Raw genomic sequence first — 66,995 nt, 5'->3', positions numbered from 1 at the left:
GTGTTGTGATAGATTGAGCTGGGGGGGCACTGACAGCAAGTGACCAAATAAAAGCAGGTGGAGGAGCAGAAGGGCATGGATGCTAAACAGCACAGTTTCTGTTCACATGAACTCCTTTGCTTCTGGTTCCCTGTTTTCCAATAAAAACTACAAAAAACAAGGAAACTTATTGAGGATGGAGCGGCATTAAACTGCTGTTTTGTTCTTGATGAGCTCAAAGGTAAAGATTAAAGGTGTGGAACACTCATTTAATCAATACATTTGCAGTGGTCTCTGGTAGGAATGGATACCTTGGGGGGGGGATCCCAGAAGCACGGATCAGCACGGACAAGTCTGCTGCAGCAGAGAGTGGCTGAACACAGTGAGATTTGCAGTCTTACTTCCTTATATTTGGGCATCTCTCTTCTGATTGGCTAACAGCAATACGACTCTACCGCTCTGCGACGTTGATGTTTTATATCTCCACAAATAACACAAACCTGTGTGCAGGGCCGGATTATCATTGCAAGGGGTCCCTGGGCACAATGTGCTTAGCAAGCCCCACCCCTCACCCCACCCGGCCTCCCCCAACATTACTGTCACCAAGCAGCACTTTTTAGACATTTCATAACATTTTCCTGATTAAAAACCGCTTACTTATGTTGATACAAAAGCATTTACGACCAGGTCAAAATAGTTTTTTAACCTAATCACAAACACTCTCCTGACGCTCTGGGGCATCCTGAATCATCATATATTGAGGCTTGGTCACATGCATCATATTTTGACGCTTTGGGTGTGAGAATGTGTTGCGCAGGGGCAGGGGGGAGATGGCTGAAGCAGGGAACAGTCATGGACGTAATTTTCAGTTTAAAAGTGGGGGGGACACGGGGGGGGGGGTATCTTCACAGTATGTTCTAATGGGAAACAGGCTTCAACACAAACGGTTGTTTTCCGCTTGGTCCTAGAGCTCAACCAGTGTCAATTTAATATAGTGTTGTTTTTGGATGGTAAAAAGTGCAGGGGTGAAAACTTGACTTTGGAAAAAGTGGGGGGGACATGTCCCCCCCCCCCCCCAAAAAAAAAATTACGTCCATGGGAACAGTAAAGATGCAGAAACTACTGTTGTTAAAAGAAATGTGTGTTTAACTTAGATAATGAGGGCACAATTTTAATTACTTGTCAACTTTTTTCTCCAGTGTTAAGACTGCCGCACAAAAAAAAATAGCTGCTCGCGTGGGCCCCCTTGTGGCTGTGGGCCCCTGGGCCTGGGCCCAGTTTGCCCGTATTATAATCTGGCCTTGCCTGTATGGTGGAGTTGCTAATGCTAACAGTTAGCTTCTACTAGCAGAGACGTTCTCTGCTGTTTCCTGGACTAAACCGACAACAGCCTTCCCCGTCGTGAGTTAAGATGGGTGAGTCCATGAATGTTAGTGACAGTGTGACGTAGATCTGTCAGGATTTTCTAATCCTAGAGTTTCATCGTCTGTTTTCTACCAGAAGCTACTGCAGGAGATAGGTGTAGGAGACTATTTTCATGTTCTGCCTGCATGAAACACTCAGAGTGACCCGTTAGAATCAGAAATAATCATTAAAAATGTTTTTTCAATGTTCCACACCTTTAAACATCCCAAACTTTTGAGTTTGTGTGCATCCAAAGCCTAATAGAGCCGATTGTTTAAAATAACTCACTGGCGCCACTTACAAATAGTTTTCGTAAAAAAAGTTATTTTCTTTAAATCTACTGACGAAGATTAAAATAACACTGTTTGCTGTCTTTTTATCCAGTTTTAATTACAGTTATTTAAAGAAAATTGTGACTCAGAGAAGTTTATTAGTCGTGGATTATTCCAATCAGTTTAGAGGATGAATGACAAACTCATTAACAGTTTAAATAAACTTTTGTGTGAAGGTGTTACGTCCCCGACAGGAGATGTTAAAATGTGAAGGAGGGGGTAACACAGGGGCGTGTCCAGGGAGTGGCCTGGGGTAGCACACGCCACCCTTAGAATCTGATTGGCCACCCCAGGTGCCACCACACTCAGTTCCAGTTTAAATTCACTTTACATTGTTGACAAAAGGCTTGAGTTGTAAACTCCAAAAATAGTGAGTGGTAGCATGCACATTGAACATTGTCTTCTAGCCCTACAGAACATTTCTGTAGTATTAATATTATTTATTATTTTTTCATATTCACATAAATAGTATTTAGAGTCCCACTCAACTCCAGTTGGTGGCAATAATGCAACAAGTAGTGACTTGCTAACACCACAAAACTAGAATATGAATAGAAAAAAATGGTGATTGTGCAATGTAAAACTCCAAAATTAACTAGAAAGTAAATAAATAAATAAATAAACGATTTGTGTAAAAAAATAAATAAATAAGCATAACCATTGGTGCCACCCATGCATAAACAAGTGCCCCACATGGGCCACCCCATTTTAAAAGTCCTGGACACGGCTCTGGGGTAACATAAGGAATATGACAGTGGAGTTTAAAATGGTTTTAATTGTAGTAAAAGGTTATAAAAGCGAGCAAACAGATGGCGAGCATTATAAAGATAATGCAAAACTAACAAAAACTCTCAAAAAGGTTAACATTACACAAATTACCAACTATAAAAACACCGGGTAAAAGCTTATATTAAAAGCTTTGCCGTACAGAAGGTGTTTAAAACCGGAGTCAATAAAATTGCAACAAACCAAGTTAACCTGAACAAACAAAGACCCATTGGGATCACTCAGAGTTAAAACTATTAAACTCTTCAACTCGAAGGGGTTGAAAACAAAACGAGGCCTGGAGGACAGCAGAACCCCTGCACCGCTGCCTAACAAAAGGTAACAACGGAACACGAAGCAGGAACTTAAATCACGAGTTTAGTTCTCCAGAAAACATCCGTTCAGTGTTCCTATTTTCAGTCTTCTCGTCACTGGGAATAGAACAGAATTTATCTTTCTGTTAGATCAACATCTGGCTAATTATGCAGCCTTAACGTGTGTTAAGATGTAAACAAAACCTTTCTCTGGAGGGAATTTCACATCTGTCCTTTAAAAACTACGAAGACCTCAACAAGACTGAAAAAGCTGCTTTTTATTCTTTTAACTGGCTTCTGTCTGACGTGGATCAAATGTAATCGGATCAAAATCAAAGGTGCAAACTGTGTGGATGTGCTTCTGGGTGTATTTTTTTAACCCTATGACCCCCCTAACCAAACAGCTTTTCATTTCCAGTCCACACAGCTGTCTGTATATTTGTCAGATATGTTTTAATGTCTGTAAAAGTCACACTTGTGTTTATAACTGAGCAGAATAATCAGAAGTGTTGTAGTTGTCATTTATTCCCATCTATTTGTCATATAACAGGTGTGTGTGTGCGTGCGTGTGTGTGTGCGTGTGTTATCTCTAATCTCTTGTAGTATGAATGTGATTTTATAAATGTAAACAAAAATAATAGCTATTTATCTTTGACCTGAAGAAAGTGTAATTTATTTTTTGTTCTGAGGAGTTGTAGGAATTATTTTCTTCCACTAGACATTCTGAGATTATTATCAATATATAAAAGCAGATATTTTCTATTGTGTAAAAACAGTAAACTGTGTGACAAATTATGATTTTGAAAATTACGTTTAAATAAAAGGAAAATGAACTGATTGTAGACTTTTGTTTGTGTTTCGTGTAAAATGTATTTTGTCCAAATGATGGCGCTGTTGAGGTATGAATGACCTGTCTATTTTTCACACTATGAGAGATTTTTTTATCAACTGAAAAAATAAATGCTTTAGTGTAGAAATGATTTATTATGGAGGCGTGGCTCAGAAAGGTTACGAGGAATAGCTCTGAGCAGCTCGAGATGCTAAAATAAAACTTTTTTATTTATTTATCATGTTTAAAAGAGCAAAAACACGTCTTAATAAAGAAAAATGTTAAATTTACACACAAGTACACTCTAAGAAATGAAATGTTGGATTTACTTAACCAAGTTATGTCAACTGGTTCCACTAATCCTAGTTGCTTAAATGTAAAGGGTAATATATGTTTACTTTTAACATAATAGCTTAAAGAGCAAGTCAACCCCTACCAGAGTCTAACTCCACTCCCACTTCCTGTTTGAAAAATGCAACAAATGCTGTTGCCTGGCAGACCGAGAGGGCGGAGCTGCTAACAAATACACACACACTCAGGCTCATGACAGCACTGTGACATCATAATGTACCAGTTTACATCATAGCATACCTCTTAGCCAATAGTGGTGGCAGATTTAAATTAAAATACAGTGCAGAGTTTTTACCTGACAACGGCACAACACTGACAGTTTTAGGCAGAAAATTAAATTTGAACTAAAATGCACTAAAGTGCCATATTATTGATGACACATGTCTGCAGCACGATTAGACCCTCGTTTATTTAGTTTATCAGCAAAAAAAATGTTTATTTGGGGGTGACTTGCTCTTTAAGTAAATAATCTAATTGTGTTCAATAAATCCAACATAATAGAAATAAGTTTATGTAACTTAATGCTGTTAGCTTAAACTACCTAAACCGATTTAGTTCATTTTACTCAACATCGCCGTGTTGTATGAAGGTTCATAGATTTCATTGACTGAATTTAATATACTCATGTTAAGGTTAAACGACCTAGTTTAATGGAACCAGTTGACATAACTGGGTTAAAGAGCAAGTCACCCCCTATCAGAGTTTACTCCGCTCCCACTTCCTGTTTGAAAAATGCAACAAATGCTGTTGCCTAGCAAACTGAATGGGCGGAGCCGCTAACAAATACACACACACTGGCTCACAATGACATTGTGACATCATATGGTACCAGCTAACGTTCTAGGGTACCTCTTAGCGAACAGTGGTGGCAGATTTAAATTCAAATGCAGTGCAGAGTTTTTACCTGACAACGGCACAACACTGACAGCTTTAGGCAGAAAATTGACATTTTAACAAAACGTGTTAAACGTGTCTGCAGCACGATTAACACACATTTATATAGTTTATCAGAAATAAAGTTGATTTGGGGGTGGCTTGCTCTTTAAGTAATTACAACATTTTCACTTTTTAGGTTTATTTAAAATAATAAAAGAAATCAAACCAATTTAACTCACTCAATTTTGTTTAACTCACATTTTTATAAAACATTCAGTATATTATGATTAAAGGAGATGAGTGTATAGTTTGTGTGATCGGGAAGAAGATTTATTAAAGTGGGGGAAGTTTTCCCTTGAGGGGGCCAGTGGGGTCTCCAGCAGTTTTCCAGGGGGCCTTGGCCACCCCATGGAGGCTCTAATGGTAATAAAATTTAACAGCAAAAAAATAAAAAATAAATGAAAATAAAACATTTTACCTCTTTGTTCTGCTTTCTGTAACAAAGATTTGCAAATATGTCTCTTCTTCCAAGCCATTCAGACTCAACAGATTTGGTTGCTGTGCTGGAGAACATTGCAGGCCCTTCCTGTTGTGTGAGGAGAACCCCTTTGTGATGAGATGCACACATGAAAGGCTGTATTTATAGGATGTAAGATGGTGGAGGATGCTGGCTCACAGAGAGGACAAGCTGAGGCCAGCAGATGGTGACCTTTGGTGCTAATATATTACCATGAACCCAGTGAACTACCCTTTCACAAAAGGTTCAAAGGGTTCACCATCTCAGAAAAAGATGTGATGTTGGTTTGTTTTGCAGGAACACGTGTTTCTTCTTCTACATACAGTAGTGATGCAGCTCTGTGCCATCCTCTTTTTCAAAGTGCAGCGCGTAAAGTAGGCCACCTCCATCCCTGAGGTATCTCTAACCTCTGTCACGCATTTCCCTCTAAGTGGGTGTGAGCGTGATTTCGGGCTCGGACGCGAACAGCTGTAGTAGTCGTGATTGTGTGCCCGTGGTCGGGCGCGCGCTTCAGCTTCACAGAAGAAGCCAGAATTTCAGCACCAAGGATAGAGGGCTCGCGGCGAGAACAATAGGCAGCCCCGCGCGCTGTATCACTGACAAAAGGTACACCCGAACAATGGCCTCCATGCTGACCGAATAGTCAGGCAAGTTTGAAATGCCCCGGAAATGTGTATCATGTAGCTATAAACAACACGAGTTAGCTTATAGGCTTAATAAAGAGTCGTCTGGGGACATTATAGCTTTTTTACGTGAACACAGTCAACACATTTGGTGACGGTCCCTTGAAGTGACGTCACAGCCTAGCAACCGTTTCGGTGATTGGAAGGGGGGAGGGGATGAGAGAGACACCGGCATCTATAGGACGTTCAAAGCCACACACCCGGTGGGCGCGCGACACACTGCAAGAAACCGAAAACACGCAGAGAGTAGTGAGTTTAAAACGCTCCCGTTTCACGGTGGAAACGGTACCGGGACGGCTGTAGCGACGAAGCAACGTATAGTAAGTTAAACGGCCAGGCAGCCCCCCATCGCGCTGTAATTTCAGTTAACGCTGGACTTGTGTGAAACGCAGAAACAAGCTAGTTCCGTTCACGTCAGATTTTTAAAAACTCAAAGAGTTCGGTGATATTTCAGTCCAGGTAAGCTGTCACCTGCTGCCCGGACCGGGAGAATCGGGAAGAACACAGCCGAGCCTGCACCGTACACCGAAGAGGAGGAGGAGGGAGAGCACGGCTGGCACAAAGAGAGGGGGCATCCAGAGAGAGAGAGAGGAGGCTGGACGGGACCGAGGCGGCAGCGCGGTGAGGACAACGACGGGGACCCGGAGCAGAGCATCCTTCCGTTCTGACCCACTTCACAGGTAAACGCAGAAATGCGTGATTTTCATAGTTGTGTGTGTGTGTGTGTGTGTGTGTGTGTGTGTGTGTGTGTGTGTGTGTGTGTGTGTGTGTGTATACATTGAGAGGGGATCGGACAAAGAGCAGCGGAGCCTCCTAACATCCATGTATGCTGTACCCTACAGCTGCCTAAACAAAGAAACAACCTCTCACCCCCCACCTACACACACACACACACACACACACACACACACACACTAACGCCGTTTCTCCTCTTTTTCATCTGCAGGGATCCTTAACGTCGTTTTCCCACTGAAAGGTAATTTCTTCTTATAGATCTGTTTTTATTTAATGTTAATTGGAGAAAAGTACCGTTATTGTATTTTGATTGGCTAATTAGCATTTGCATAATTGTTTCCCTGAAGCTCTGAAGCTCTTTGTCACCAGGCCAGGCAATAGATGATCAAAAATAATGCTTTTATGTTTATTTTATGAGACTCCGTTTACTGCTTTTCATTTTTAACGAAGCCAAAACCAAACATCTTTATCCTGCAATGAAGTGAATAGTAATAAAAAGCCCCGGAAGTCTAAAATGAGCTGGTGGTGTGATGTAAAGCTGTAAAATATAAAATACCAGAGTGAATGGGACCATGCTGATGAATGGCTTTAACTTTTCTCCCTTCATGTGTTTCCGGGTATGACCCAAGGACTTGTCCAGCAACAGCTGCTCCTCCCCAGGGAAACCTGGTCCTGATCCATTAGCTCCTCCACTTTGTCCCGATGAAGGAGGCAGACGCCATCAAGTTGTTTGTGGGGCAGATTCCTCGGAATCTGGAGGAAAAGGACCTCAAGCCCATTTTCGAGCAGTTTGGGAAGATCTATGAGCTAACTGTGATTAAGGACAAATACACTGGGATGCACAAAGGTAGGTTTTACCCAGCGTAAACAAAGACTAACAAAACGACAGCGTGAGAGAGACTCGAGGAGACAGATGGCTTGATACGGTTGTGGAGAGACAGACGTGTGACTGTCAGGTAGATCGATGGGTGGATTTTCTGCACCGACTGTCAGATGTAGCCATGGAAACTGTCACAGCACTTCCCTCCTTCATCTCCTGTTAGTGCTGCAGTGTGAGGCCGCGGAGACGGGCGAGAAAACACCGTTTGTGAACGTCGCCGCAACCTTAGCAGAAAGGTGGTAAAACTTACCTGATGCCTGTTTGAAATAATTATTGAGATTTGTAAAACACCTTAAAAAGTATAAAATAGGCCTTTTCAGTATATCGTTCTTTTAAAAACTTTAATTGCTAATAAGCAGAAGATAATACCCTCTCTCTGACACACACACACACACAGTGATGAGGGTTTATTTTTTGTGTTACGTGAACCAGATTAGACCATGCTCCAATCAGCGTAATGGACCTGTAAGCCCGGGTGACGCAAGGGAAAGAAACGGTTGTGTTGAGAATCCCCCACAGCTCCCCTTAAAGCAACGAGATGGGCTGTAGGATGTGTGTGTGTGTGTGCCGTGCACGTCCCAGCGTGCCTTATCATTCCATACAATATTTTAATCTACTGGTGTGATGTTGACTTACGACTTAATTCCTCAGATTTAAGGTCTGTGTGAATGAACTGATGTAATCTGCATCGGTCTGTGTGGGATGTCACAAGGGATACTAACCTGCTGCTAATCTTGTTGTCTTGGTGCTGGTGACAGGTGTAGTAAACGGCTCTGGCAGACAGCTCCACTACCCACCCCTCCCTCACACACTCAGACACAGGTACAGCCCATAGGAGAGCAGAGGGGGGTGTATTTGGAGTGACTGTGGGGCATGTGTAGTGGTTGGAATAGGGCAGGAAGCTGGCATGGCCACACACACACACACGCGCGTCTGTGGTGCTGTCATGTGTGTCGACTCGTGCCGTGGCGTTCTGAGTTGTGCCGTGCCGTGTGGAGTGTCTTTCTCTGCTCTTGAATATTCAAAGGTAGTTTCTCTTGAGTGCATGGAGATCTAGAGCTTTAACTGTTCAGTTTTAAGAAGAGAGAGGGAAGGCGGAGGGTTTTAGAGAAGGAGGCCATTAAAGAGATGATTAAATGGTTTATAATGGTGTGTGTGTGTGTGTGTGTGTTTGGAAAGGGGAAAAAACACAAAATGACCCAGTTACTGACCTTTTCTATCTTTACTCTTCCTCCTCGTCCTCTTCTTCTCTTTCTCTGCCTCCTTCTCTCCGACAGGATGTGCGTTCCTGACGTACTGCGCTCGAGAGTCGGCCCTGAAAGCCCAGAGCGCTCTCCACGAGCAGAAAACGCTACCGGGGGTACGTGCACAAAACAAACAGCCATAAACACAAACATCCCGAGGCACTACACACACACACACACACACACACACACACACATGCAACAATACACACAAAACACAGAATTATTCATATCGCAGCCTCCATCCCCCTCACCCACATGCAAATACAGCCGACCACCATGTGTACAAATACAAGCGTAGCCTCAAATCAGTGTGTGTGTGTGTGTGTGTGTGTGTGTGTGTGTGTGTGTGTGTGAGGGAGAGATCAGGGGCTCAGCTCCCATTAGTAACACTGTGACATAACTCAGCAGCCGCCAGGCATCTCGCTGCTAAGCACAAGCACTCGCTCTCACTGGAGACATATAGGCGGCTCCACGAGTATTATCATCTCCATTTCTCTGTCTTTCTCTGTCACTCCATCTCCCCGTCGTTTCCTCCGTTAGCCTCCGGTGATAGCTCCAGTCTAAAGAGCGTGTGTGTAATTAATGTGACCATTCCCCTTTGTCTCATCCCAAGCTCCCTCCGGTCTCCAGTGAGGGACTGTGAGCTGCTGTGAGGGGCAGGACACTGTTCACTAAGGAGGGGGCACCGCTGGAGACACGTGCGTCTCAGAGGCTGTACCTTCCTAGCTTTGTTATCGCTGACCTGGTTTCCACAGCAGGATTTAGAAGTTTCTACTTTGGAAGATTTCGTATTCCCACCCAGTGACACTCGGATCCGTGCACAGACGGAGTGATGTGAAAGTGCAGAAGCAGGAATGTTGTTTTCCTATTTAGCTTGTTTTTCTCAGCAGTTACAACAAATAGTGAGTCGCTCGCACCCCCGAAACTCACTTAATCTGATTTTATTTATGATTCCTTGCAACTGATCAGAGTTTCAGTTTCTGCACCTTCTTCATGAGCTGGAGTCCCGATAAGATCTGTGGGAGAAAATTGTTGAAGGAGAGTCTGAGGAAGGGGGGAAGGGAAGTGTTCTGACACTCACGAGCACAAATCCCCACGTAGGCATGCTTTTTCATGTAGGAATCCTGCTGCACACACACACACACACACACACACACACACACACACACACACTCGCCTATACGTGTTGATCATGACATTTATCCAATTAGGAGGCTGCTAAGAAGTCTAACCTCCCAGCGTTTAAACCAACCACCGTTTCACCGTCTGCTGGTTGTTCTGCTCACCACTGACCGTCCCACCGGTCTGCTTTTTTAGATGACAAACTGCATTTATTAATAAACCACAGTAAATATTTTCAAAACAAAGAATTTCCAGGAATGATTTCACTGAGTTTTTACTAAACAAGCAGCCTAAAGACAAGGGTGTGGCTGTCACTCAACAACTCTCTCTGAGCTTTCTCTTATTTATTTTGGTTGTTTTCTAATCTTCTGAGGTTGGATTGAACCTCTCCTGAACCTTTTTTGTCTAATTTGAGATGAAAGTTGTTAGAATAAAGAGCAAACAACTCAAGAAAATGATGAAAAGACCCTGTTTTAGTATCTTTGGCATCAGAAAGACCAGTAATTCTGTCGTTTACTTCAATTCTGGCATTTGTTCCCATTTTCAGGCATAACTGAACACAGTTAACCTGATGAACACATTTCTAAATCCTCTGTTTCGGTCCTGCTGTCCCCCGCCCTCCCTTTTCTCCGTCCTCCCTCCTCACTGCCGCCTCTTCCTCTCTTGATGGGATTTAGAAATGACTTAAGAAAATGTCTCGCTCTCTTTCACAGCTCCACTCATTGTTCTTTTCTTTCCCTTTTCAATCATTTTTCCATCCCTAAAGCCCGTTCCCCTCATTCTGCTGTAGCCCCCGCCCCCGTCCCATGTCCTGCTCCTCCCCTCATGTCTTCCAGTTCCCGTGCAACAGCAGGATGTTACTCCTCGCTAGCCCGACACACTCACGCCATCGTGTCCCTCGTCTTTTGCTCCTTTTGGTCTCTGACTGCACACTCGCACTTTCCGCTCAGATTCTCATTTCACAGCGATTCCTAGTCACCCGTCCTAGTCCTCCTTTCTGCCCCCCCCCCTCCCCCCATCTCATTTCCTTTTCTCTTGATTAGTTGACCCCTTTGACCGTTTCACTCCCCCGGTCTTCCCCCCTCTCCTCCCCTTGCGCTCATCTTCCCTCTCTGTTTGTTGAGCAGTGTGATGAGTTCACTGCAAACTCATTTTCATAGTCGTGTGTGTGTGTGTGTGTGTGTGTGTGTGTGTGTGTGGTGGTGTTAGTGGAATGCAGTTTGAATCTTGAGATTGCTTTATTTTGCAGAAAGCGCTGGACGATAAAGACCTCTGGGACTTTAATAGAAGCGTAGCTTCACTCGGATACGACACGTTTCCATGACCGGTGACGAGTGTTAGGACCTGCCAATCTCAGATGGGATTATATCTACTTCAGTTGTTCACACAAGTCGGTACAGCCTTAAACCGAGCAATGAAGCTTCTGGAAGTGTGCTACACCGCAAACGTCCTTGCTAGCTGCGGCGAGAGCAAATGACTGTCAGAGTGGAAAATGAGGAAAAGTAGAGAGGGACTGAGAGCCGGAGAGATGAACAGATGGCCTTTTCCGAGTGTCTTTTGTTTCATTTGGTCTCAGAGAGAGAGAAAGAGCTGCACGGTGTCAGTCTCTACTGTAGAAATCTAGCAGTGGACCAGAAACCAGAGCCATGCTGTCTGAGCGTTTAGCTGCACCTGAAACGTCATTTTCTCTGTCTGATCAGGGAGAAGACATAAAAACACCAGCTTGTCCTTGTCTTTCTGCTTTTTGCTTTTGTCACGACACTTCAGAAATATTTCATTATAGAAAAATACTCCTATAAACGTCTGCGTGCTGTGCTGAGTGATGTTTAATAAAGATGGAAAAGAACAGGTTTTATAGGTTTCAGAAACTCCAGAGCTATGATTTATTACCCGATCATGAACTTTTTAAGGTTGTCTCTTTTATGGAGATTGTTATTTTGTTATTGAAAGAGACTGTGGCAATAGGATGGCAGAGCATGTGCAGGGTCAAAGGTCAGGGCTGTGTGCTGGGGTTCGCTGTAGAGTGTTCCGTCCTGGAGGAACTTTTTTATATTCTTGTGTTTACAACATTAATCAGCAGTGAGCATATTTTGTATTATAAAGATGAAGTTCACCGAGAAGCTGGCTTTTGCTTATTATTTTTAAATTCTCTGTGTTTCTTCTACCCCTATTTCCTGCCTCTGATAGGAAGTAAACGAGGAAACGTTCGGATTACAAAAGACACTCAGATCTACGTCACACTTAACATTCATGGACTCGCCCATCTGGGCTCACGACGGGGATGGCTGTTGTTGGGTTAGCGTCCAGGAAACAGAGGCTAACCGTTAGCATTAGCTACTCCACCACACAGCAGAACTCCTCCAGGCTTGTGTTGTTTGTGGAGATAAGACATCAACGTAGCAGAGCAGACAGAGTCGGCGGTAGAGTCGTGTTGTTGTTAGCCAATCAGGAGAGATATCTGAATATCATGAATAATGATGAGTGAAACTGCTAATCCTGCCGTTTTCCACATCTCCACTCCTCTGGCCTACTTCTACCTCCTGAAACAGGAGCGCCGGAGCTTTTTTTCCATAGAGAGAGACTCACAAGGCATTAATCTGTACTAGAGACCACTTGGATGTGCTGAGTAAATGAGAGCTTCAACAGTAGTGTCCACTCCTCTAACTCCCTTCTCGTGGTCAGAAACGAACGCGCAGACATTAATCATTCATTGAATCTTTCCTCATCTTTTTATTCACCTGTTTCTTTCCTCCTCCGTCCTGGTTAGATTTTAATTTCCATTCTTTATCTATCACTCTATCGCTCTCCTGCATGCTGCGGCCTTATTTCCCTTCATATCTCTCCTCTTATCTGTTCTTTTGTTCTTTGCTGTGACTCTCTCTCTCTCTCTCTCTCTCTCTCTCTCTCTCTCTCTCTCTCTCTCTCTCTCTCTCTCTCTCTCTCTCTCTCTCTCTCTCTTTGTGTTTATCGCTCTCTTCATCTTTGTGTCACTTCTAACACAACTGTTTGTACACACACACATGCATGCATGTACATGGTTGTAAGATGATCATACACACACACACACACACGCACATCTGTTTGGTCACGACGGCATCCACAGATCTCTGTAGATGAAATTAAAGTGTGATAAGCAGCTTACCAGGTGTGTGTTGTCCTGCTTCACACACACACACACACACACACACACACACACACACACACACACACACACACACACACACACACACACACTGGAGCGGATAAATTATTAAAAGGCAGAAGTGCCACAAGATGAGTAGTTAACCATAAGTGATACAGCAGAAGATCAATACGCGTATTAAAAAATAATAACAGTTAGTAGGTTTTATATTGATTACATTCAAATGGCTGATGGCGCTCTGGAGCCGATGGATTTAAATGGTGTACTTTGATGGTTACAGCGGTAAACATGATGGGAGCTGTTTTATTGTGTCCTCTTCAATGGAGGACGAGTGAGTTTATTTATGTCCCTGGCTGAGGAGGCGCAGGAGCTGCAGCTCCGTGGCCGTGCTGTTGTTGCTTCCTGTGCGGTTCTTAAGGCTAGAAACAGAAATGATGACTGTAAATATATTATTGGATTTGTGTTTGAATAAATAATTTATTCCTGTAGCGTTGTGACTCTGGAAGACGAGCTATTATCGTCCTGTACGTGCGTTTGATGTGTATCAGACCCACTTAGCGCCCGCGTGTGTTTCCATGTGGAATCTAAGAAGCCTGCCAGACAACCTCCCTGTGGGGAACAGCTATGATGAGCAATTATCCACTAGAGCGCCTATGTAGGGTAATCGTGCATATTTATGTGGTCAGCAGCACTGTTTACGATTCCCCCTCACTGCTTACTGCTGCATTTTCCATTTAAAACAGATCCTGTTTTCTTGTTCTCACCGTCCCTTCCTCCTCTACCGCTATCTCTCCCCTCCTGATAGGGTCTGTGATGTGTGTGCCCCCCCCCCATCCCTCGGGCTGTTTCTCTATTTTTATCCTCACTGTGTGTGGGACTGGAAGGGAGTAAAGGGACAGGTGTAGATCTGACTGTTTGTGTGCAAGAAGAAGACCATGTAACACACACACACACGCGCGCACAGGGGCTTTCCTATTGGTCACTTTCACAGTCATGTTTGTCTGGAAACATGATTTGCTGTTAGTGTAAATTTTCACCAGTGCTTCTGAGCTTCTGAGCTCTGAGTCCACATCACACACCATCTGTTTTACACATGCAGCCAGCTTCTGCAGGCTCTACTCCTCACATTCATAGAAATAAAACCGTGTGGAGGATCTTATCTGGTTTATGATTGGCTGTTCAGTTTTTCTATCTGGGTATTTCTGACCCACACTTGCCATGAACTTGGAACTAAAGTGTGTCAACTTAAATCCACAAATATAAAATAATGACCTCATATGACCTTTAACATGCGGTTGCTTAAGTAAAGCTTGCAGCCCAGACACCTCATCCCATGTGATATTAATGCGCCTGCACTGAGGTGGACGTATAGGAAGAGGTTGAATGAATCTGTGAATTTGTGTGAATGGAAGGGGGTTTAGGAAACATGGAGGGGTGTCTGGAAGCAGTTTGGCATGAATAGGGATGTGCAGACAAGGAGAGGGTAGGGTGAGACGGGGGCGGAGTAGAGGGGACCGGGTCGGAGGGAAGGAGGAAACGAGACAAAAGTTCTGTGTAATGAGCATGGAGGAAGGGACGAGCGAGGGGAGTGTAGAAGAAAGGTCTTTCTCTGGGCGCTGGAGGGGTGGGAGGGAGTCAGGGCGCACTTCTGTCAGTTTAAAGAGAGACATCTGTCAAATAGGGGCCACTAGTGTGTGTGTGTGTGTGTGTGTGTGTGTGTGTGTGTGGTTAGTTGCAGAAGAGTGTATGACAGGATTTTACTTGCACCTGGGGTATGACCTTCGTTTGAAGGTCCCATCTCTAAACAAACAAACTTCATCCTGCCGACTAATCTCTCTCTCTCTCTCTCTCTCTCTCTCTCTCTCTCTCTCTCTCTCTCTCTCTCTCTCTCTCTCTCTCTCTCTCTCTCTCTCTCTCTCTCTCTCTCTCTCTCTCTCTCTCTCTCTCTCTCTCTCTCTCTCTCTCTCTCTCTCTCTCTCTCTCTCTCTCTCTCTCTCTCTCTCTCTCTCTCTCTCTCTCTCTCTCTCTCTCTCTCTCTCTCTCTCTCTCTCTCTCTCTCTCTCTCTCTCTCTCTATATAATATATATATATGATATATAAATATGTGTATATATGTGTATATATACATACATACATATATATATATATATATATATATACATACACATATCACATATAAACATCAGTGAACCACTGTTTCAAAATTCATAATTGTGCCTCCCTATTTAACAGAAAGTATTTTAATGTAAACTGGAACAAACTAGATAATAAATAGCTCTTGCATGAATAAATAAAGTAATTACAGTTAGTTACAGTTTTTGTCGATTGCTAAAACACGTTTTTCAAAACTGCACACACAAAACCCTGCCATCACATATCGTAACATGTTCCCAAAATGGAACACGTGTTTTCATTTGGTAAACACAGCCACATTTTCACATGACACACACACACACACCATTCATTGCTTAAACACAAGTAGCCTTTGGGTGAACACTACCAAGCATGGAAAGAGCCCTGAAGAGCAAAACTGAAAACACAATTGTCTAAATGGAACCCAATGAATTACACACTGAATGTATGACAGTGCCCACTTTTCTCTGAGACAAACATTAGACATCACACACATTTTGAGACAAAAATTGTATTTTTAAAGTCCCCCACACGCACACACACACACACACACACACAAATTTTGAGACAAAACATTTTATTTTTACAGTTAACCCCCCACCCCCTCTCCCATTCAAGCATAATCATGGGGCATCATGCCTCCGGTCTCTGTCTGGCCAGAGGGCCTCATCAACATCACAGGCGATGTCCTCCTGGTCCAAATAGCGCTGGACGTACCGCCTCGAGTGCCTCATGAAGCCCTGACAGGTCTCAAAGGCCACATCTCTACAAGCCTCCTCCATGGCTTGAAGCAGTGGGACCGGGCTCTGTGGATTCCTTTCGTACACCTTCCACCTCCAGGCTGATAAAAACTCCTCAGTGGGATTGAGGAAGGGGGAATAAGGTGGAAGGTATAAAATGGAAAACCGTGGGTGGTCCTGAAACCACTCATACACCTGGGCAGCCTTGTGGAAACTTACTTTTATGCTGCAATCTCTGATTGCAAATTGCTCGCCAGACCTGAAAGTTTAGAGATTTGAATATTTGAGTGTTGTTGATTGAAGCTTTCAGAATTTATGTGAGAAGTGTGTGTAAACCTGAAAATTGTGTGCTGTGTTCTGACAGCAAGGTAATGTGAAATTGACATCAGAGTATAAAGGAGGAAAATCAGAGTTCTAATACGATAAGGAAATCTTAAGTAGTGATAAAGTGAGTCAAGCGATTGGGAACAGAAGTAGAGGTTGTAAAAATTGTGCCTCACTTTTGCTTTTTGAGTTTTAGCAATCGAAGAAAACTGTAAAATCATCCTCCTTTATCAGGGCCTGAATTACCTGATTCTCACTTGGACATTAGGTAAGATGTAGAAATCCTCAGATTAGCAACAAACTTTGATTAATATAAAATGAAAACAAAAATATAGGCTAAAATATTAAAAATGGTATTCCACCATTCCACTTACAGTTGCCTTGTTTTATTCTTCAAAATCTACACATTTAATTTTGGTCGTTCCAGAATTACCCGGGCTTTAGTCGTAGGCTTAATGATGTGACTGGGATTATTTTACCCGTGGTTCCCCTCTGACCACTGTGATGACAGCTGAGGTGTTTGAGCTCATTCTGCGTTCACGTTCTATCAGAATCAGCGCCATCACAGACAGACATGTCCACTCTGGTCTGATCTCTTCAAACACATCGTTGAGTCATCGTTGCAAAGCGAAGCTGTACTGCTGTTTTCTTCTACAGGTGCTGGCCAGTAAATTAGAATATCATCAAAAGGTTGAAAATATTTCAGTAATTCCATTCAAAACGTGAAACTTGTACATTATATTCATGCAATGCACACAGACCAATGTATTTCCAATGTTCATTACATTTAAATTTGATATTCATAAGTGACAACTAATGAAAACTCCAAATTTGGTATCTCAAAAAATTAGAATATTCTGAAAAGGCTGAATATAGAAGACACCTGCTGCCACTCTAATCAGCTGATTTACTCAAAACACCTGCAAAGGCCTTTAAAAGGTCCCTCAGTCTTGTTTTGAAGGCACCACAATCATGGGGAAGACTTCTGACTTAACAGCTGTCCAAAAGACAATCATTGACACCTTGCACAAGGAGGGCAAGACACAAAAGGTGATTGCTAAAGAAGCTGGCTGTTCGCAGAGCTCTGTGTCCAAGCACATTAACAGACAGGCGAAGGGACGGAAAAAATGTGGTAGAAAAAAGTGTACAAGCTCTAGGGATAACCGCACCCTGCAGAGAAGTGTGACGACAAACCCATTCAAAAATGTGGGGGAGATCCACAAAGAGTGGACTGCAGCTGGAGTCAGCGCTTCAAGAACCACCACGAGGAGACTCATGAAAGACATGGGATTCAGGTGTCGCATTCCGTGTGTCAAGCCACTCTTGAACAAGAAACAGTGCAAGAAGCGTCTCGCCTGGGCCAAGGACAAAAAGGACTGGACTGATGCTGAGTGGTCCAAAGTTATGTTTTCTGATGAAAGCAAGTTCTGCATTTCCTTTGGAAATCAAGGACCCAGAGTCTGGAGGAAGAGCGGAGAAGCACAGAATCCACGTTGCATGAGGTCCAGTGTAAAGTTTCCACCGTCAGTGATGGTGTGGGGTGCCATGTCATCTGCCGGTGTTGGCCCACTCTGTTTCCTGAGGTCCAGGGTCAATGCAGCCGTCTACCAGGAAGTTTTAGAGCACTTCATGCTTCCTGCTGCTGACCAACTTTATGGGGATGCAGACTTCACCTTTCAACAGGACTTGGCACCTGCACACAGTGCCAAAACCACCAGCACCTGGTTCAAGGACCATGGTATCCCTGTCCTTGATTGGCCAGCAAACTCGCCTGACCTTAACCCCATAGAAAATCTATGGGGTATTGTGAAGCGGAGGATGCAATACGCTAGACCCAACAATGCAGAGGAGCTGAAGACGACTATCAGAGCAACCTGGGCTCTCATAACACCTGAGCAGTGCCACAGACTGATCGAGTCCATGCCACGCCGCATTACTGCAGTTATTGAGGCAAAAGGAGCCCCGACTAAGTATTGAGTGCTATACATGCACATTCTTTTCATGTTCATTCTTTTCAGTTGGCCAACATTAGAGAAACAAACATTTTTTCATTGGCCTTTAGAATATTCTAATTTTCTGAGATACCAGATTTGATGTTTTCATTGGTTGTCACCTATAAATATCAAAATTAAACGTAATAAACATCGGAAATACATTGGTCTGTGTGCATTGCATGAATATAATGTACAAGTTTCACGTTTTGAATGGAATTACTGAAATATTTTCAACCTTTTGATGATATTCTAATTTACTGGCCAGCACCTGTAATTATGTCCTCATACTATATGTATGGGTGTACTTACTCAGCTCAGATTGGGCCCAAAATCTCCTTTTTGGGGAAGCGGCAGTTGGCGGGATTCGGCTAATTACTGGAACGGCTTGGACTAATTTGTGAAATGTTCTTCAAACCAGCATAACCGGTTCAAACTCCATCCAGTTGGCGAAAGACTCACATGTAAAAAAACACTAAACTACAATCTAACAGTCAAGCTACTAGAAGTAAATAACTAATGCTAGAAGCTTTGCTGAGATTCTGACACAGTGCTAACGCTAACTGCAGCACAACCCACTAGCGGCCAATCCGAGCCCCGACTGCTACAAGGCTGGTTGAGACCGCAGTGCTTTTATAGCCCACAGCCACAGAGCTGCTACGTAGTACTGTTCTTGGATACGTAGCATCGTTCTGGTTAGCCACTGGCTAAAACCCACTCAAAACAAACCTGTTCTATACTTTTGAGCTGAAGAGGGCGCTAGACTGACGTTTTTAGACAGGATTTAGAGTTTTCAAAGAAAATGCATCAAAATGCTAAAATAATATCTACACATGTCTACAACACTATTAGGCCCTGTCCACACGTAGCCGGGGATCTGCCAAAACATAGATATTTTTCTACGTGTTGGCCTGTCATCCACACGAAAACGGATCTTTTTAAAAACTCCGGCCAAAGTGAAGATCTGCGTTTTCTCCGTTTTGGGTGTCTGCGTGTGGACAGACAAAACCGGAGTTTTAAGGTCCGCAACGTCACTTTTCGCGATAAAAAAAATGCTGACATCACGTGTGTGACCTGTGTTTACACTAGCCGACAGCATGGATGCCCTCAGAGCTGCGCTCGCTTTATCAATTGTCCAAGCGCTTTTTGCTCGTTTGTTTTTGCAAGAGGAATTACTGCTCCTTGCGGAAGACCACAGACGAAGGACGAGGTTAAAAACGGGGGAAGTACTGCCGCCTACAGGTCTGGCATGTCCTTAACAACGTATTTATCCGGGTACGTGTGGACAGAGTTTTTTTTTTAAATGAGGTGGTGTGGATGCAAGTTTTTGGAGGGGCGGATATTCGTTTTCAAAAAACCCGGCTACGTGTGGACTAGGCCTTAGACACTCATTTGTACTAGTTATCAGCTAAAAAAAAGTTGATTTTGATGTGACTTGCTCTTTAAAAGTAATGCCTAGTACCATAAGATAGTAGTCTAAAGGATCTGAGCTTTCATAAATGCGTCACGGGCTGAGTGTAAACTCTGAATACGAGGTTTCTGCAGTCATGAATTAGTGTGGCTTTGAGCAGGCTTTTTAATTCACAAGCTCATTTCCCAAAGGACTTACCCTCCCAAAAATAGAAAAAAGTCCGAGTGCATGGGTCTAGCAGCTATCCACTATAGTGCTGCTGGATTACGCTGAACTAAATCCAAAGGATCAAATTTCAGTGAGTGCTCTACTGCTGCATGCTGAATTTTCTCGTTACACGTTGGACAAAAAGACACAAATGCTACAGTTCAACAGGGCGGTTACTCTGGCTTCGTCCAAAGCTGGGTATTATTATTATTATCAATATGAAAGTGGATGGGTCAACGTAAAAGAAATGTTAATTCATGCTCCATCAGAGAGGCCGATGAAGGGTTAACAGCCCGATAACGGAGGGAGGGCAGACTCCTCAGGTGTGAAGAATGAAACGAGAGTGACAGAGCAGCGAGGGATGAGTGTAGGGGGATGGGCCATGCATGAGCTTTTATTATGGTTGCAGGCCGGTGTTGCTAAGCAACGAGGCTGAGCAAGATGCCAGGTTGCTAGGGAACCTCAGGGATGCAATGCCTAGTGTGGCGGTACAGGGAAACGATAAGCACAGGGGCGGAGCTGCAACGCTGGTCCACCTTTTCACTCGCTCTCTGTTTCTCACAGTTCAGCGTCGTCGTCCAGCTGCGGCACATTCCCAAAAACACACCAATAGGATTTAGCACAGGATAAAGTGTTTCCTTCAGTTTCCAGCGAGATAAAAACGGTCCACCGTTGAAGCGTGACGAGCTGCACGAGTTTAGTTCCAGTCACGTTTGCTCGTGTGTAAAATACACTCATTTGGAACACTGATGTTGAGCTTGAATGTGTGTGTGTGTGTGTGCGTTGCACGTGTGAAAGAAACAAACGGGCCACAAAAGCTAGCAGACCTGTGATGTCGTCGTCGTCCGGCGCTGTGGTTGGATTATGGAGCTGAGAGGGGATCGAGAGAGGCAGAGGCAGAAATAAGGCTACGTCGTGGAGAAGGGATAAAAATAGTTTTCAATCCTTGAGCACTTTGGATAATGGACTTTTGAAATTGTGAGGGAAACTGAAAGGGAAGGGCGAATGCAAAGGTTGCCTACTTATGTGACCTGCATTCAGGTTGTTTCTGTCGCAGAAAGCTTCCCTTTAGTGTTTTTGGCAAAAAGAGAGAACAAGATGAACGACCAGAAGTTCTGCACATGTGTCCGTACACGTAATGCTCCTGTCCCTCACATCATGGTGTGTTGGTTCGGTCCACTGGTTTTGAGTGGGAGGGGGAGGCGGAAAATAACATTTGATTGGATAATCCAAGGATTTAATATCCTCTAATCCTGGTACAATCCTCTCTGCGTTACTGCAGGGAGCAAGATTAACTGTAAGTGTGTAGTATGTGTTTGTTTCTGTGTGACCAGAAGGACAGAGGGAGAGGGGAATAACTGCACGACAGTGTGTGTGTGTGTGTGTGTGTGTGTGTGTGTGTGTGTGTGTGTGTGTGTGTGTGTGTGTGTGTGTGTGTGTGTGTGTGTGTGTGTGTGTGCAGAGAGGAGTGTCATGTACTGTGTGTATTTTTGGCGTCCCCACAGCATGCAAATGAAGCTCTGTTTGCATTCATGATTCAACCGTGCATGCATGAGTGCACGTGGCTCTGCCGAGTGAGTGTGCTCACGCTCCCATCATATATCACATACATGCCCTCGTGCATCGCCTCACATACCAATTCACTTTCATGTGAAAGGCAAAAACTCGGCGAGGGCTTCTTAGTATTCTGCAGCACGGATCAGAGCGAGCTGCAGTCTGACGCCCTCTCCTACATGCTCGTTTGCAGATGGTTACTGTTAATTAAGCCTTAATTGGAACGTGAGTAATTAGAGGATAATTTGACATGAAAGGAGTGTGTGGCTGTTCTCGTGTGTTGGATTAAAATAAAAGACGGACTGATGTGCCAGTAACTGGATGCTCTGCGTTTTTCTCACAGAATTAAGTAAAATTTAAATGACAAAAATATAGATTCTGTTCCTCCACCCTCTCTCTCCTACACACTTCCTCCTCGGGCCTCTGCCCCAGCTCTTCGTTATTACCAGAAGAATCGAGGACCTTTATTTGTCATTGTACTGGCGTCCCAGTACAACGAAATTACAGTTTCAGAACCACCCGTCCAAGATTTGACTTAACCACAACAAGACAAGACAGAACACAACAGTCAGGCTGATCTATGGGCACGCGCGCACCTCGCACTCCCTCCTGCTCTGCTCACTTACTTCTTCTCAGGCAATATGTTGTTGTTCCAAACTCCCATAGAAAGTGTGTGTGTGTGTGTGTGTGTGTGTGTGTGTGTGTGTGTGTGTGTGTGTGTGTGTGTGTGTGTGTGGTGGGGGTGAAAGAGCGTACCAAGCCACTAGCTAACCATTCTCCAGCACTAATTCTTTGTTTACCCTCAGAGCACAGCAAGCACCCTTGGCAAGTAGCATCTTTGTTTACCTACCCAGTGTGCCGTCATATGATTGCCATGACAACGAGCTGGTTGCCATGCCAATTTTCCGATGCCATTGTGTTGCAGCAGAGCGTTCTTCTCACCTGCTGCTTCTCTTTTTTTCCTTTGGTTCTCTCTGCCTCGCTGATGTAGAAACTCATCAGATTATCACACACACTCAAATGGATTCACAAACCTCACTGTACACACACACACACACACACACACACACACACACACACACACACACACACACACACAGACACACCAGGATGAGTTTGGATAGGAGGAATGAAAGTGGTGATGGATGAATGCAAGGTTAGGGAAAAGGTTAGTGGACACAAATCCGGCAACAATCAACCTACCCAACAACAGAATCCCAAATCAATGGACAAGACGGGACTGATCAATGTCTCCGTAGAGCAGGATGGATGGTAGCATGGATAGACGGCCAAAACCTTAGGAGGAGGTCAAGGTTACGTTAAAAAATGCAGATGTGTGTGTGCACGCGTGTGTGTGTATGTGTGTGTGCGTGTATGTGTATGTGGGTGTGTGTGTGTGTGTGTGTGTGTGCACGCATGTGTGTGTGTGTGTCTGTGCGCACGCGTGTGTGTTTGTGGGTGTTTGTGTGTGTGTGTGTGCGTGCGTGCGTGTGTGTGTGTGTGTGTGTGTGTGTGTGTGCGTGCGTGTGTGTGCGTGCGTGTGTGTGTGTGTGTGCGTGTATGTGGGTGTGTGTGTGTGTGTGTGTGTGTGTGTGTGTGTGTGTGTGTCTGTGCGCACGCGTGTGTGTTTGTGGGTGTTTGTGTGTGTGTGTGCGTGCACGTGTGTGTGTGTGTGTGTGTGTGTGTGTGTGTGTGTGTGTGTGTGATGGCTCTGCCTCAGATCGATAGGTTTGTGGTGACAGCTAAGAGCTGATTAATCAGATGCATGGATCTGCCCTCTCTTCTATTACCAGCTTCATTACGCTGCCTTAACACCCCACTGGGACCTTTATCCATTCCTCCCCTCCTCACCCCTCCTCGCCCCTCCTTCACCTCCTTTCTGTAGCCTCTTGTCCCTTTTTGGTTTTCTTTCCCTCTCAGTCATTCCCAAACTGTCACGTTTACACTGTAACATTTTGGAAAAAGTCACATTTTTCTACTCAGACTTGAGTTTTGTTCATCTGTATACCTCATGTGTTCTCTCTCCTTCCTCCACTCCTCTTCTGGGTCAGACCATTTTCACCTCCATCACTCTGCAGCCCTTCTCCTCCTCTCTCTACCCCCTGGCACCAACACTCCCTCGCCTCAGTGGAATGACTAAGCACCGAGCGTGCAGCATGTCTCTGTACTTGTATCTGTGTGAGAACTATACTGAGTGTATTAAAGGAGGGCACATTCCAAATGTGAGTTGGCAGCGATGCGTTCTTGGCAGTGACGGTGCTCTATAGTCATAAAGTGTTTCAGGTAGAGCAAGTCGCGCCCCGTCTGCCCTCCTCTATCCCTGCTTCAGAATCGTCTCTCAGGGGCAGCTCTGCTTTCATCCCTCTGCTCTCGGCCTCTCTCGGTCTCACTTTTCATGTAATACGTCTTTTTCCAGAGTTTCCATTTACTCCCAAGGTTCCTCTTGGCCTTCCACCTGCTCTTTCAGCCGGTCGGAGTCATCCGTGGTCCCTGAGGCTTCTCCTGACTTGCTTTCTTCATGCTTTTTATTTTCAGTCAGCTGTGTCTGTTCCCTTTACACTCATCATTACCCCCCCCCCCCCCACACACACACACACACACACACTTCTCCTCTCCTGTGTGTCTCAGCCCTTCTCTCTTCCCTCATCTAATCCTCACTTCTGTAATCCAGATCAGCTGACCTGAATTCTTAATCTTGCCACTTCACAATCCCTGGTGTGTGTGTGTGTGTGTGTGTGTGTGTGTGTGTGTGTGTGTGTGTGTGTGTGTGTGTGTGTGTGTGTGTGTGTGTGTGTGTGTGTGTGTGTGTGTGTGTGTGTGTGTGTGTGTGTGGAGGGAATCAAAGGTACTATTAAGAGTCTGAGATGAACACAAGACCTTTTGTTTGACTTTTAAATTAATTGAAATATTTATTCTAACACATGTTTAGCTTTAATCTGTGAACCTGTGACTTTTACATTAGAGTCAGTACTTTCTACACACACCTGTTTGTCCGTGCACATGAATCATCTGCCCTCCTGCTTATGAATAAACCCTTTCTTAGAAAACCGCTTACCCAAATCAGGAGTGCTTACGGAAGGTGGCGTGAGATAGAAAGCCTTTTCCGCGCTGACTGCCTCTGTTCTGTTGTTCAGATGAATCGGCCGATCCAGGTGAAGCCAGCTGACAGCGAGGGCCGCGGAGGTGAGTCACACAAAAACTCTCTCCCCTTTCCTCGAACCTTTAGCCAGAACAACATGGCCGAAGGGTTGCACACGCCTCCGCCCACAGACCGGAGTCAGCCATGCTGGTAGTTGGCCGGCAGATGCTTGCTGTTACTAAATACCCCCTAGTTAAGGTCACACGGTCACGCCAGCGACTGTACTGCCCCCTGGTGGACAAAGTTACAGCTATTTCTACAACCCCCAACCCAGAGCAGCGTTCAAGAAAGTTTGATTGAGTTTTAGCTTTTTAGTCATAATTTATTTTTATTTTAGTCGACTAGAATAAATGTATAATTTTCAACATCTGTAAAGGAAATGTTAACTACACCCACCTGAAACTGTACAGAATACGAACAATTCACATGTCACACTTTGGATCAATAAAACTATATTTATCAATAATTATTGGAAAATACCAAAATGACCACAGACCGTTTGAAATTATGTCTCAGTATTAATAAAGTAAACAAATCTGTATAATGCGCAGTAATATTTGTAAACATGACAGGAAATGACATCACACCATCAAAACATTGAAAGGTGTTAATAATGCAAGGAGGTAAACTAACAGTAGGAATTGTTTTCAGGTGTGTTTATTAGAGTTTTAGCTGCACTAGTTCACCAAGATGGGCTGTCTGAATGTTTTTCTCACAAAGCACCGCTAGAACACCGAACGCTGATTACATCGGCCGAAGCACTCTCACTCACTCACTCACTCACTCACTCACTCACTCACTCACTCGCTCGCTCGCTCAGCCTTTATTTATAGAGCACCTTACAGGCATGAGCACGCCACCAAGGTGCTGTACAACAATAGAATAAAACAATAAAACATGTAGCGCCACAGACATAATTAAAACCACAAATGTGAATTACAAAATATGAAACATTAAAGAGCAAGTCACCCCAAAATCAACTATTTTTTCTGATAAACTATATAAATGTGTGTCTAATCGTGCTGCAGACACGTGTAGTCAATAGTTTTGCACTTTAGTGCATTTTAGTTAAAATTAAAATTTCTGCCTAAAGCTGTCAGTGTTGTGCCGTTGTCAGGTAAAAACTCTTCACTGCATTTGAATTTAAATCTGCCACCGCTGTTGGCTAAGAGGTATGCTATGATGTAAACTGGTACATTATGATGTCACAATGTCATGAGTGTGTGTATTTGTTAGTGGCTCCACCCTCTCGGTTTGCTAGGCAACAGCATTTGTTGCATTTTTCAAACATGAAGTGGGAGTGAAATACACTTCTTGTAAGGGGTGACTTGCTCTTTAACAACTGCTAACCCACAGAATTAAAAGCCAGATCATAAAAGTAGGTTTTCAGCCTCATTTTAAAAACTGCTACTGATGGAGAGTCCCTAATGGTTAGGGGAAGTGCGTTCCACAGTTTCGGACCCGCAACAGAGAACGCCCTGTCCCCTCTCAACTTCAGTCTGGCCTTAGGAGCCACAAGCAGCAGCCGGTTCTCAGAGCGGAGTGACCGGGCCGGAACATGTGGCTGCAGCAACCCCGTCAAATAGGCTGGAGCCACAACATTCAGCGCCTTAAACACCATTAAAAGAAGTTTTAAACGAATTCTAAAATCAACAGGCAACCAGTGGAGAGCAGCCAAAACTGGTGTCACGTGTTCATGCTTCCTTTTGTTGTCCAAGAATCTTGCTGCAGCATTCTGGACAAGCTGCAGCCGTTTACCGTACCCTTACTTGCACCACATAAAACGGAATTACAATAGTCGAGTCGTGAGGTAACAAAAGCATGAACAACAGTCTCAAGGTCACGTCTAGATAAAAACGGCTTTACTTTAGCCAAACGTCTTCAATGATAACATGAAGAGGATACTACAGTACCCACATGAGCATCCATGTAGAATGCACTGTCCATCTTCACGCCAAGGTTGGCCGCTGAAACACCCAGATAGGAGTTCAGTTCACCGCAGTCTACGTTGGAAAACTCAACATGTCCGCTCGGACCAACAACAGTGCCTCTGTTTTTTCCCATTGAGACACAGGAAGTTTTCAGCCAACCATATCTTAATTTCTGCCACAATCCAAAAAGTGTTTTATCGTGTGATCACCGGCGCCATCTAGAGGCAAGTACAATTGGCAGTCGTCGGCATAGAGATGGAATCCAATTCCAAACTTTCATAAAATGTCACCCAATGGGAGAATATCAATTGAAAACAGCAAGGGTCCCAGGGAAGCAGCGCCACAAAAAGAAAACGATGAAAGATGGAGGTTGTAGCGGCAACAACGGAACAAAGTTTCCAGCTGTCTGGACATCAGGTTCACTGCCGACAAATGAAATGTTTTATTTGGGTCCAGCTAAACTCTGGGTTTAGATCCTTTATGGTCGCTCCTCTTCTGAGAAGGATAACAATGTCTTCTGGGGTCAGGAGCAGCTGCTTGGCTTTCCCTGTGCAACCCTCAATGCTGCCCTCTACTGGCTGGTGGATGTAAACATAAACCCGGTGTCGTGCCCGTCAAAATAAACATTTAATAATTTTTTAATTTAAATTTAGCTTTTAAAGGAAAAACTGTAGCTTCATTCTGAACACCTGCAAACGCCCTGCTGAGGTATTAAAATATAGCTTTTTTTTTTTAAATTGTTCCATATTGAACCTTTAAATGACCACATGCACAGCTCCGTCAGTTTGGTCGGCTGCAGCTGAGCTCGCTGCTAACAACACCGTTACACTTTTAAAACCGGGGAAACTTTAGTCTGATTTAGTGCTTTTCCTCCCAGCTGCAGACATTTTCTCTAGACACAAATAGTTGTTCAAACAGCGGCCGGCTCCGGACTCTGATTGGTTCTTTTGTCGCGTAGTCCCATCTGTTCCATTTGCTGGTTGCTTCTTTTTTTTCCATTCTCCAATCTTTTCCGTTTCCTGACTGGATTTTCATTGTCGTCTCTTATTTGTCCATGAAAATGTCGATCAATATTCGTCATAATTTAGTCTTTAAAGAAGTATATTTGTTAGTTAGTACAAAAATTCAAGGTAAAATGTTGAAATTGTCTTTTTCTTCCATTTTCTCCACACATCTTGGTCTTTCAGAGGACAGAAAACTGTTTGTTGGCATGCTGGGAAAGCAACAAAGCGACGAGGATGTCAGAAGGCTGTTTGAGCCCTTCGGCAGCATAGAGGAGTGTACTGTTTTGAGAGGACCAGATGGCACAAGCAAAGGTAAACTGCTGATTTTTTTATCTGAAACGACTATCCAGGATCAGTCCTCTGCTGTCCAGAGCTCATCTGGAGTCTGTGTGGCATGCTTTCGTCCTGTCCCGTCTGGACTACTGTAACGCTCTGTATGCCGGTCTGGCCCACGGCTCCAATTTGTACAGAACTCAGTGGCTAGGTTCGTGACAGGCACTAGATGTCGAGATCATTACATTACTCCAGTGCTGGATACTCTGCACTGGCTCCCGGTGCAATATGGAGCTAAATTGAAGATCTTAACTCTTGTTTATAAGGCCCTCCAGGCCAGTGCCCCCTCTTACATTACTGCACTTTTGTAGCCTGGCAAGCCAGACTAAATAAATGTATTATTTAGTCTGGCAACGCTCCACTGACGGCTCTCGGTTGTGGGGCGGGTTCTACCGTTGTCTTTCAAATGAGCTCCGCATTCCACTGGCCAATGAATGTGACATACTCTTGTTTCACTCTGTTGCATCATCCCACCCACCAGGCATATAGAGTGCCCTGATTGGCCCACAAAGTAGATAAAGCTCTGTGATTTGTTCACTAAGCAGATAGAGCACTATGATTGGCCCATCATTATGGACCAATCACAGCTCTTTATGTGTTTGAAACCCCTCTAGAGAGCTGTGATTGGCCAGCCAGAGTCCTGGTAGGAGCTGCGGAGCTTCCAATGGAGCATGCCTAGACCATTCTTTGCAAAGCAAGAATTTGGTCTAGTTCACTAGGCTAGCACTTTTGCACAAGTATGCTCCGTCTCGGTGTCTTCGCTCAGCTGAGCAGGAACGTCTGGTGGTCCCCCGGTCGAAATATCGATCGAGGGGTTATCGTGCATTTTCTGTTTTGGCTCCAACTCTGTGGAATGAATTGCCATTGAGCATTAGGCAGGCGCCGTCCCTTCAAGTCTTTAAGTCTCGTCTAAAGACTCGTTTTTATTTGATTGCTTTTCAGCGCTAGGGTTCATTGAGTTGCCCTGACATTATGGTTTTAATTCTTCTTCTTTTTGATCAGGATGCTTGATCTTATTTTGTCCAACATTTGTTTTTAATTGATTAGTCTCATTCCGTTACCTCTCTGTATTTGTAATATTGCTTGCTTGTTATTTTATGATTTTATGTTTTTATCTTGCTTTTATGCCCAGATACTGGGAATGTGTTTATGATGATGCTGTTCAGCACCGTGGGCTTCTGATAACGTTGCGGAAGGTGTTCTACAAATAAAATTGATTGATTGATTAAAGCTCAGGCGCACGAACATCAGGGAAACACGATCTCTAGAATCAGTTTGAGGGTTATTCTCTGATGTTTCCATCGTGTTGTGTTGCAGGATGCGCTTTTGTTAAGTTCCAAGGACACGTCGAAGCCCAGGCTGCCATCAACAGTTTGCACGGGAGTCGCACGATGCCGGTGAGTTTCCTGCATTGTATGAAAGTTTCAGATAAAGCTGCACTCACGTGCATGCTGGAATGGAGGATTACTGGGTTTGGAATCAAATCTATAAAAGTGTCTGCTTGCATTAAAACACAACCACTAATGCTCACAGGGAGCGTCGTCCAGCCTGGTGGTGAAGTTCGCCGACACCGAGAAGGAGCGGGGGCTGAGGAGGATGCAGCAGGTGGCCTCCCAACTCGGCATCTTCAGCCCCATGACCCTCAACTTCCCCGCCTACAATGCCTACACACAGGCGGTCAACGCACAGGCAAGCGCGCACACACACGCACACACACACACACACACACCCAGGCTGAAAGGGGAGTGCTGTGCTTATGAAAGGATGTAATAAGTTTGAAGAGGCTATCAGTGGTCTAATTGGAGCTAATGTCATTACCCAGACAACAGAACATACGTCATCTGGCATTAGCTTTCCCGCAACACACAACCATTAACCCACTGACTTGGAACATAATGGCCTTGTAATTAGATCTCTATTCATTTGTTCTTCCATCCCTTCTTTTTCCTTGGCCCTTCCTCCCATTTTTCATCGTTTTCTCCTCCTTTCTCTTCTATTTCACATCAATTTACCCCCCCCCCCCCCCCCCCCATCCCCGTTTCCTCCCCGCTCTACAGCTTGTCCAGCAGCAGGCTCTCGTTGCCCAGTCAGCGTACTTGTCTCCGGTGGCAACAGTTGCGGCTGTGCAGATGCAGCAGATGGCGGCGCTCGGTGCCAACGGGATCATCGCGACACCTATCACACCCATCACGCCATCCTCGGGTAATCTCGCTGATGCGTGCCCTTCATGCTCAAAAACACATTTGGTTTTTGTGGAGATGCTGCGTTTCGCTCAGTGACAAATAAAGGAGTTGGCAACTTTTTGGAATATTTTGATTGTGATCAAACTGCTCTGTGTTTTAAAAAAGAACTAGAGCACGGAAAAAGTCACCATTGCTGCAGAAAAGAGTCAATCGCTGGTTTTTGCTGGGTATGGAAAGTGGTCCCAGGCATCTAAAGTCACACTTACTAATTGTTCCGTGCTGATCTGTCTGCAGGTACAAACACTCCACCAACTATTGCAGCAACACCTGTACCTGCGATCCCTCCACCTATAGGAGTGAACGGTTACAGCAGCGTACCGGCGCCCACCAATGGACAACAAACAGAAACACTATACACCAATGGAGTTCATCCTTATCAAGGTATTAGGGAGGAAAGCAGGAAGATGTTACACAAACTAGATGAGCACAGTGCTTGTGTTTTTATTCCCACTGCTTTGATCTGATCTTTCAGCCCAGAGTCCAGCAGCAGCCTTGGATCCACTTCAGCAAGCCTACGCAGGCATGCAACACTACACAGGTGTGTGTTTGAGCAGCGTCTTTCACTGTAACCTGACCCATGAATAAATTATATTCTGTGTATCAATGGTGCTAAAAGGTCAACATTCTAATTTGTTGGTCTTTAAAAGTAAAAATGCTCCGCAGCAACGGGTGAAAATGCTGCTTTAGCGTCATTTAACAACCCGTTCATGTACGTATCAAGTAAAGACCTCAACAGAGCAGCAGACGGGGCAAGTGGGAGGTAAACTAAGACAAAGACTTGTGAGCAGGAGAAGGAATGTTGCTGCTCTCTGGCTTTCAAGGATAATAAGACATCCAAGGGTAATCAATGTTGTGAGTTATGAGATTTCACTGACACACCCTCTATGTGGCCCCTCACCATGGATGGAGAGCTGATGCAATGAGCGCGCTGCAGACTGAAATCAACAGTGTCTTTGTGTGGTCCACTCGCTCCTCTTTGTTGTTACGGTTAATAGTTTTCACCTTCAACGGGAGACAGATCAGTTCAGAGGAAGGGGCTCTCTTGGGCTCGCTTTGGTTGCCACCTGTTGTTTTTACCCAATCAGATGCTGTTACCCACTCTCTCTCTTCCAATAGCTGCATACCCTGCTGCGTACGGATTGGTCGGGCAGCCGTTTCCCCAGCAGCCAACACTGGTTGCCCAGCAACACCAGCAGCCCCAGCAACAGCAGCAAAGAGAAGGTGATGCGACTTCCTGTCTGGTCGTGGCCACACCCCTCTCCGCATTGATCTTCTTAAAAGTTGTTTTCCTCCAGGTTTACACAGCCTGAGCACATCCGTCACGCTCCAGTTTAACTCTGTGTGTGTGTGTGTGTGTGTGTGTGTGTGTGTGTGTGTGTGTGTGTGTGTGTGTGTGTGTGTGTGTCTCAGGTCCAGAGGGGTGCAACATCTTCATTTACCACCTGCCTCAGGAGTTCAGTGACTCTGAGATGCTGCAGATGTTCCTGCCCTTTGGCAATGTCATATCAGCTAAGGTTTTTGTGGACCGCGCCACCAACCAGAGCAAATGTTTTGGTGAGACACACACACACACACACACACACACACACACACACACACACACACACACGCACGCACACACACACGCACGCACGCACGAGGGGAGAAACAAGCTCATCCTTGTGGGTAATAGACTTTTGTTGAAGATGCAGTGATTTATGTATCTGGTCTCCTTTAGGATTTGTGAGTTTTGACAACCCAGCCAGCGCTCAGGCTGCAATCCAGGCCATGAATGGCTTCCAGATTGGCATGAAAAGACTGAAAGTGCAGCTCAAAAGGCCCAAAGATGCCAACCGCCCGTACTGAGAGACAGCCGAGAGGAGGAAGAACAAATACCGAGAGGTGAGGTGAAGAGGTAATACGTGGAGGGATGTGAAACAAAGTGAGGCGCAGTAAACGGGTAGCTTTAGCTTAATGGGATTTAACGGGACAATGCTAACTCTTGATATAAAGTTAAGTGAAAATGTTTTGGGCTACTCTTGAAAACAACTTAATCGACAGAGGAAAAGTAAAAAAAATGTACAATTATTGCTTTCCTTTTATTATTTTCTTTCACAATCTTATTTTCTTTCCTGCTGTTTTGATCTTTTTTTTCTGAAATGGCAACTTACCTCACCCAAGATCCTTCCGTCCAATCATAATTCATGAGGACCCCATCGCTATGGCAACGGTTGCCTAGTGACTGATAAAGCCCTGACCCCCCCCTTCCTCTCGCATTGTTGTAAGTTGATTGGTTGGCCTGTGTTTGGGTTGCTGTGGCGACTTGTTGCCTGTGTTGGTTGCCCTTGTCACCTGGAGCAACCAGCCATGCATTGACTTGCATGTCCTGTTGCTGTAGTGATCACAGACTGTGTTTGGTGCATTGTGACTATATTTTGTTTTGACCTGTGCACATACTGATCAATAACTCTCAATAGCCAGGACTGCACTCCAAATCAACCCATTTGATTGGATATTTGACACTTTTAATCAACATATAGTAACCTGATAAATTTAGCAGCGAAGCTCGTTACTTTTGCAGCTTTGTTTTTGATCAGTTTCTGTAGTGTTCTGTTTGGTGTCCTTATTATTTATCCAAATGGTTTGGGTAAAGCAGTGGGCGTGGCCATGTCTGTGTGCATATGCTTCCGTGTTGCACTGTTAGCGTGTGATGCAGGACGGCTTTAGCGACGGCGTAGATGTTTTCATGAGGAGCTGGTGCAGAGATGTAGAGCAACAATCAGGAAGTGTTCTGATGGGAAAACGAAGAAGGTTTTAGGAGGTTGCAGACCGTGATGGACAAGAAGACATGACTTGTTCACGGTATTAAAAACTCCAAACATGGCTGCAAGTCGATCCGAAGCATGGGGTACGTGCGTGGAAGAGTTAGCGGAGGCTACCGATGTAAACGCGCAGCGTTTAGGGGTGGCGAGCATGCTTTCTGTTGAGCTGTACTCTGATAGGCTGAGTTCTTAACCCTGGATTGTGATCTTTTTACTCTGGCACTTTAGTTTTTGCTACCCCATTTTCCTCTTCCTGTCTCCTCCTCACCCTCAGCACCTCCATCCTGCCCCTGTCCTCCCCCTTTTCCCTCTTTCAAACGGTACGTTCTCCTCATCCTTCATCCCAACTTCCTCCTGTTCCTTCTAGCTCGTGTTTTGAGGTAAAGGGTATGTGGTGTGTCATGGTGGAAGAACAAGTGCCTCTTGCTTATTGGAGAACAGCCTTCAACTATAGGAATTCTGGGAGAAAATCACAGAAAGGACACAGGATGCAGCGGGGGGTAAATTTAATTCTCCGCAAAGCTGCAGTCGAGTCCGTGTGTTGGAACACTTTCAAACGGCAGCAGGTTATGAGTTAACCATCGTTGCTTCTACTTCTGGATAAACCTTTATTTGTTATAAACATTGTAAAAGCATCATAATGCTGTAGCATAGATATAGAATGACTTAAAGGTGTGGTACACTGACAGACGCTTTTTAATGATTATTTCTGATTCTAATGGGTCACTCTGAGTGTTTCATGCAGGCTGAACATGAAAATAGTCTCCTACACCTATCTCCTGCATTAGCTTCTGATAGAAAACAGACGGTGAAACTCTAGGATCAGAAAATCCTGACAGATCTACGTCACACTGTCCCATCTGGACTCACGGCGGGGAAGGCTGTCGTTGGTTTAGCGTCCAGGAAACAGCAGAGAACGTCTCGGCTAGTAGAAGTTAACTGTTAGCAATAGCAACTCCACCACGCAGCAGAACTCCTCCAGGCTTGTGTTATTTGTGGAGATAAAACATCAACGTTGCAGAGCAGACAGAGTCAGTGGTAGTCATGTTGCTGTTAGCCAATCAGAAGAGAGATGTCAGAATATCAGGAAATAGGATTCCAGATCCTGTGATCTGAAGCTACTTTCTCCTCCGGCTGAATTTTCTGTGCTGATTTAGGCATTTCTGGGCTTTTTCCCCGCTGAGTTCGACTTACAAGGCATTCACTCCCACCAGAGACCACTGCAAATGCATGCATTAAACCAGTGTCCCACACCTTTAACAAAGGAAAAAAGTCTTCAATCAAAACTATTTTCTTAACGAAACACCCAGAATTTCTATACTGCCAATGCCAGAGAGTGATGCATGTTGGTAGCAGTTTTTGCCTGCCATGGTCTGGGGCACACGCTAATGAGGACACACACATGTTCACACACACACACACACTGCAGTAACACAAGGACCCGTAACAATGATTTCTCTTGTATTGAGTTGCATGATGCAAACAGTGTGTGTGTATGTGTTAAAGCACCTTGATTCACTGCTGTTAAAAGATCGCTGAATGATGCCGTCAAGCTGAAACACAGAAAAAGCCGTCTAAAGGTCCAGCGCGGCGCAGGGAGCGTGATGCTAGTTCAGATCATCGTCCGAGAGAAGCCTTGTTCCACGGGAGGGGCATGCTCGAGAGAACAAGAACACCCCCCTTCCACACACACTGCTCCAGTTTTGTTATTTTTAAAAATCCTCACAAGTCGTTTCTTCCTCTCTGTCCCTCTTCCCTTGTTGCTCTGTGTCGCTCCCTTTGTCCTCCGACTCCCTCTGCAGGCGACCTCTCAGAGTCCAGCGGAGGAGGAATCCAGGGATTCAGACTGTCTGCCACCTGTGAACGTCTGCTGAGTGCTGCCACACACACACACACACACACACACACACACACACACACACACACACACACACACACACACACACACACACACACACACACACACACACACACACACACACACACTCACACTCACTCAACAGTGAACCTCAAATGGAACAAAGCTGATATGTACATAAAGTGCACAAACAAACATGTCCGACACAAAACACACACTTCACAAATGTTACATACAGCCAGGAGCTTGGTTTGACCATAGTCTGTGTGGAACAGGGTGTTTAGAACAACCAAGAGAACTCGGATGACGCGTATATTAAAGGGCACAGATGAAAACTGATGGTCTATCGTTTCCATAGACTTTAACATGTCTATACCGTGACAAATGTAGAGGGACAGATGTTTGATAACAAAAACAGAAAGAAAATAGAAAAAAAAGACGACTAAGTAAGTAGGTTAGAGAGACTTTGGAGACGATCTTAATGACTTGTATATAGTTTAGTTTACAGAGAGCAGCGTTTAAAAAACAAGAAAAAAAAAGCAAAAAGACTACTACTTTAGATAAAACACTGAACAGAACACAGCAACATAACTATTATTATTATTATCATCATTATTATTCTTATTATTACCACATCATTACATTCCAAATTGTAAAAAGGGAAATCACAAACCTATTTTAAATTTCTACTTAGATTTTAGGTGAAACACGGGGAGGGGGGGTTGCACTTTTACTCGGGTGGTTTTAATATTTGAGCTATTTTTTATTTATTTATTTACTAATTTAATAATTATTTTCTTTATTGGGAAAAAGGTTTGAGTGGGGTGCAATATTCTGGTTTTAGACTCTTTTCTAGTAAAAACAGCTTCAGGGCCTGTTTCTGTCAGACTCTTGCAATCGAGTAATTATAATGTATTTATTGATTATTACAGCTACTATATTTATTTCTTATTTATTGAATCCTGTTTTTGATCCACGCTGTTTTTAAGTTTGAATAAAAGGTATCATACTAACTGGCGTCGTGTGGTTGATCCAGTCTGACTGGGATTGTGTGCTTGTGGAGGAAAAAGACGTGTACATCCCACCTGTGACCAGAAGGGGGCGGAAGTGGAGCTGAAGAACGTTTTCGTCCAAGAGAAGCAGTCTTTGTTTTCTGCTCTTTTTTCAAGAACATAATTTGATGTATTTCTAACTTTGGTAAAAATAAATATACATTTAGGTTTTTAACACATGTCAATCCAAATGACAATCAGGCAATGAAGAGTGTCTTTAATTCAATTCATGTTTATAAAGCGCCAAATCACGACAAGAGTCGTCTCAAGGCACTTCACATAAACATTCCAATTCAGGACAGTTCATTTAGCCAATCAGAAATAATGTTTCCTATATAAGGAACCCAGCAAATTGCATCAAGTCACTGACTAGTGTCAGTGACTTTACAGCAATCCTCATACTGAGCAAGCATAAAGCGACAGTGGAGAGGAAAACTCCCTTTTAACGGGAAGAAACCTCCAGAGAATCCCGGCTCAGTATAAGCAGCCATCCACCACGGCTCACTGGGGATCGAGAAGACAGAACACACACACATGCACGCACACACACACACACACTTACATTTGTGGAACATTGAAAAAACATTTTAAATGATTATTTATGATTATAATTGGTCGTTTTGAGTATTTCATGCAGGCTGAACATGAAAATAGTCTCCTACACCTATCTCCCACATTAGCTTCCGATAAAAAAAAACAGACTGTGAAACTAGCATCAGAAAATCCTGACAGATCTGCGTCAAGCGCTCACTTGGACTCACCCAACTTGACTCACGACGGGGAAGGATGTTGTTGGTTTGGCTTGCAGGAAACATCAGAGAACGTCTCAGCTAGTAGAAGGTAACTGTTAGCATTAGCAACTCCACCACACAGCAGAACTCCTCCAGGCTTGTGTTATTTGTAGAGATAAAACATCAGCAGAGCAAACAGGCAGTGGTAGAGACCTTTTGCTGTTATCCAATCAGAGGTAAGATGTACACATATCAGGAAATCAGACTTCAAACCTGCCGTCTCCTGCCCCTCTCTGCTGCAGCGGACTTGTCCGTGCTGATCCAGGCTCTTCTGGGAGTTTTTTCCCTCAAGTACGACTTGTAAGGTGTTCATTCTCACCAGAGACCCTTGCAAATGCATTGATTAAACCAGTGTTCAACACCTTTAACAAAAATGTGTAACTTCTCAAACACCTGCTACCATCATGAAGAATTGTTATGGTCAAAAACGCCACGTCAAGTTAATAAACTGACCATGTTATAAACGTTCTCTTCCTCCATCTTTGTTGAAACACTTTCATTATTGACACCATCTACACACAACCTCACTGCATTTTTTCTGTCGCTTCTGCTGATTCAAATTTAGTGTGCAATATCAAAATGAGCTTTCATACATTTTGTGAGTTTTATATAAGGATCATTTAAAGAGCTCCAGTCACCATATGATGTAACTGCAGTCTCACTGACCCTGTCCTACTGAGCCAGCTTTGCTTGTGCAAACCCTCTGCAGCAGGAGGTTTTAAAGACCAGGCCTTAAAGTCAGCCCCGTGACCCTTCATGTGCTTCTGTTTGACTGTGAGGTCACTGCAGAGCTTCAGCTGGAATTTGATGAAACACAAATATGTTCATCTGTAACGACAAACACCTTTTATGGGTCGGTATCAAATCACTGATTGCATTTGGGTAATGGATGTGTCAGTCTGTAAGGTCAAAGGTCAAACAGCCATGCTGGTACTGCTGTCTCTCTTCAGTGGCCCATTTCTGACTAACTTATCTCTCACTTACGCGGATTTAGGGGAAAACTTTTCCCCACATGAAACAAAACGCGGATATGAGTGTTTCTCGTGTGCTCTGACGTCATAGCGTCCCTCCCTCTCCGTTATCCCCTTGCTCCTCCCCCCCAGTCGGCTTCAGTCGTCAGCTCTCCAGCTGGTCCGACCCGAGACTCGGTCCGGTCATACGCCCACGCAGACCTCGCCGAGGGGTTGAATTAGCTGGGCCACGAGACAAGCGCCTGGCCGTCGTAAGGGAGGGGGGAGGAACCGCCGGTCGCACTGGAGCAGCTCTATTTTTAACCCCACATTTGCCCCTTTTCTCCCCCCCAAAGGAAAATCCGCTCAACGCTCCATGGAAATATGTAAAAATGTGTCCGGATCTGGACTAGCTGCGCCCTTCTGAGAACCACTAGCGGGCTGGACGCGCTCACCGGGACCGTTAGCTCAAAATCTGGCCGCGAGGAGCTCAAAACACGCAGGAACACAAGACCAAAAACGCCATTTCTGTTTCAAAAAGCCACATTTGGCGTTTCTGTGAAGGAGAGAATACCAAAGCACGTAAGTAGCACCGTTTCACTTTCATGTCGGCGAGCTGCCGTTGTTCGTTTATGAGCGCGTGAGCGTTTGCGGCAGACGCACGCTACACATCTGCTTACAACGTCATTACGCATTCATGTAGGAATCCGTTCATTTATCAAAACAGGCCAATTTTAGCGTTTTTGTCTGGGAATAGGGATGGATTCTCATGGAGGAAGCGTGTGAGAGGGAAGGTCGGTAACTCTTTAAACCGCTGTTGCTTTAGCGAGGACACGAAAGCCGCCTGGCGCGTGTCTGAGGCTGCTAACGAAGTTTACCAGCTGCTAGCATCGTGTAGGCTCGCTTCAACTAACGGCTACAGGAGAAAATAATATACAAACGTGTTCCTGCTACAGAAGTTTTATGCGTTAATCTGTTTCTTAACACTAGTTTGATTGACTTTGGGGCTCCATTCCATTCGCCATTGTGATTTACCCAGCCCTGTCCGCTACTTTCTTCTAGTTGCCACATTGAGCTAACCTGGACTCCTGTGAACAGAAACAATCTAAATATTACAGGTTTAAAGGGAGAAACTCAGTGAAATTATAACGAATTAGCCCCAAACTCTTCTTCTGACCCACTTAATCTTAAATTACCACTTATTAATAATCAAATTATGCAAATTTATGTCAGTAATCCCAGTTGAAAGCTTTATATGTCATTTATTAATGATTTATTGTTATTATTGTTCAGGGTTGGGGCAGCATATATCATTTTGCACGTAACGCTCATATTCTCCTCAAATATTACGAACACTTCCTGTTTAATATGAGTCCAAAATAAAAAAAGTTAACTTTTATTTTTGAATTATAAGCATTGAATTGGGTCAATTTGACCCCAAGAATCATGGGAGGATTAAATGACAAAATACCCATTTACATCTACCACATGAATGGATTATAACCTGATTTTTTTGAAAACGATCAAATTTAGACTCTCTGGAAAGTATTTTGAAACGAGCTTTGCTGTAAAGTGATGCTACATAATAACACACTGTTCAACTCGTTGGTCCTTTGTGATGACTAGTGTGTAAATGATTCATAAATAAAGGGTTTAACTGATGAGAAATTTGCATCAAACTTAAACTCTTGGTTCCTCAGTTTAGCAATAAAAGCGCACACAACTTAGACCAAATGTAAATTCAGCAACGCTTACATCTTCTATCTCATCTGTTATTTTCTCTGAGTAATCAGTACTTTGGTAAAACATTAGAATGCAGCCCGAGGTGCTGTACTTATTCACTAAACATGACAATGCACGTCTCACGAACAGGATTTATTTTTCCTATCACTATTTCATCAGTCATAGATAAGAGTCGCAGATATTCTGGTTCTTATTTACAGCTCTGGAGAAGAGATAAAAACAATAAAGCAGCTCTGTAAGCTAGCTGTCTTTCTGCCGTGGAAAGATCAAACACAATTACTCACTATAACTTTACAAGCAGTCTGCACTATAATAAATAATATGTTAATAAAAAGGACACTATCTAGCGTAAACGACCATTTAATAGAGTATTTAAAGGGGGGAGTTGAGTTACAGCTAATGAACCATTTACGCAATAGTTACCGCTCCATCCCACCCCATGCTCAGTCAGGATTTGCTGTGATCTCTAAGCTCGATGTGAATGTTTTAGATCACAAAAATGGTAATTGCAGTACAGAAAATGTAAATAATTTGTTTAATCATGAAGTATTCTCAAAGGGTTACTAGGCAGTTTTGCTTGCTTTTAGCACCCCCTGGTGTCCGTTAATACTTCTCTGTGGTTAAACCAAACATGAAACTTATCTCCTCGCTGTTCTTTTGTCTTTTTAACACTTCACGGGCTGCTCCCTGCTGGTGGGGGGAGTGCAGCTGACATGGTGGAGCTGAAGTCTGCTTCCAGCACATGTTTTAGATCATGAACACAGCTGATACGTTGAATTTAGTGATGAATCACTCCTTACAGCCCCATGCGGCTGCATGAACTGAAGTGAGGAGAGTCCCCAACCCTACCACCCCACCTAGTGGACACTTATGTTGTTTAATGTCTGAAGTCTGTGTGCATTTCTGTCTGAGGTGTTTTTTGGGGTAACGCTGAAGGGCCTTTTTTCCCCTCCCCCTGACTCTATCCTCATATAAACCCTCTTGATCTATTACGGTAGCGCGACTCGGGTTGCGAATGACCACAGTCACCAGTTCTTGTCGTGTGTCTATGCATTGGGGCCCGACCGATATGCTTTTTTTGGGACCGATACCGATATAAAACTTTTAACAAAGGCCGATAGCCGATATAATGGCCGATAAATCTCCCTCACAAAAAAGAAATAAATACAAATGTTCTTAAGATTAAACCCTTCGTTCTCTGCCTTTTTGATGCGAACTTATTTCTATATTACACACCAAAGAACTGTCTCAATAACTCACTAGGGTCTCCAAGTAATGCAAATAAGATTTATTTTGCAAACTCAGAAACAACAGAACACACAAACTCAGTCAGTATAAATCTAGCATTCAAGTTTTTTGTTTTCTGAGTCTGTGGAGTTTTACACTTTTGTGTTTTGATCCTTTCCAAAGCCGACAGTATTAGGAAAATAAAAATAAGATACGTTAAATGACTAGTATGTGGCAATGTATAAGCCTTATGTAAAATATAAGGCTGAAAAATACAATAGATTTATTCTATTGTAGAGAGGAATGTTTATTTTCTCGTATTACCGTCCCCCCTCCCCTCCCAGCTAGGGAGAGTAGGGGGGACTCCCTGCACAGCTTTTCATTGCTTTGTTGCCAACCCCCCTCGCCCGTCCTCAGCTGCGACAACGGTCGTGTGCCGCCGAAGCGCCGCGAAATGGGGACCGCCTTCATTCGTCGCCCTTGTTATCCTATTCTATAGGCCACATGGGCCGCCGAAGCGCTGCGCGCCGGCGCTCCAGCCCGCACCGTTCAGCGATCGTTTCGGCGTCTGCACTATTTTATTTCGCGAGCCGCGGGTGAACCGCGTAAGTTTGAAAAGACTGCTGAAGAAGAGGAAATTGTCTGAGAATATTCCAGAATGTCTACCAGAAAAAGGCCAATGTTACTTACTTACTGCCCTGCATGACTAAAGGGGAAGCAGCGTGAGCTCTGCATAGAGCTTAATGCCGCGGCAGTTTATTTTATTTTTTCAGGTTAACTTTTCAATACGAGGCCACGAGGCACACAATAAACTTATGAGGCATGTTGAGGGGAAACATACTTTTATCATTGCTTATTTTACCGTTCAACTTACCACTGACACAACAAATATGCTTAAAACTGAAGACTTACCTCCTACTTCCTCATCACCGTCGTCTGCTTGACCGCTGCATGTGTGCTGTGACGGTGGCTCCACCCCCCAAGGAATGGAGCCACACAATATGAGTTCATAAAGCTGGCGCCATCTGCTGGATAGGTAGCGCAATATCGGCCATATCAGCCGTCTTTTTGGCCGATAGCCGATAGTGTCAAACGACCCCTATATCGGCCGATAATATCGGCCGGCCGATATATCGGTCGGGCCCTACTATGTATGCGTGTCCGATCTCAGAATTGTGTGTACTGAAACTAATTTCCCTCTGGGATTAATGAAGTATCTTTAAATTGAATTGAATTGAAATGTCTCCTCAGCTTTCATTAGTTTCTAGAGGAGCGGTTCATCACTAAATCAAATGTATCAGCTGTGTTCATGATCTAAAACATGCAGGAAACGCGCTGGAAGCAGACTTCAGCTCCACCATGTCAGCTGCACCAGCAGGGAGCAGCCCTTCAACTCTGAAGCTGCAAGTCCGGTATTTTGGCCACAAGAGGCGGTGGGGTCATAGTAACATTTCATTAACCCTAAAGGGTCATTTTAGCACATACTGGCTCACGAAAAGGATTTAAAAATAAAAATTGCACAGTATCCTTTCAAATATGGAAGGACGTGAGGACACGTGTAGTTGTAGAGCGGGTGAGTCAGTGTTGAAGCACATTTTTGGAGTCTCATGACTTTTTGTTGTCTTAGCCAGCTCAGTCTCCTGCCTCCAGATGACTAAAGCAGCTCTAGTTTACTGTTTAACAACATATGATCTTATTCGTCCACTGGAGGGAAAGGAAAGTCCTCCTTCTTTATGCTGGCAGTGTGTTTACATTCTCCAGATATCCCTGGGCTCAGTACCAGGCTTCGGTCGGATCCGTTAATGTTCTTCCCTCGGTTTTGTACGTTTCTGTTTGATAACATTCCACCTAAAGGTTATAAACCTATAGGTCCGGCTGTGCTGTAGAGGAACGCATCAGTAACAGCTGAGGCGACACTCTCCCAGCCCGGTGTGAGGTCACTGTTTACCGTCACCACATGCTTGCTGTGTGTCTTCACACTGACGAAGAGGGAGTCGGCCAGAACGCGCCTCCTTTAATCCCTCTCTCTTCTTTTATTGGACCTTTGAAATGGTCAGAGTCTGGTCACATGACCTGGTAGACCAATAGCATGCAGAGTTTAGAAAAGCTGCAGGGAGGAAAAGTGCTTCAACATGCTGATTTCACCCGATCTCCTCATTAAGTAGCTCCAGTCCAAATTTTGACAGGATGTTTTTGAATGTTTTGTTTCTGTTCACATCAAATGGGTTCTTCACTCACCCTCTCACCTGTTCACTTATAACACTCATTCCTCTGGAAGGTTCGTGGGGATCTGGCGTCTAACAGGTGGGGACACCCTGGACATCACAGGCATGTTCTGGGAGGAAGACCAAACACCAGTTTTTTTCACAGCAGGCACTATTCTTTCTGCCCTTTTAAGCCACGAGCTGTTGTTGGTCTGTTTACGTAGCCCTCTGAGTGTAACAGAATATGCACACAAACATGTTATTCAGCAGAACTTACACAGCGTGGCCTGAGACGTCAGGCGTGGAGTTACTGGAGTGGAAGAACTGGCACCAGGACTGGGAAAAAATGTCATCTTTCCCATCCTCCTCCTCCACCGATGGTCCTACACTTGAGCCCCCGTACCAGGAAAGTGGTCATGATGACTAACCCCACAGTTAACTGACATACCATCTCTGGAGCTGTGTGGGGGGGCTGTTATAGGTAGCTGTTTTTAATTATTTTAATAACAATGAAGTCAAACACAAGACTGATCTTTAAATGACCAGAAAATACAATTACCGGTAACTCATTCGCTGCCAGCGTATCTCACAGTTTTTACTGTTTTTTTCAAGAGTGACAGAACGTTGCGCGCTAGGATGATGTCGACGCCAAAACAACCAAAACAAAGCGGAGACTCACCTCTTACATCAGGAAGAATCCACGCGTTTCGAGCGTTATCCGTTCTTTCATAATCCGTTGTTGAATTGTGATCGGCAGAAGCTTTTCCTGTTCGTGCCTCACTTTTTTTACAGCAGCGGCCCAAAACGATCTCCTAACACATGGATTTTCTGCTTCCTGATCACGTGACGTGTGACGTATGCAGATGAAGATCAGCTTTAGAGCTGAGATGTTTGTTCTCACGGTGCGGGGGCTCGTCCGACGCCCACACAGTAACAAAATGCAAATGACGACTTTAGTCGTCATTGGCAGTGAATGAGTTAATACATATAGAGTGGAAAACTCAGACATTTAGACACGCATGTGTGCAAAACCACGTCAATTAAATCCATCCAATATCAACGTTGCAGAGCAAACAGAGTGAGTGGTAGAGTCATGTTGCTGTTAGCCAATCAGAGGAGAGATGCCCAAATATCAGGAAGTAAGACTCCAAATCCTGCTGTCTGAATCTGAGCTGTAATGTAGCTCCTTCAGGGTATCCGCGGGTCCTTAAAAAGTCTTAAATTTGGCTCCCATAAACCTGCAGATACCCTGTCCTTTCTAGTTCCTGAAACAGGTGCACCGGAGCTTTGTTTCCAGGGAGTACAACTTACAAGGCATTCCTACTTAGAGACCACTGCAAATGTGTTGATTAAAGAGTGGAGCATGTCTCCTGCCTCCTAGTGTGGCAGATTTAAACTAAAACCATCTAACACTGAAGGAATGTATTGTTTACACTTTTGGTTCAATTATGCCAAGTCTCAAGATGTCGCTGCCACTCGGGTGTTGTAAAAGACTGAGCTAAGTATCTGTGAAGCTGTTTCTGAGCTAACTAAAGTTAATTTAGCTGTGGCAGCCGTCTAGAAATGAAAAACATTAGATACACATTTCTGTTGCAAAACTTAATATTTTTATAATCAAACATGTTTTTCTAGAAAGCTCATATTTTAGTTTATTTACTTGTAAAATCAAATAATTGAGTTTTCTAATGGAATTACACAGAAAGTTGGAGCACCGAGTCTGAAGTCCTCCATAATCCAGCTCCTTTTGGATTTCTGGAATCTGACCTTTCACACCATTGATCTGGATCCTGGAATCCAGACTTTCATTCTTTTGTGCGTCTTGCAAATTCTCCTAACCCTAAAGCCAAAATGTAACAGAAACTACACTTTTCAATTGAGGAAAAGCAGGAATTATAAAGAAACTATTAGTGTCAAATTTATGAGAATAATTTGTATAATTTAAAGAAAAACTATTAATTTCACTAGAACACAAACTTCAAACCAAAATCCAGCTTCTGACATAAAAATAATGATGTGTGATATGCAATCAAAGTTATTTTAGTATTAATTCCTGGTTTAAGATGCGCTTCCGATAGTTTCTGACTCCGAGCCGAGGAGGGAATCCTCTCTGATCTCTGTCAGCAGGGTGGGGATGGGAGTGAGGCGGTTCCAGGGATTTTGGCATTTGCAGCTGCGGGGGGGGGGGGGGGCAGAGTGGCTGTAAATTTGCAGAGGGGGACTCCAAAGATAGAGCGGGTAAGGGCGCCCCCGCTGCTCTGCACTTATGCTTGAATTATGACTCATGATGCTCCAGCTCATTTATTCTCTTAACTCCGCCCCTGCCTCAGCTCAGGAGAGGAAATATTCATGCATGTGCTCCGAGAGCTCGTCACGAGTTGTGGGCCTGTCTGTTAACAAAGGTGCACCGCGAGCCGGAAACACCAAACAATGTCCTAAACGCTGAAGCTAAACCTTTATGGTTCTTTCCTCTTTGCAGACTAATAAACCCGTAAAGGTGGTGTCTCTCCATGTTTCCATCTCAGGAACGTTGCTAGGCTGAGTCCCATTCTGTCCCGCTCTGAACTTGAGACAGTTCTCCACACCTTCATCTCCTCACGCTTAGACTACTGTAACTCTCTTTTCACGTGTCTGAGCAGAACCTCCCTGAACCGTCTACAGGTGGTTCAGAACGCCTGTGCTCGGCTTCTGACCAAGTCCTCCAAACACACCCACATCACCCCGCTTCTCCTCCAGCTTCACTGGCTGCCAGTCAACTTCAGGGTTCATTTCAAGATCCTGGTTCTGGTCTATAGGGCCTTACATGGACAAGCACCATCTTACATTGGTGATCTTCTTAGTCCCTACACCCCCAGCAGGTCCCTGAGGTCCAGTGATCAAAGCCTACTGGTTGTGCAGCACCAGGCTAAAGGTCAAAGGTGACAGATCATTTGCTGCTGTGGCCCCCAGACTCTGGACCTCTCTCCCCCTGAGCCTGAGATCAGTGGACTCAGTGGTCTCCTTTAAAAAGCAGCTGAAGACTCACTTGTTCAAGCTGGCTTTTGTATGACCTTCTTCACCTGTCTCTCTTTATTCTGCTCTCCCCACCTATTCCACCTTCCTCAGGATCCACTGATTTCCCTCTTTCCTGTTCACTCTCTCTCTTTCTTAAATTTTTTTGATCACAATTGTCTATTTTTGCTCATTTTAAATATATTTTTAATCATTTTCTTAAATTATTTTTTATATTTTTGCATTTTTTGTTTTTGTGAAGCGCCTCGTGATTTTTATCTTGAGAGGCGCTATAGAAATGATCTTTTCTTCTTCTTCTTCTTCTCTCAGGATGCTGTCAGAGCTGAGCGACTGGTTCTGGCAGGAGCGGCTGTGGTTTCCGGAGGGTCTGGGCTGGGCCGACCTGGAGGATCGGGATGGCCGAGTATACGCCAAAGCTCGGGATTTATGGGTAGCGCTTCCCCTGTCCCTGGTATTCCTCCTCATCCGTCAGATCTTTGAAAGGTCGGTTGATTTTTCACATCGAAACATCTAGTCCTTTTTAAAAAAGTCTCACGAGCCGTTTTCTGACTGCAGGACAGTCGCTACACCTTTGGCTTCCCTCCTTGGTGTGAAAGAGACCGTTCGGCTAAAAGTGCCACACAACCCCACGCTGGAGTCCTTCTACTGCAACGTTACCAAAAGCCCTACACAGGTAGACCTCCTCACGCTTGAATGCAAACGGAGCTCCGAGCAAAATCTGACCTCTGTGTTTGCCTCAGTCTTCAGTAGCAAGTCTTTGCAAGCAGACCGGCTATTCGGCAAGACAAGTGCAGAGATGGTTCAGAAGAAGACGGAACCAGGACAGACCAAGTTTGCTGAAAAAGTTCCGGGAGGCCAGGTAACAACAGCGCGGCTGCTGACCTCTGAGTGTCTCTGACCTTATGAGCACGTTTGTGGATGCAGAAGTCGTATGTTTGAAACACACTTGTTACCGTACCAGTCTGTCATTACCTCGCCTTGTGTCCCTGCTTTTAGCACACACACTCACACACACACTCACACACACATCCAACTATCATTATGCACTCGTGACCTCACCTGTGTCACAACCTCAGTCATCATTGTTGCTTATCTTTATGTGTGCAAACGCACCGGGGCAGTGTGTGTGTGTGTGTGTGTGTGTGTGTGTGTGTGTGTGTGTGTGTGTGTGTGTGTGTGTGTGTGTGTGTGTGTGAGATGGAGCCAGGGGCAGCAGCTGACAGGGACAGGCTGTTGGCATCACGAGGCACATACCAATGTGCTTTTAGTGCATTCATAAGTTATATTCAATATTTCTTCTCGTGGTATTTTTATCTGATGGCAGATTAATCAGATCTGCAGTTTTCATCAGAAGAAACGAGAAAGCCAATAAGGTTAAAGATTTAATCCCATCGATACATAACAGAGATACCGATTCTGTTTTCGGAACAGCGCTGAAATACCAACTTTGGCTGATTCTGATTCATCTCAGGGGAATACATGTAATAAAATGTATAAATAATAAAACCACCACCGTGTAATCTTTTGTGAAAGGCACATGATCACGCCATGGTCTGACCAGTCATAAACGACCAAAGGTTTGGCTGAAACCTGCTCAGCTTAGTGGCAAATTGGCGATATTGTTTTAATGAAGAGGCTCCAGAGAAAAGTGTTTGATTTTCTGTTGCTACTCCATGAATTCACGGATTACCCTGTAGATTATCTGATCACAGATTAAACCGTTCACTCTGGAAATGTGGTCAAAGAACTGTAATAGTACAGAGCTTTTCTAGTCTTTCTGCACATTCTCTCTCTCTCTCTCTCACACACACACACGTTCATAAATGTGGTGTGCATTTGCTACGTAGTCTGTTCCTTTCGACAGATCTGCACTTTGATGTTGGGACACGTTACTTGTGGCGTGTGCGTCGCTCCCTGGCCGTGGTGTGTCTTTCAATGCTCTGGTTGCAACAGAACGACATTTTTCTGCTGAATCAGTCTATTGTGTGTGCAGACAACGGGAGTTCTGTCTCCGTCTTGCACCCTCTGCTCTTCATTCACTCTCTCCGACCCCTCTGATTTAACTGTTCGTGTCTCTGATGCAGCGTTTAGTCCTGTGAATGATCCTAATCACACCTGTGTGAGCTGTGGCAGTGACCTGCCATGCTCCCAGCATCCTGTTGTTTGACGACGTTTAACACCTGCATGTGTTTTTGTGTCGTTCATACAGCCAGATGTGTTCATGAGCGTTCGGTAATTCTAAACCTGCAGGTAAAAATGTATCCGTCATCCTTTCCCTGTTGACTGTTTGCGTGTTTGTGTTTGTTCTTTTGCAGCTGGAGATTTATGTTTTACCTTCTTGCTTTCATTATCGGCTTGGCCTCCCTCATCGATGTGAGTACAACCATTTTAGCTGCAAACGTTTCTCCTCTCCTCTCGTCTGTCATCCCCCCTCTGTTGTATCTTTGCTGTTTCTGCAGCTGTCTGTTCTTTTTGCTGCAATAACCTCGTCTCTCTCACTGCAGAGAGGAAGCGTTGACTCATCCCAGTGCTGACTCAGCTGATATGAACACACCTGTCGAGGTTTGTTGTCTCATTGCTTTTCTTTGTTTCCTTTCAGAAACCTTGGCTGTATGACCTGAAGGCCATGTGGGAAGGCTTCCCTGTATTGGTACGTTCCTAAGGTGTATGATGAATGAATGCAGCAGCTTATTTAATTCAGTTTTCATGCATAAAAGGCAAAAGTTTGAAATTTTCATCTCGTTTTTTCATTTGTTAAACGTTTATAAGCCACCAGTTAAAGATCTCATGTTAGTTTATCAAACACAAAAATAGCTACAACTCAGTGAAATTTCCAGATGTTAAAGGGGTTCTAGAACAGCGTTTTCCACTTAGTTGATAAAAACTAGATTTAGTCAACGCACTGAATGGTCCGAGGTAAGATCCCTGTCCAATATGGCACCTAGGGATGTCACATTAGGTTTCTCTATATGCGTCAGTTCAGAGACACGCAACGTGCTCTCCAACAGGCACGCAAGGATGGACGGAGTTGAAGCCACTTTTCTAAACATTCGTCGAACGACACAGAGAACGCAAGCTTGTGAGTGGCCAAAACATCGCTTCCTTTAAAGTCGTCAACAGCTCTCTCTTTGCCCCCTCAAAAAAATAAAAAGAGTCAATGATGTCTAGCAGCAAACAAAGCAGATTGAAGAAAACCTTGTGAAAAATCTCTGAAAATATGAACATTTATCCACCTGTTACTGAAGGAGTATAAAGATAGACAGCAAGCTTTTATTCATGGACGGAAATGATGGGAAACGTGGGTTTAGAGGTGGTGGACACATGAAGAGTTGGAGGAGAACGCGGGACAAATTTGTCCGTGTTTAAAAAAAACTTTGAAGTATAAAAAACACAATATAAACGCAATAGGAGATGCACTATCTTGGACTGGATACGTGACTGTGATGGTGGCAGGATACCCCAGAATAGTGCCATGCCCTCTGATGTCCTGGTGGGAATTGCTTTGCAACACTCCCTGGGTGACAGAGAAGGCCAAAGGTAAAACGGCTTCATCAATGAGTGTGCATCTCTTCCTTGTGGCGCTTACGGAGAAGTTTAAGTTAGGCCAAACCCACAACCTCCATCTTCTTTTCATTAAAAAGAAGGAAGTTACAGACTATCCACAGACATTCTGAGAGAGAATTCAATGATCCCCTCTTAAAGGGGATGTATACCCGGGTGTCATCTGCATAGCTGTGAAAATGACACCCATGTTTCCTGAAAAACAGACACAAAGATAACACATACGACGAAAACAACAACGGGCCTAATACAGAACCTTGAGGAACCCGAAAGAAAGAAAACGATTTTTTATATAGCTCCTCTCAAGATAAAAATAACAAGGGGGGGTGGGGGTGCTCTCGAAGCGCAGCGCCACGGCTGAGCCTATGTAGGAGAAACACTGACTTCTTACATACTGCACCTTTAAGGTACCATTCATCTGTTAGACGTCTTTTGTCGCCTGCTTGCAAATCAAAGGTCTCACAGATCACTCTGAACTTTAATATGTCGGCTGTTTTAAGCTCCTGTGCTTTTGGGGCTTCCTCTTATTTTTATTTCGAATACCTTAAAGATTTAACAATTAGTTAACTTTTAATCTTCCACACGAAAAACAACTAAAGACTTTTGGTGGTTGCTGGTTAAAATCAGTCAATGCCTGCTGAGCCATCGGTCTCCATGAGAAATGGGAGTTTTCATCGTTTTTGTGTAATCTTGAAACTAATGGCATCTCACAAGATCGTGTGATCTGCTAGAGTTTTTTAGAATGTGTTGGGAAGACTTTCAGCCACAAAAACAATAACTATTAAAGCTGCAAGCAGCGTCGTTCGGCCCTCGCAGCGAAGCTGCTCGCCCTCCGTCCGCACCCCCTCCACTCTCCAAACCCATCGCCCCGCAACCGGTGGCGCACGAGCGCCCGTACGCGCCAGACACCCCGACGTGCATTTAACTGCGATCACTGTTACGCCTGACTTTGCCACACCATCACAGCCGCGTTGTCTTTCGAAAGCTCCCGTAAAGTGAGGCCAAGCAACCCCAACTTGTCTTCAGTTACTTGCTACAAGTTTGTGGTGATTGTTCGAAAGGGCGAAATTTGGGAAATTTCACAGTAAAACTTGACCTTTTATGTTCTGATGGGGCGGAGCTTGTGTGACATAATCAATCAATCATTCATTTGTCTTCGTGGGGCGACGACGAATGACCATAGAAATTTTTTTAACTGCAATTCTTTCATTTATGAAATTATAGCAATTAGAATTTTTTTTGGCGAGTGCTCGAACTTTGAGGTCTGGCCCCGCCCCTTCAGTATTTACGAAAAGTCAATTTTATTTTCTCATTTGAATCGTCCATCGCTTCTGTTCGATCGCACACTATTTTTGAGACGATCGTGCGAAAAATGACCAAACTGTTCAACCAAATATAGACCCTAGAAATGACCAAAACGGGGTCAATATCGCAACTTTAGTCCAAAATGGCCGACTTCCTGTTTGATATTGACCATGGGTGCAAGAGGCTTTTCTGTGCATATTGTTGAGTTCTACAAGTGTACCAAATTTCATCACTCTGCTATAAAAAAAAGGTCAAAGCGGAGGGGTATTTTTAATTTTCCAGGGGGCGCTGTCGAAACTCTTTTTTTAGCAACCTTCACATCGCCAATGAAATACGTAAATTTCACGCACTTTCTATATTGGGCTGGAATTTGGTGAGTTTTTGGATATGCTAAGACCCCTAAAGGCCATCCAAAGACGCGGAAGAAAAAAATAAAAAAATAAAAAAAATAAACATAGCAGATACAATAGGCCTTCGCAGCTTCGCTGCTCGGGCCTAATTATATTAAATTAAGAAGAGTTTTTACCGATAATAAATGGTGTTTAGAGTGTTTGACTCAGGCAGAGACAAATCCACTATGGATAACTCTTCCGCAGCAGGCTAAAACTTCAGGATCTTTAGGATAATGTGTGTAAACAATCTAATCATGGATATCTGCAGGTTTCTATTTGGCTTTTAAAGTCGTATCTTTTCTGTCTGCAGACCATCCTTCCATCTCAGTACTGGTACTACATGATCGAGCTCGCGTTCTACGGCTCTTTGCTCTTCAGTGTTGCTTTTGATGTCAAACGCAAAGTAAGTACATTTATCTCAGAATCACAGTTTTTTCTCCCTGGAATAAAACCTGAAATCATTCATGTGAAGGAGAATTATTCACCAGCTATTATGAAACCTGTGTTTTGTCCTATTAGCCCGGTGTTGCGATCAGCTGTGTGACACAAAAATGTTTATTTAATCTGATCAGTCTGACATCTGAGCGCCGTGGGTGGACATTAGACTGTTGTTACACGTGGATGAGTGTGTGTCTGTGTGTGTGTTGGACTTTGCTCAGCCAGGTCAGCTGAGAGTGTGCTGAGTAACCTAAATACTTCCTGAAGCAGGATTTAACGCTGCACACCAAATCCCCTCCAAACACATTTTTTTATTAATAATTCTCTCTTCAGGACTTCAAGGAGCAGATAGTTCACCACGTAGCGACCATCCTCCTCATCAGCTTCTCCTGGTGCGTTAACTACATCCGTGCTGGAACGCTCATCATGCTGGTGCACGACTCCTCTGATTACTTCCTGGAGGTAAAATGTCCCAGAGGCGTCTTCAGAGTCGAGCAAACACAAGCTGGAATGTTTCTTTTATATCCCCGACTGTTTTTATTTCATCCGCTTGGTCTCGCATGAGGGACAGACTGCCACCTTGTGGCGGAAAAGTGCGCTCAGGCAGTTATCGATGCCAAATAAGTCGTTATTTATTGGTAAATAATCAAATGTAAATCCTTCCTTCTTCTGACAGTCGGCTAAGATGTTCAACTACGCTGGGTGGCGACATGCCTGTAACTACATCTTCATCGTGTTTGCTGCTGTCTTCATCGTCACCCGCCTCATTATCTTCCCATTTGGGTAAACACACACACACACACACACACACACACACACACACACACACACACACACACACACACACACACACACACACACACACACACACACACACACACACACACCTTATTTCCTCCTTTAATAATAGAAATGACAAGATCCTTATAATTCATGCATCCATCAAAATTTCCAAAACACTAATAGACACAAAGTCAACATTAGGGTTGGGCATCGTTTGATTTTGAACGATTCCGATTCCAATTCCTCGTTTGGGTTCCGATTCCTATCGATTCCCGATTCCGATTCTTTCAAGACATGACATGTTTACATGAGCCAGCTAACCACAGGTCCTACTTGATGAAATAATCTTAACTTCAACATGAATTTTAACTCCATGAACAACAACATCACCTTCATTTAGACAAAAACATGTTTTGGAGACAAAAAGAAGACAACTTGCAGCACAACCAGTGTGATTGTTTCTGACCACAACCAAAGTCTGGAAGAAGCCTCTGGGATGAGAGGCTAAATGTCTCCAACATATCCAGAGACGTCCAGCTGCTTTCAGCTACAACTCTCAGGATGATCACGTCCAGGATGACGGAGAACTACACCTCCATGCTGCAGCAGTGTTCAGTCAGAACAGGAACTTAAATGCAGCTGCTGTCAGTAACACTCTAACAGGTTTTAAACATTACAACTCAACAGAAATAGTTTAAAAAGGAAATTAAAATGTTATTTATTATTATTATTATTAATTATTGTGGCAGAAGCTGGTGTGGTCCACCACAGAGAAGCTGCTCCAGCATGATGACTTTAATTATTCTACAGGTTATTGTTCAGCCTTCTGATGCTCTCATACACACACACACACACACACACACACACACACACACACACACACACACACACACACGAGTGTTGGTGAGCGGCTCCGTGTGTTGTTATTTCTGCAGTGAGACGAACTCACCTCACACCGTCCAGAGTTTGTTCTTTAAAGCTTCTATTAAATCCACCGTGTTGACGTATTTAACACGTTTCCTCCACGCTGCAGGAGTTAAAGTTGACGTTACGGAGTAAAAGTTCGGCAGATACGTTTGTTTATATCTGGGTGGGGGGGTGGGAGGGGGGACGGTGCTAAACACAGACAGCTGGTGTGATCAGCTCTGAAACGCGTTGATCACAATTTGCAGATCACGTTTATTTTTCACGGAGATCGACCGCGGATTCCTCTTCCGTCGGCATTCTAGGAATGGAAATAAAAACTTTGAACGATTCCGGGAAAAAGAACAGTTGGAACCGGTTCCAACCGATGCTCGATGCCCGACCCTAGTAACATTCCTAATGAGTTTTTCCTGAGTCTGGATAGTCAGACTCTAACCTTTATTTGGAATAAGCAGCAATAAAAGGTCTGTGATAATCTAGAACTACCAGCATCTATGGAGGCTTTGTCAAAGAATCTCATGTTCCTCCCGTCAGTCCAAGATAAAACGGTTTGTTCCCGGAAAGAACTCGGTGTCGTTAAATTCTGTGACTTGTACATCAATAATAAATGAACTTCCTTTTGGCATCCAGAGGTCACGGTTCTTTATGTTTTCATGTTCTCTTCATCAAGAGTTTCCCTTTTCTCCCAGCTCAGTCCCTTCTAGATCTGGTTGTTGAGTAAAAAAACCAAAAAGCAACTGAACTCATGTGATCGTCTCTGAGAGGAGGATCGTTGACGTTGATCAGATGGATCCTCCCTTCCTCTCTTTCCCTCTGAATTCTTGTGATGGTTTTAAGATTGTCCATCGCCTTCATTGGTCCAAAGACAGATCTGACGTTGACCTAGTTGGGATAGATGTGGGTTATCGATGGCTAGTCTCGTACAGATGGTCCTACTCGGAGGTCTCCCTTTGAATATTTCGTGTACCGGAGACAACTAACCTTAGTTTCATTTGGCTTTTTTGGGGCCGGTCAGCTAAAGACTTACTCGTCCACGAGAAGTGTCGCCAACTCTGCATGTCTAGGTACTTCCTCTGTGATTGACATCCGCACGTGAGCAGATGTCTAACGCTATTGGCTCATGCTGAGTGGCGCTCAATAGGGCTCTAGGGGATGGGGGCGGGCTTAGCAAAACAAAAAGGCGTATTCCGTAAATGACATCACAGTACAGGATGAGAATATCACTTTTACGGATTTCTATGAAGTCATACATAATTCCTGAAAGGGGAAAACTCCGGATTTCTGCTTCAACGGTTCCTTTTTCTGTTTCAGGATCATTTACTGTACGTGGGTCTACCCGGTGACCATCTACAAGCCTTTCTTTGGCTACTACTTTTTCAACGGACTGCTGATGATTCTCCAGTGTCTACACATCTTCTGGGCGGTTCTAATCATCCGCATTGCATTTCGCTTCCTCTCAAAACATGTAAGCAGAGAAAGAGTTTCACAGCTTTTTACATGTCAGACACAACAAACTGGATCAGTCTGTTGACTTTAATGCTGCAGGTTTGAACATATCTGTTCATGGGTTTGGTTCGAGGTGCTCTGTGTCAAACTTTGGTCAAATTACCGCTCTGAGCTTGTTTAGATGGTGGTGAAAACTTCAGCTGAATGAAACTGAGAACTCGGTTTTACCTCTAATTACAGGGTATCCGCGGGTCCTTAAAAAGTCTTAAATTAGCTTTTCCAAATTTAAGGCCTTAAAAATCCTTAAAAATTACAAATAATCCTTAAATACAGTTTCCAGAGGTCTTAAATTACCAAAGACCCAATAAAGAAGAAGAAGAAAATATCATTTCTATAGCGCCTCTCAGGATAAAAATCACGAGGCGCTTAAGATTCTTTTATTTCTATAAAAATTTCATGAATTTCTAGTTAGCGTTCAGCATTTTTTGTGTACGATGTTGGCGTAAGCGGAACCGTACACATGCAGTTGGTTGTGAAAGGGGGCTATTTTTAGATGAGCACATTAGCTGGTTAAGCTAGTGGGAGCTTGCGCCATGGGGAAGTGCAAGTTTAATGGTAACTGGATGGCTAATCCCACATTCGTGACGTGGTTAGCACCGGTTCCAGGCAATAGCTGGAAATTATAGCTTAAATTTAATTTTTTAAAATGATAAATGACCCACACTTGTATAGCGCCTGTCAGAGTAAGGACTCCAAAGGGCTTTACACTACAGTGCATCATTGATCCATTCACACACACGATGGTGATGAGCTACATCACCATCAGGGTAGCTACAGCTGCCCTCGGGCGCGCTGACAGAGGCGAGGCTGCCCAAGGGCAGCTGGTCCCACCAGCAGGCAAGGTGGGTTAAGTGTCTTGCCCAAGGACACAACAGCAGAATTATCTGTCTGGAGCCGGGATCGAACCTGCAACCTTCCAATTACTGGACAACCCGCTCAACCTGTTGAGCTACTGCTGCCCTGCTCAAGTAGCTTAAATTTGGTCAGTGGCCTTAAAAAAGGTCTTAAAAAGTCTTAAATTTGGCTCCCTTAAACCTGCAGACACCCTGTAATTAGGTTAAATATCAACAATAAAACTGAATTTTATATTAATATGTTTACATTTTTAGATATTGTGGGAATTTTTGTAAACCTTTGTGGTTTTTGTAATTTTTATGTCATTTATGTAAATATTTAGCATGTTAGCTGTCAAGTAACAAAGCAGGATGTTGAAAGGTTTTGACAGCAATGCCAGCACACTAAACGGTAAGATAAAGGTAATAAAGTTGGAGGCATCAGCAGTGCAGAACAGCTTGGGGAGAAATTATGACACGTCTGTAAATAAAGTAAAAATTTCTAGTGCAGAGTGGAGACAACCCATAGAAGCACTGATTTGATCTCATTTCAGAGAAAATTAGAACAGGTCAGATGCACCTAATAAATGCTGCTGAGAATATCACTAATGCGGATCAAAGGAGATACACACATGAATGCACCTCTTATTTATTATTTGGAAACTACATTTACTGCAGCTGGCAGAGGCAGAGATTTTTTTTATTGATACACTGAATTTACAGAATCATTTAAAATTTTAATAGGGGAAGACTGCAGGAGGGAGCGGTAAAATACGGGGGTCCCCAGCAAAAACAAGAAACTACGAGTCTGATGAAACCTGCTGGTTTTCCATCAGGCAGTCACGGGTTAGCTCCAACGACCCAGTGGCTGTGCTGGGTCAATGTTATCGAGCTCAGTCCGCTGTCGGTACAAGATCTGCTCGGGTGCAAGATCGGCTCGGGGTCCTTCGACTGCCGATGACGTCAAAGTACGGCAAACCCACTCGGACAAATACACTACACATCTATACCGTTGGAAAGAATTTAGCAGTTTTGTTATTAAAATAATGTTTCTTAAGACGTAAGTTTGTGTTTATAATGGTATTTGTAAAATAAAACACTATATTGTATTCATAATGTTGAACTCCTCTTTGAGCACATCCCTTGAAGGATCATAGGTATTAGCAACACCTGTGAAATTGTATTTGCAGGATAGAAGTGTGTCCCGTTTATCGAAGTATTTTGTGTTTAGAGTTTTTGACGTCTTGTCCATGCGTAGTTCAGTTACGCTCATAGCTGCTAGCCAAAACTCTGGAGTTAAAAGTTTTCTGGCTTTACTAAAATACCTGTCTGTACTTATTTGATTGATGGTAGTTTTACTTTCTATTAGACTCCAAATGTAATCATTTGGCACGTTTCTAATTCATAATTTGTAATAATGTAATCTGTGATATTAGCATTAGCATTCCTATGGGTTTTTCCACGTATATTAGCATTGTGCTAACCACTCGCTACCAAATTGCAGCCTTTGCGATTAGAAAATCTCCTTTTGTCACATCGCAATTTAATTGCACATGCAGTTAATCATTCAGCCCTAATATACATGCAGCTTTATGCTAAAAGTGTATTTTCAAAGAGGTAATGATGGATTTCTTTGTAAAAGTTGTCCATCTTTGCAACAGAAAAATTTGCCTGGACCAACGTAACGTGATTACGTAATTCTGTAAGGTTCACGTTCAGCCAATCAACTACTTTGACGTCATCGGCAGTCGACGGACCCCGAGCAGATCTTGCACCGACACCGGCTCGGCCGTGAACGAGCCGAGGCGACGTCGGGCTCTGCTTAAGAAGTGTTATTTTCCCGCTTCAGAAGAAGCGTCCAACGTGTTTTTACGCTTTCTCCGAGACATGTCACGTTGCTAAGTTGTTAGCACCGCGCGCTAACACGTCAATAGTGCAGCGTGGCCTGCTGGAGGTTTTAAGGGTTCAGATGAAAACACCCGACCTCTCAGGCTGCTCACGCATCGATCTTAAGTTGTCGCTGTTGCGCTCACGCCGTAATACAGTATTAGATGCGGTTAAAGTCAGACATGAAAAAATAAATAAACTTTACATGAATAAGTGATGATTAGCCTGGTGGGGGGAGGAGAACCTGGCCTAATAAGCACTGGAGGAAACCCTGTGAAGGTCGTCAACATTCGTTTATCTTAATGCTACTGAAACATGTAAACCAAAAGGCATTATATCCACTGCTACCTTTCTAATTTTAAACTCAGTAACTTATGCTGTAACTTCACCTTGCCCTGCTTGCTCCTCCTTGCTGCCTGCTGGCTGTGATCACAAGCGACAACATAGTAGTTCCCGCTGCTTCCTCGGGAAACCGCGCAAAAAAAAAAAAAAAAAAAAAAACTTGGGATCTTGTAGGCGTGGCGGTGGGATTTCAGCCGTGGCGGGCCGCCACGGCTACGGCTATGTAAGGGAAACCCTGGGGTTTGACTGAACATTAATATGATTTGTTAACACTGGATTTTTCTGGGGGGGCCAGCAATTTTCTAGGGGTGGCCATGGCCACCCCTGGCCACCCCTTGGGGGCGCCCTTGCTGGGAGTAAATAAGCTGTTAGTTCACATGTGTTGATGTAATCTACTTACATTGCTGCAGTAGTCTTTTGTTTTGAAAATTACTGGTTGTTTTACACTGAAACCAGGTGTGATTTCCTGTCTAGCGCAGCATTAACTGCGAATATTGACGTTTCTCAGTAAGCCGTTTCTGGGACATGTCTGAGATGCTCCGTGCCGCAGCCGGTTGGCATCAACTCTTATACTATAATGGATTTTATTAGAAGCAGAGAGGTTCTGCTGCCGTTCCACGCCTCTGATGCCTTCCGTGTGGATTTAGGTTAGGCGGCTCAAACGCAGAGAAACACCATCAACGTATGCACTCTTTTAATTCAAAGCCTTTCCTAAAACAATGAATGAAAACTGTAGATTACAGGGATTTAAAGTCCAGCCAGATTATTTCATTGTCATTCTGACAGAGCCCAAAACACGTTTATTTTCTTTTTATCCATCAGGAAAAAGTGGATGATGACAGGAGCGACAAAGATGAAACAGACGAGTCAGAAGAGGAAGAGGAGGCAGAAGACCAAAATTATGTTAAGAAAAATGGACCCGTGCAGAATGGCCACGCCGTCTACAACAACAACCACAGCAAGACTGAGTGAAGAATCAATCGCCAGTGGAACATTAACTCGGAGATGGACTCGGATCCCTCGGAGGGAGAGCTGCAAGGAAGCAATGAAAAGATGCAGAAAGAAGGGGTGTGCATGGGAGGGAGGGAGAGGGCGGGTATTCTCTAAAAATAGGAAAAGTTGGTGTTTTAGGAAGATTGACACTGTTACTGGTTCACAAACACGCTTTCGCCCGTACCTTTAGAGTCACAGAGATCCAACAGATGATAGAGACTACACTAAGAGGCGCTGCTTTCTGCCTTGTCCGCTAAAACCAACCGTATCACTGCCTTTGGTTAACGTTGGGATTTTAGGGAGGCGGGGGAGAACATGAAGAGGAGCAAAGAGATGCTGCTTCCACTCGAGCTTTCGTGTTTTTACCGCGTGCCTTAGAAACCGCCGACGGCTGCTAAAAAGCATTTTAAAGCTTTCTCTTGTAAAATTGTGCTGCTTTGTTTCACGTTTAGTTTTTACTTTGAATGAACGTGGAACTACGGGACATTTCTGTCCATTTTCCTTCAACTGTGCAACCCCGTAACCGTCCTGCTTCAGCATCGTCTTCGCCTAAACGTTTCAGTAGGACTCTGTTTCTCGTCTCCAGCCTAATGAAGTATTCTCAAGAGTTTGTTTTCTGTTCCGTCTTAAGATGGTTTTGTTTTCCAAGTGAGATGTTTTCATCTTTTAAAGGTGCAGTTCTCCGTTCGTGTTTCAGTCCGAGCTGAGTCTGTGGTTGAGAATCATCGTAAACACCGCGTTGGTGATGCCCCTTACAGGAAAGCGATGCCTGCCCTCATGATTATTAGTTCTTCTGTAGAATCATAGGAATTTAGCTTAGATACATACGATGGACCAGAATTCACGGCCTCACAGCTGTGGTTACATTTGACTGAGATTTGAAGCCTTTAGCCTAATTTGAAGTATGATTCTGTTTAAAATAGGTTTAGTTTTTTTTTTCACTGGTTTTTGGAAGATGTTTGTTTTAGTTGAATTTGCAAAAGACGTTTTCTATCATTGTTCTCATGCTTTAATGTTTTCGTATGTCAAGTGCCTTATTTTTAAAGAAAGGGGAGCTCTCTTGTCTTCATGTCCTCTCCTTTTGATTCCTGTTTCCAGCTCACATCTCCTCTTCCGTGGCTCAAACATGCCCTCGCCCACTGTTTGATTCAGCACTCCCCTTCCTAAATCATGGAGCTTCTTTTCAGTCCCACTCTTCATTTCATTACAGTGATTTGTTTGTTTTTACTAACTCTGACCACCCAGCAACCATTCTTTCCCGGTGATCCAGAAGAAACAGCTGTGGCCTAATTACAGTGTTATTTTTTTACTTTATTTTAGTTTTGTCTAATGATACCTAAGTATTGGTATTAATGATAAAGATCATTATTCACAAATGGAAGATGAAGTTTTAATTTGTGTCTGTAGCTGTATCTCGTCAACAACTTACATGAAACAGATGAAGTGAAACTTGTGACCAGTAACAACCACATTGTGGATAAATGAGATACGAGTCTCCCTAGAAGATTATTATAGAAAAATAATCTAGAACTAAAAACCATGAAAGGGAACCATGGTAAATGGTAAATGGCCTGTATTTGATATAGCGCCTTCTAGAGTCCTGGAACCCCCCAAGGCGCTTTACAACACAATCAGTCATTCACCCATTCACACACACATTCATACACTGGTGGGGATGAGCTACAATGTAGCCACAGCTGCCCTGGGGCGCACTGACAGAGGCGAGGCTGCCGAGCACTGGCGCCACCGGTCCCTCCGACCACCACCAGCAGGCAACGTGGGTTAAGTGTCTTGCCCAAGGACACAACGACAGCGACAGACTGAGCGGGGCTCGAACCTGCAACCTTCAGATTACGGGGCGAGCACTTAACTCCTGTGCCACCGTCGCCCCGCACCATGGTGTGATCTCAAATGCTCTATATATTTGTTTTGATTAAATTTGAAAAGCCTACAGTGTAGCCAAGTTGACACATTGAATTAGACATTTTTATTGCCTTAACTTGTTATCATGAATTGTCTTGGAAAAACAAACTAACAAAAAATACATTTTAATATGTTTTTGGTGTGTTCTTACCGTGTTTAGTTTCTAATTCCATTTTTGGTTCTTTTTAAAACACAGGAAAGGTTTTTCTTTACCTTGCTAACGTTTCGTTTGCCGACTGGTCAGCTCTGAGGATGTTTTGCAGTCGGCAAACAAAACGTTAGCAAGGTAAAGAAAAACCTTTCCTGTGTTGTAAAAAGAACCAAAAATGGATTTAACGTGTTTTTATTTATTCACAAGAAGACTGTTTGTTTTTGACTATGTGTCACAATGGCCTGCCAAAAGTCCCGGTGCTCCCAGTGGGACGGTAGAAGAACGGATGACGTCACTAGTATCCGTCTGCTTCTGTCCAATAGGAGGCGGCGAAAGGAACGCAGCTTGAGCTTTTTACCTCGAAACGCCATCTTATTTAGTCAGGGATTTAAACAAGAGAGAACAGGGGAAAGCAGGCGGAGACATAGAAAAATATAATTTTATTTATAATTTAGTATTCCTACAGTTGTGGGGCAACATTGTAAATGGTTTTAGGTGTTTATGAGGAAAAGTGAGAGCGCACCGGGAAGTCTGCTTTGGTTGGCTTGAAGCTAGCCCGAGAGAGGGAGGAGGATTTGAGTTTTTTCTACTGGAAGAAGTTATTTGTTTATGTTATTCAACACGGACATGTCCTCTTCAAATCCAGGTAAGAAGTAAAATAAGTCACCGTGGTATTTTAGCTAATTTCATGTTGTTAATAAGTTATAACTTATTTATTAGACTTTTATTTACGCTGACACTTTGTCTACGGTAGCGTGACAGCATCAGCTAAGTTAGCTTAGCAGCAAAGCTAACTTGAGCAAACCTGGATGGTATTGCATAAGATGCTAGCTAGCTTTTGGCTAAAAAAGTAACAGTTTTTGTACTTTGAAGTTTTCCTCTAGTGGCTATACTTATACGAGCAACAGGACGAAGTTGAGAAACTAAATAAAAGTCGGACTGACTGTCACGCAGAGCTCGATTAACTCGGTCCAGATGTCTGTTTTGGGGTCATGTTACTCGCCTGTAGCTCTGAGGCTAACTCTGCATTGTTATTATTCTAACTACAAACTTTCACTGGAGCTGACTTAATGCCACGGGCGTTGATTGTGTGGGAACGTTATAAATATTAAAGTAATTTGTACTTTCAAGTCCAGGATCCGTTGAGCGGTTTAGTTTCTTTTTCAACGCTTCAGACACAAAAGGAAATTACTTGTCACCTCGCTGTTTCCGTTCCTGTGTTAATGACAGACCTAACTGACCCTAATCTGGGTTTGGGAGCGAGTGGTCAGTCGAGTGGCGGAGCTGTGGCACCAAAAGTGACCAACAAAAGACGAGCAGCGTAAGCGTGCCACTTGTGATGTCACACATCAGTAATATATGGAGTTTCATTGTTTACGTTTCTTTTTTAAGTGTCGTACTCTTTTTCTTCCCGCTTGGCGTTGCAGGACAAACTTTGATGAGGAGGAGGATGAAGGAAACAAGATGATGAGGTATTTGTTTCTGCACGAGCTTCTCTCTCCTACTGGGAAGAGCATGGGTTGACAATAATGGCAAAGTTGGATTCAGAATGAAGCTTTTCAACCCCCTCAGGGCTAAGTGGTTTCCCACCAGCAGTGGTTAAAACACTTTAAAAGCAGAATAGAATAGAGTAGTCCTTCAATAATAATAATAATACATTTTATTTAAAAGCGCCTTTCTGGTCACTCAAGGACACCGTACAGAATAAAAACACAAATCATTCAGTAAGTAAACATACGTAAACATGAACAAACAAGGCACTCTAAAATTCAAAGCTGATATGTGGTTATGAAGAGGTGAGTTTAAAGTTGTTTTTTGAATTCTGTGAATGAGTTAATGTTCTTGATGAGAGGGGGAAGGGAGTTCCAGAGTTTGGGAGCAGCGCAGCTGAAGGCTGTACTCATGGTGCTGAGACGAAAGGAGGGCACAGAGAGATGAATGGAGGAGGAGGACCTGAGGGAACGGGAGGAGGTGAACGAGATCTGTGAGGTAGTGAGGGGCGAGGTTATGGATGGCCTTGAAGGTGAGAAGGAGAATCTTGTAGTTAATCCTGGTGGGCACTGGTAGCCAATGGAGTTGTTTGAGGATGGGGGTGATGTGATGAGAGATGGGAGTTTTAGTGACGATGCGTGTTAATGTCACTAACAGAATAAAACGTGGAAAATATGATAAAAACTGCATTAAAAAAGGTGCAAAAACACAGCATTATAATGAGGTAAAAACACGATGAAAACATTCAGCGTTCTGCCGTGATCAGTCTGGCCCTGAATGGGTCTTGTGTTCATCAGCAAGGGCAATCTAGTAATCCCCAACAATCTGTTTATGTTTTACAAAATAATAATCCCAACCAGCAGTTTGTGTGTGTGTGTGTGTGTGTGTGTGTGTGTGTGTGTGTGTGTGTGTGTGTGTGTGTGTGTGTGTGTGTGTGTGTGTGTGTGTAACACGTACGTGTTTGAATTGTCTGGCCTGCTGCGATAACTTTGTTTTTGCGTCTCTTGTCAGGTTCGATGATGAAACTGGAGGCTCCAGCAATGAAAAGGAGCGTTTTGCCAGGTAGGAGTCACTGAGGCGCAGGAACGTTATAATTCTGTGCTTTTCTTTCTTTCTTTAGTCATTTTTTGGGGTCGATAGTAGACAGTCTTTTTTTTTTTTTTGGGGTAGCCTTCGGGCCTGTTTTCATTAGAAGGCTGGTTTCATTTCCAGGTTTTTGGAAGAAGATCAGAGTTTTGCAGATAAGGAAAAACTAGCCAGGTACAGCATGTAGCACCAAGGAAGATGACCTCTTTTGTCTTGTGTCCACATCGATACTGAATGCAACGAATCAAATCCTGTCCTATCCACCGAGATCCCGGCACATTTCGTTGTGACGGCACAAAGATACTGATGCGTGTCTGTTCTGGTGCTTGTTGGAGAGGCCGCTGGTCGTCTCCGCCTGCTGTTGTGTTATGTGTCACTAACAGCACAGCTCCGCGTGAGTCTGGGATCCCTTCCACTCTAGTAATCCCTCCGTCTCAACCGAAGCATCTCCTTTAATCACTTTCTCTTTTGTCACCCAGTCCTGTTTCTAAAGACCAGACGGTCTTCCTTGGAGGATCACTGACCTCACATGATCGTTTTTATGCATCCTTTACTTCTCTAACCCTTTCTCGGTCTGAGCTCTCCTTCCTGTTGTTAACTCTGAGCCTCGTGTCTCCCGACACCCTTCTTTTCTCTCCCGCCCTTGTTTCCTCGTTCCAGGGAGAATCACAGCGAGATCGAGCGGCGGAGGCGGAACAAAATGACTGCCTACATCACAGAGCTGTCGGATATGGTGCCGTCGTGCAGCGCTCTGGCGCGCAAACCAGACAAACTCACCATCCTGCGCATGGCCGTGTCCCACATGAAGTCCCTGAGAGGAACCGGTAACACCAACGCCGACGGCTCGTACAGACCTTCCTTTCTCACCGATCAGGTACTACTCAGTGTTGAGACCACATGTTTAATTTTTACCAGTAGATTTGAGTTCTGACGAGGGCTGAACGATTTTGGAAAATAATCTAATTGCGATTTTTTCTTCTTCAATATTGCGATTTAATTCACAATTATTTCCTCAAGGGGCTTTTCTCATTTTTCAACTAACGGAAGCAAAAAAAAAAAAGATCTATTTAACTTGTACTGAATATAAACAAGTTCATATATCAACAAGTTTATTTGTCTACACATGCATGAACACTCACAAGTAAAGACAACATCTTGTATTTGAAGGTGCAATGCTTTGCAGCCAGGAGCACGTCCCTTGAAGGAGAATAGAGCCCTTTTCAGATTGACGTTCTGGAATATGTGCGGACGATTCAGTCCGGTTTTTAACCAGAACTGTTTTCAGACACACCACTTTTGTACCTGAACTTGTCCTTTCGGTTGCCTTCACACAGCAGGGAAAAGTTCCAGATGTCTGAGGGAGAGGGGGTGGGAAGGCTGTACCCAGATAGTGCGGCGGACGTACATGCGTCATTTACCCAAACAAAGCTATTCAGGCAAACATGGCCGACGAAGAGATAGAATTCCTCTCACTGATCGGACTTATGTTAAGCATAGTTCTGCGCACACGAAGACGCATGAGAGACCTGGACGATAAAGCTCAATGGTTAATAAAGGAATCACAGAAACGGTGTGAAGTGCTCCATCGCGCGTCTAGGAGACGGTAGCGTAGGAGGTGAGCTGCCATGGTTCACCGCATGCTACAGGAGCGAGCTATCTAGGTGTGCACAGCGTCCCCCAGTCTCTCCCCCTGTCCGGAACTCGACCTCACCAGTCTGAAGCAGCCACCCTGTCCGTGACAAGTCCGGTCTTGTTGCTAGGGGCTTCGTCCGGTTTAATTACAGAGAAGGTTATCCAGATGTTTGTATTCAGACACAAAGGTCTTAAGGACAGAGTCCCGAACATTTCCGTTTTTCATGGCCTGCCTGAAGGGGGCTTAGGTATTAGCATCAACTGTGAAATTGTATTTGCAGGAAAGAAGTGTGTCCCGTTTACTGAAGTCTTTTGTGTTTAGAGTTTTTGACGTCTTGTCCATGCAGAGCTTCCGTAGTTCAGTTATGTTCACAGCTGCTAGCCAAAACTCTGTGGAGTTGAAGTATAGTGGCGTCACATGACCAGAATGCTCTGCTCGCCATCTCTGGAATTCTCTCCCTCAAGCCATCCGCGACTCTGACTCGTGTCCTCCTTTAAATCTAGACTCAAAACCCACCTGTTTTAGACCGCATACTGCTAGGGTCACCTTTACCAGATTCATTGATTTTATTACCTAGTTTGTATTTTTAGGCTTCTGTGTGTGATTTTTGCTGTTTTTAACTTGGTTTCTTTGTTATTTTATTGTTGTAAAGTGTCCTTGTGTCCCTTGAAAGACGCTTTTAAGTAAAATGCATTAATGTTATTATTATTATTACTAACACCTGCTGAAAAAAATCAGTTTATGCGGCATTTTGTGAAAGTTAATGGTGACAGAGCTAAACGTAGCATCTGTAATGAGATTTGTGTCGCTAAATATGGAACGTTTATAAACCATCACGTCGTTCTTGGCTTTACTTGCGAGCCGAAGCGCGCTCTGCCTTTACCTGCTGACCCAAGTCCACAACTACTCCACTGGAGGTGTCATTCTCATTTTTCTGCCAAAAGGTTTTTTTCTCTAGTTTCTCCTCTTTTTAACACCTAATGTTCGTTAATTTGGTTTGTTTGGGATCTAAATATGTTTTATTTCAGTGTTTTGGAGCAAATGTGTCATATTTCTTACACCAGAATAGATGATTGCTCTTTGCAGGCCATCCGCGGGTCCTATAAAAGTCTTAAATTTGCTTTTCCAAATTTAAGACCCTAAAAACCCGGTTTCCAGGCAATAGCTGGAAATTATAGCTTAAATTTAATTATTTAAAAAAAAAACTTACATGGGCTCACCACTCGTGGGAGGGGCCAAAGGGGTCGGGTGCAGTCTGTGACGGGTGGTAGTCGAGGGCGGGGACCTTGGCGGTCTGATCCTCGGCTACAGAAGCTGGCTCTTGGCACGTGGAATGTCACCTCTCTGGTGGGGAAGGAGCCTGAGTTGGTGTGTGAGGTTGAGAGGTTCCGACTAGATATAGTCGGACTCACCTCAACGCATGGCTCTGGCTCTGGAACCAGTTTCCTTGAGAGGGGCTGGACTTTCTATCACTCTGGAGTTGCTCCCACTGAGAGGCGCCGAGCAGGGGTGGGCATACTAGTTGCCCCCCATCTTGGTGCCTGTACGTTGGGGTTTACCCCAGTGAATGAGAGGGTAGCCTCCCTCCGCCTACGTGTGGGGGGACGGGTTCTGACTGTGGTCTGTGCTTATGCACCAAACTACAGTTCAGACTACCCACCCTTTTTGGAGACCTTGGAGGCGGTGCTGGAGAGCGCTCCTTCCGGTGACTCCCTCGTTCTGCTATGGGACTTTAACGCTCACGTGGGCAACAACAGTGAGACCTGGAGAGGTGTGGTTGGGAGGAACGGCCCCCCTGATCTGAAATCGAGTGGTGTTTTGTTATTGGACGTCTGTGGCAGTCATGGATTGTCCATAATGAACACCATGTTCGGACATAAAGGTGTCTATATGTGCTCTTGGCACCAGGATACCTTAGGCCGCAGC

The 66,995-nt window shown here is 44.0% G+C and overlaps 3 protein-coding genes and 1 long non-coding RNA gene across 11 annotated transcripts in view; 3 read left to right on the top strand and 1 right to left on the bottom strand.

Annotated features, from left to right (window-relative positions):
• The first annotated feature begins 6,581 nt into the window (after positions 1–6,581).
• LOC107379582 (CUGBP Elav-like family member 3) lies at positions 6,582–34,982 on the top strand. The gene is made up of 15 exons (XM_054741139.2): positions 6,582–6,730; positions 6,997–7,026; positions 7,415–7,632; positions 8,943–9,025; positions 24,671–24,719; positions 27,794–27,922; positions 29,261–29,340; positions 29,477–29,632; positions 30,001–30,145; positions 30,421–30,567; positions 30,659–30,724; positions 31,303–31,407; positions 31,597–31,740; positions 31,904–32,067; positions 34,790–34,982. The coding sequence occupies exons 3-14, from the start codon at positions 7,488–7,490 to the stop codon at positions 32,029–32,031; spliced, it is 1,377 nt and encodes a 458-aa protein (XP_054597114.1). The 5' UTR covers positions 6,582–6,730; positions 6,997–7,026; positions 7,415–7,487; the 3' UTR covers positions 32,032–32,067; positions 34,790–34,982.
• On the bottom strand, positions 8,880–24,820 carry LOC129163457 (uncharacterized). Its single transcript, XR_008563359.2, has 4 exons — positions 24,592–24,820; positions 22,740–22,832; positions 22,479–22,574; positions 8,880–9,016 (listed from the first exon to the last, which is right to left on the bottom strand). It is a non-coding gene; the product is annotated as an uncharacterized lncRNA (long non-coding RNA).
• Positions 34,983–37,987: 3,005 nt separating the features above from the next.
• cers2b (ceramide synthase 2b) lies at positions 37,988–59,344 on the top strand. 2 transcript variants are annotated; one of them, XM_015950385.3, is made up of 11 exons: positions 37,988–38,220; positions 46,131–46,304; positions 46,377–46,494; positions 46,562–46,680; positions 48,137–48,194; positions 48,421–48,471; positions 51,390–51,482; positions 51,851–51,979; positions 52,194–52,300; positions 54,536–54,689; positions 58,615–59,344. In XM_015950385.3, exons 2-11 carry the CDS (start codon positions 46,132–46,134, stop codon positions 58,762–58,764), a joined length of 1,152 nt encoding a protein of 383 aa, XP_015805871.1. In that variant the 5' UTR covers positions 37,988–38,220; position 46,131; the 3' UTR covers positions 58,765–59,344. The 2 variants fall into 2 exon arrangements, with proteins under 2 accessions (XP_015805871.1, XP_015805872.1); XM_015950386.3 differs by lacking the exon at positions 37,988–38,220 and adding an exon at positions 38,301–38,432.
• Positions 59,345–61,255: 1,911 nt separating this feature from the next.
• The window catches only part of arnt (aryl hydrocarbon receptor nuclear translocator), a 20,340-nt gene continuing 14,600 nt past the window's right edge, over positions 61,256–66,995 (top strand). For 4 of the 7 annotated variants that reach the window (XM_015950384.3, XM_015950383.3, XM_015950381.3 and 1 more), the window contains exons 1-5: positions 61,256–61,505; positions 62,090–62,180; positions 62,287–62,331; positions 63,362–63,412; positions 64,097–64,310. In XM_015950384.3, coding sequence (XP_015805870.3) covers positions 61,469–61,505; positions 62,090–62,180; positions 62,287–62,331; positions 63,362–63,412; positions 64,097–64,310 — 438 coding nt within the window. In that variant the 5' untranslated portion in view covers positions 61,256–61,468. Of the gene's footprint in view, positions 61,506–62,089; positions 62,181–62,286; positions 62,332–63,361; positions 63,413–63,562; positions 63,611–64,096; positions 64,311–66,995 lie in introns of all 7 variants that reach the window. The other 3 variants (XM_015950382.3, XM_015950380.3, XM_015950378.3) reach the window with 1 other exon arrangement.

This window comes from Nothobranchius furzeri, chromosome 5 (assembly GCF_043380555.1).
Source record: "Nothobranchius furzeri strain GRZ-AD chromosome 5, NfurGRZ-RIMD1, whole genome shotgun sequence".
In the NCBI taxonomy this organism is placed as follows: Eukaryota; Metazoa; Chordata; class Actinopteri; order Cyprinodontiformes; family Nothobranchiidae; genus Nothobranchius; species Nothobranchius furzeri.
Note: the sequence above shows the minus strand (reverse complement) of the source record. Positions and strands in the feature narration are given on the sequence as shown.

Bases quoted from the DNA above. Each gene is read 5' to 3' on its own strand.
- LOC107379582 (XM_054741139.2), top strand. From the start codon at position 7,488: ATGAAGGAGGCAGACGCCATCAAGTTGTTTGTGGGGCAGATTCCTCGG. The intron at 24,720-27,793 runs GTGAGTCACACA...TTGGTCTTTCAG, and splicing joins TGACAGCGAGGGCCGCGGAG to AGGACAGAAAACTGTTTGTT. The intron at 31,408-31,596 runs GTGATGCGACTT...TGTGTGTCTCAG, and splicing joins GCAACAGCAGCAAAGAGAAG to GTCCAGAGGGGTGCAACATC.
- cers2b (XM_015950385.3), top strand. From the start codon at position 46,132: ATGCTGTCAGAGCTGAGCGACTGGTTCTGGCAGGAGCGGCTGTGGTTT. The intron at 48,472-51,389 runs GTACGTTCCTAA...TTCTGTCTGCAG, and splicing joins GGGAAGGCTTCCCTGTATTG to ACCATCCTTCCATCTCAGTA. The intron at 51,483-51,850 runs GTAAGTACATTT...TTCTCTCTTCAG, and splicing joins CTTTTGATGTCAAACGCAAA to GACTTCAAGGAGCAGATAGT.